Source organism: Populus nigra, chromosome 9, assembly GCF_951802175.1.
Source record: "Populus nigra chromosome 9, ddPopNigr1.1, whole genome shotgun sequence".
NCBI lineage: Eukaryota > Viridiplantae > Streptophyta > Magnoliopsida > Malpighiales > Salicaceae > Populus > Populus nigra.
Window position 1 is genome coordinate 7,060,025 of NC_084860.1, and position 72,089 is coordinate 7,132,113.

Below are 72,089 nucleotides of genomic sequence, written 5' to 3' on the forward strand. Positions count from 1 at the left end.
TTCCTAGAAAATAAATCATGGAGCTAGCCCTATTATATTTCTTGAGTTGTGTTACGATGTCACGGTCACATAAATTAATTACCTTAACTTAAACAAACAATATATAGTATAGAGCAAGGAAGGGGTCGATCCCACAAGAAAGATCTAGTTTAGGTCTTTATGGTAGATGATTCAAAGTTGGGGGGGTTTTGAGGTTACCTAGGTTATGATATGGTAAACATAATAAAATAATCAAGCTAAATTAAATAAAGAGAAAAACTTATAAAGAGAAAAACCTTAATCTTAAGTAAACATCTACCTAAGAAAATCAAAACTAATCATTGAAATGATACACCATTCAATGATACACCAATTTATGTTCTGAATATCTATCTTTCTTTAACATTAGTTAGTTAACCGATTCACGGTGTAATTAACCCTAACCATTAAACAACCATAGTGTCCACATTAATAATTTAATTTAATGACATCTTCAAAAACTAGATAGGTTGATAAATTTAAACAACATAACTGTCTGCAGTCTATGTTCGATTTAATTGAATATTTTCCCTAAGATTAACAATATAGATTTGTTATAATTATTCAACCTAGTCGTATCACAAGTTCAAATATCACAACTTCGATTTTGATAGAAAACTTAGTAGTAGATTGGATTAGAATAATAATTTAGAGTACGCTCTAACAATTAACTAAATAAGCATACGAAATAAGCATAGGAATACATTTATATTCATCATATAAACTGAAAAGAAAAGAAACAATAGATCTCATAGTTTTTGAAATCTGAAGGTTTTTATATCTTTTCAACCAAGAAAAATAACTTAGCCTTGCATATCTATTGAAAAACTAATTAATTGAACAAATAAGAACATAATTTCAGGTATAGGAGAAAAGGTTAGAGTTTTGTTTTTCTTTTTGGCCGCCTTGGATATTAGATTTCTAATGCCACTAGAATCACTTTATTTCGACCTCTACAACTCAAGTTCTGCATAAAACATCAATTAAAAAATCTATCAATATTCAACGTAGGTTGAAACATGGTCTGAATTTTATCTTTAATTTACTCATTTTCTAATCTCACATCCAAAAGTACCTTCAAAACATAAAACAGATTATCAAGACATTTTATATATAAAACATGAACAATTGGAGCATGGTCTGAATTTTATCTTTAATTTACTTCTTTTCCAATCTCACATTCAAAAGTGCCTTCAAAACATAAAACAGATTATCAAGACATTTTATATATAAAACATGAACAAAATACTAGGTAAATATAAGTAAAACTATCAAATAATATGGTTGTATCATGTTGCCCCCAGCCTTATCATGCCCTCAAATATTTTATCTGGTTTTATTTGTTTTGAGTTTGTGGAAAAGTGTTTGGTTATTTACAAGGGGTTGCTTTCATATAAAATATTTTGAAATTTTAAAGCCATTTCCAAACGTAAAAACCATTTTGATGTCGGTTTAAAATAAATTTATTCTAAAAAGAATTCAACCGATTCCTATGGACAAGGTTTCGTGAGAGTTGAAATTTTTTGTCTATTAATAAAAATGTGTAGTGACCTTTTGTTTCTCATTTTATTAGTCATAAAGGTTTAAGTTTTGATTTGATAGTTTCAGAGAAAAGAATAAGTTTTTAAAGTGTTTATTTTATTTATATAAATAATAAAGCATCATCAAAGTTTCTTGAAAAACTCATTTCGCATAGGAATGGCAATGATTAAAAAGGGTTTTATTAGACATATAACATTGGTTTTGACTTTTAGCTATGAAAATAAAGGATATTTGAAGGCTTAATAGGTGTTTAAAGAATATCAAGATTAAAAATCATTAGTGCTCGTTCCCAAACCTTTTGGTCAAGTGATTCTTAGACGTCTGGATTTACTTTGCAATATAGTCTAACTTGGCAAAATGCTTTGTCGTGCCCCCAATGTCAGGCTTGAACTTCTTGTCTTAGTTTTCTTGTTTTAATTTTGAGCACTATATATTCACTATTTTACAAGACATGCTTAAAAATTTCTTGATGTCCTTAGCTTAGCTTAAACTTTTGAATTTCTTAATGTTCTTACCTTAGTTTAAACACCTTTTATCATTGAGGATCGCTTAGTTTAAACACCTTTGATCATTGAGGATCATTTGGTATATTTTCATAATCTAATTTCTTTTCTAATCCTCGCACTTGTAATTTTAATCAGGATTCATTCTCACAAAACTTACCGAGAAAATTATCAAAGATAGTCACATTTACCATATTTTCAAAATGATCTCTCGTAATAACGATTTTTCAGAATATATTATTAGAAGCAATACTTAAAAGAAGGAAAAAAGCCCCTTTGTAGCCAGGAGGTGAGGACCCGACCCTAAGTGTCATCATTTACGGACAAGATGCTAACTTCTTTTAGAGACCAAATAATGACTCGACGTCTATATCTGTTGTTTATTCCGTAATGAACACGGTGAATTACGGAATTGCTAATAAAGCATGTGAAAGTTATAAACATTATAGTCATACTCCTCTGGCCAAGCAAACAAAATTACAATATCTATGCATCAACCACCATATATAGTTTATCTGCTCCAGCATTACAACTTTAAGACACAGGAATTATAATGCTCATGTCTCCGTCGCATAATTATGAACCAGTCACTTTTGCTTGATAGAACCAAAAAGATCCTCGTATGTACGCTTAGGAGCGTCAGCACGAGAGACTATTTCCACGACTTTGTAAGATGATTCCGGAAGACCTAGTGCCTCAACAGCAACTTCCGCAACCACATCCCTTGATATGGTACCGTCATAAAGAGTATCCTACAAAGAGAGGGGAGAGTATAAATTTGCTCACGGCATGAGAGAGCATGAATCACTTCAGAAAGGCTTTAAACAAATGTATTTACCTCTGGCTCCATTACAAGATTTCCTGAGGGTGGTTCATTTTTCAAACCAGCTGGTCTAACTATAGTGTAGTTTATGCCAGACTTCCTGATGTAATTCTCTGCCTGAAGCTTCGCCACTAGGGTCAGCCCAAAAACATTGAGAAAAATGTAAGCTGGATTGAGTATCTGTCCCATTGCAGCTCCATTGACTAAAATTGAGCTTATTAGAATGAATCTTTTCACACCAAGTTTACGGCAGGCTTCAACAAGGTTCACAGTGCCTAAATTATCAACCTGCAACAACGTACTCTTCATAAGATTGACAAACAATGACATCGGAAAACTGCAACACTAAACTATTACATATTGACAGCACACGCAGAGCTCCAATTTCCAGATTACATGTTAACATAATTGATGTTGCATTTCAATGCCACATCCAGGATAATGACTAACATTGAAAAATCCGCACCCAGATATTTCTGCCTAAAATCAGATAAAGATGCACTTAACAGAGAACTGATCCAAGAACTTAGATTGTAAATAAGTTCATGATAGAATCCTGTTTCAAGCAGGAAAATTTGCAATCCTTCATCTTCTCAAAACATCTGCAATATAGACATAACCATCCCAACAGATGACCTAATGACTTGAGGATTAAAGTGATTGATATTTGTACTTGGAACAAATGCTTCGCATAAGCAAGCCCATATTTGCTTTTTTCCTATAGGTGATAAAAGATGAATCAAACATGACACCTTTCTATATTTTTTTAATGATAAATAACAATGGCAAACAACCTTCATTTGAATAATTAATCAATAATCAGCTGAAGCACAGAAAGCATTATTAGCTTTTGACAAGTTTTTTTATCAAGGCCAGAACAGAATAATTAAAAACTAGAACCGACTGATCACCTTCCATGGAGCAAACAAGTTCCAGCCAGGCCGAAACCCAGTGGCACATATTACAGCCTCGGAATCATCCCCTATGGCCTGTACTAGCTTGTCAGACCCGTTAGTTACATCGGCTGTCACCTAGAATAAGAAAGCAAAAAACAAATACACAATGAACCCAGTTCAAATTTGAGCGTGCGCAAACTGTCAAGTGTTTAAAGCAGGACTACAGACAATTTGAAGAGATGGGTTGTGTTCAGAAAGAATAGTTTTGGCCTTGTCTAAATCCCTAACACCAGCCTTGACCTCAAAACCCTTGGCTAGAAGCTGTTCAACAATCCTTTTCCCAGTACTTCCAGTGGCTCCAGCCACAAATATTTTCTTCTTCTTCTGATTCACATTCTCTTTAGCTTCTTCCGTAATTTCATTTCCACTTTCCATCTAATAATAAATAAATAAAAAGAAAGAAAAGTTGTGATAAAAGCAGGGAATACCAAAAAACCATGTAGTCCATCAAGAAACATTATAAGAAACTAAATTATCTAAGCAATGTTTTAGTGTTTACCTTGATGGATTTGAGGGATTGAGACTTGGGAGGTGTGGGGGATGTGGTAGAGAAGAGAAGAGGGTAACGGTGGGGATGGTGATGGGGGTGTAGTGCAGAGAGAAGACGAGTTTTTATGACCAAAGCAGTGGCCATTAGAGCACGAAAAAATTAGAATCAGATGGATTATCCTTGGCTTGCTTCTTGAAATTGAAATTACCTTTTAACCATCCCAACGACTAATTGACATTTTGTACTTTTCATTTGAATTTTTTTTTTAATAGTAACACTGTTGGAAAAATGTTTTGCCGACATGATCACTAATATCTTTTTAATAACAAAATTGATATTCATGAATACATCTTCAACAAGTATAAATGCTCTTGATCATACATAGATGACATGGTTTGCAATGAAATATCTCTTTATCATTGATATTCAGTTGGTATTGCTAATTTTGGTGATTGAATAAACTTTCAGCGCGGAGAAAATGTTTTTAAGTGATGGTATATTATATATTCATTTTAATATTGAATTTAATGATCTACAATAAAAGTTTTTATGTAATTATAATATGTTCAAGTACTAGAATATTAATGATATTTATGTAAAGGATAACATAAAAGGTCAAATTGCTTTGAGATAGGAAAGTTAAGAGGTTCTCACACATGTACCAACATTTATTCAAAAAAACCACCATCATTTTAATTTAAAAATTTATTTATATCAGTGATTTCAACTCTTATTAATGATAGCATTACTTATATGGTTGTAACATACGAGATGAAATAAAATTGCACTTTAAGTTTAAGATTTTTTACTGTAAGGCATGGAAGCAAAACAAGAAGTTATTGAGTAGCTTTTCAACACACATGAGGAGTCATTTGATATGTGTTCTAGATTGTTGTTGGCAATAAAAAAATCAAATCTCAGTACAATTATTGATTGGATTCACAATCGGTATCTTAATAATGAAATTGTTGTTTTAGGGAGAGTTTTCTAGGTATTTAGTGTAATTATTAAAAGGTTCAAGTTTTATAGGCCAATTATTAATATGGACAGCACCCATCTATATAACATGTTAAATAGGAATTTATTGGTTGTAGTTAGTTTTAATGCAAACAATGGGATTGTTCATTTGGCTTATACTCTTGTTGAAGAAGAAAACAATATCAATTGGAGATGGTTCTTACTTTGTCTTATGCAAACATGAGGATGTATTTCTTCTACATGTAAAGGTTGTAAAGGTTATCATTTTAGTAATGCATCTAGTTCATATAGAGTAGGTCTCTCATGATTTCTCCCTCTACTCAAAATAAATTGATCCCACCAAATTCTAGTATAATTAATAAATTTAACTATAACAAGTTTTACCTTTTTCTCTTTTGAATAATTATGACAATCAAAAATCAATTTTACACCTTTTTCTCTTCTGAATAATTGTAATAATCAAAAATTAACTTTACCTTTTTTTCTCATTTTAAATAAGCTTCAAGATCATTTCTCTCTTGAAGGATGGAATTTTCATCTTAATGTTCCTTAAATTTATTTCCAAGCCATCATGAAACCCCATATCCCTTCCTACTCTATGGCCAAAACTCATAGCTTATCGAAACCTCCTATCACCATAATTTCTTTGCTGTCAAAATATGCCATCTTGGTTGAATGATGTATGGTTGAATTCTTTGGCTTCTTCATCTTCATTCTCATCAACCAACTTATTCATGGGTATTGTAACATGTCTTTCTAGCCTTCTAACATTAGGAACCTTTCGAGATTTCTTGTCCTGCAAACTTGTAATCATAGCATCATTCTTGTCCAATTGATCACTTATATCATTGAATACCACATTCATATGCTTAAATTGTTGTTGCATTGCCTATAACAAAAAGAAGGTTTTCTTTTCCTCCTTATGTGATAAACCGTCTTTGAAAAACATTGTCAAATCTAAAATTTTAAGTTAGTAACAAAAAATATCATCACTCACTCCCTCGCGTGTTCACATTAAATTATGTCACTCCACTCATGTTTCACTTAAATTTTGGCTTTTTAGGAAAATAGTCTTACCTTTTCGCCTTTTACCTCTCTCTCCTCTCTTAGCTTTTTAGGGAACTAATCAAAACAATAAAAAAATTCCAATTTATAACGCCCAACCAAGAACTTCAAGACACAAGACAATCAAGAAAATAATAACAAAAATGATTACAAAAACAAAACAAAATGAGTATGAAAAATAAAAAAATGAATACAAAAATGAAAAACAAAAACAAAAACAAAAAATAAAACAAATATGAAAACAAAAAAAAATCAATACAAAAAAAAGATCAATAATGACTCTATGAATCCCGAAATTGATATAGACTCAACAAATAACCCAAAATCACTCATTGTTATAGCAAACTGAATCGGTAGAATCTAATATGGAATGTTCTTTCAATCCTAAAAATCAGAATTTTATCATTTCAATAAAAAAAATCAATTTTCAAGAAAACAATACCCACTAATCAAAGACAAACTTATATGAATTTTAATTTCTTAAAAAATCCAGATTCAAATTGTGTAATCTTTAATTGTGGCAGAAACTTAAACTAATGCAACTACTTCCTCTTTTTCTTCTTTGTTTATATTATCCAGTAGTAGCTCCTTTTAACATAAACTTTTTTTCTTTTTTTTATAAAGTTGCTACAAATTCAAGAATTAAAACAAAGATTAATAACATAAAAAAATAAAGATCGATAGATAAAACTTTATTTTAAAGTCTTGCTTTGATATCAACTTATGTGAACCTGAAGGGTAAGAACCCTAAAACCCACAATTAAGATAGAAAACAACCTAAGAAAACTAAAATCAGATTAATAGAGAACCCGATCTAATGATTACCTGAACCAAGAAACTGAAGATATTGGATGAAATCCTCAATCCTTTGATTATAAAGAATCAAGAACTAGAAGTATAAGAATGAACGTCATAAAGAATCTTTGATAAGTTCACATGAGTTTGATGAAGAACCAAGAGTATGAAAAACCTCGCTACGCATAAAATATTATTTATGAATAATATGCAATTTCTCAACAAACCTAAATACAAGCTAAATAACCTTATATATACTGGGTAATCATCCGAAACAAGACTAGAAAATAACAAAAGAGTTATAAATAAAATAGAAAAAAATAATCATGAATCAACTAGGAAAATAATGCAATTCTCGCGCAGTAACTTCTAGGTTTTATCGCAAAGCCTTCTCGATGTCGAGTTATTATAAAATTTTAACCCTGTAAAAACAATGCTTTTAAAATCTTTTGGAAAAATTTTGAAATAATCCAAAATATTTTTTTTTCCCAAGGAAATAATTTCTCTTTTTAATTTAAATTATTGATGTTTTGAGATGTTTTATTTTAATTATCTTGAATTTTTGTTATAAAACAACATTGTCAATGGAAAAAAGATATTTTTCATCAAAACAAAAAAAAAATGGATAGATATGAGTAGGGGCTTTGACTTATGAAATATATATTTTCTTCCAGAACTTAAATCTTGCACCCTTGCAGATATTTATTTAATTTTTCATGTAATAAATAAAAATAAGCTTTGAAAATTGGCATACGTGGGTGTAAAATTGAAACAAATATATGAGATTGGCATTCTAGATCCAATAGTGCCTGGACTTTTCCCTTCTAGGTCACACTCATGTGTCTGACCTTTGAAGCCTAGTAGTTCTTTTTTTAAAAAAAATTAATTTTAAATTAATATTTTGTTATTTTAAAATTATTTAATTTAACTATTTTTTAAATATTAATTAATATTTTTTTATGATTTCTATAATTCCATAATAATGTAAGAGATTATTGTAATTTATGTTCATATGTTTTTTATGTTAAATTTAAGGTAGATTAGTTGTATTCACATTATACATTTACAAGGATGAAAATAATATTTAACCATCATAGTAAATTTACAAGATAAATAAAAAAAATTATAAAATGAGATCAATAACAAAGATAAAATATGGAAAAATCAATTTCTCATTTTAATAATTAATTAGTCTTCATAATTATTTTTCAGATTTATCAATCGATATAGTTTTTAATTCATTATATAAAATAAAAGCATATCTTTCATTGTTAACAAATTTTATAACATTTTCCATTCTTATAACAAATTTTGTAATATAAAAATACACGTTGCTTTAGCCAGCAATACAAATCTTAGAAAATTCTATCATTATTATTAACCTCGAAAACTCAGTCGTTTTTTAATTAAAATAATTTTTTACCTAAAAACACATTTTATAATTATTAAAGTAAGTTAAGAAAAAAATATTAAAATAATATTCATATTTTTGTGATCAAAAGCTAAAAAAAATCATAAAAGTGGTAAAATTATGTTTAAAATACATTTAAAAATTTTAATAATAAAACACCAAATTTTCATGAAGAACTTATTGTTATTGTTATTATATAAGAGATAATAATTGGAAAAATACTATTAAAATTCAAAAAAAGATTTATAGATAGTACTTAAAAAATGTCACCGAAGAGTAAGTGAAAAAACAAGGAGGAAATGGAAAAAAAAAAGGCAAAGCCCAGAGCGTGCGGGTCTGGAGGCCTGTTCATGCACACCTCTGCCACGGCATAGAATTGACACAGAATTGACACAGAATCTGACTAGGAAACTATATTAAGGTTCTTGTACATCACACAAAAGGAACCCAATTCTTTTAGGGTTGTTGAGTAATTCTAGTTTTATACCAGGGAAGGGTCATGTCCAGTTACTCAGGTTCCACGATTGCATTATCGGTACTGTACCTCTGGTGTGTATTCTTGCTCCTGGTAAGTATACAATAGAGCACCTGTTTTTGAGTGGAAGATTTGTCCACATTTGGACAATCTGGATATGAGTAACCACATCCAATGCAAGTATGCAACAACTTAGCAAGGGATCCGAAGGCTTCTGAGGAACTCTTTTGGAAACCAGAAATTCCTGTATGAATCTGAAGACAAAATTAATTTAAACCTTCTACAAGGACAGGTGAAACCATGCATTCCATTTACATCAGTTAAAAAGGAACGTGACAGTACTAGAACAGAGACCCTCGCAGACGTTCATTTCTCTGCTGCACAACTTAAAAGTCAAAGCTGAATGAAATTACATGCCTCTTACTTTCTAAAAGTCCAATAAACGCAAAGAAAAATGAAATTTCATTGAGAGAAAAGATCCATAAACCTTAGGCTGTAGTTCAACTCAAAATTGACAGGAAGATGATTATTACGCAGCAACTTGAATTAGAAGATGGAGCCTCATTGACTAGTGAATTAATTAAGCATATCCCGACTAAGCAAGACTGATCACTACAAGAAATGCAGACAAGCTGGATGCTCGGGGCTTGAATGCATGAAAAGAAATGCAGAAAGGTCAGGTCCTCAAGGCTTGAATGCAGAAAAGGCCACGACAGAGTTGTGTCCACCAAATCCAAATGAATTTGAAATAGCTGTAGACAGACATGGTTAAAGCCAGCAATTTCAAACTCTGGATTAAAGCAATTGAAAAATCAAAATTCCACATTGAAAGGTTTCGCCATCTTACCAACATTCACTGCATGTTGTTGCTTTTTGTTGGCAACAGTATCAAACTCAACTGAGGGCTCTGGATTCTGCAGTCAGAAAAGAATACACCAAGAGGTTAGTCATTAAACAATCTAGTTGAATTAACAAGCAAACACCTAAAGAACCACAAAGTTATGTATTTATAACTTGGAAATGATCTGACACATACAAATTGGTTAATACTAGGATGCAGCCATCCTGTTGTTATGGCCTTCACAGTTGCAATAGCTTCCAAACCTCCAGAAGCACCAAGGCAATGTCCAATCATAGACTGATACAAAATGAACAAGCATGTAACATCAACGACCCATTGGAAGAGAACATCATCATAGCCTTCTCTATTCAAAACTTGTCAACAAGAGGGAGGGAGATTACCTTGGTTGCATTGATTTTGATCTCTGAAGTGTTCTTAAATACCTTCTTTATAGCATTTATCTCAGCAAGGTCACCAGCAAGAGTGGAAGTTGCATGTGCATTTATGTAGTTAACCTGAAAAATTAATGCACTAGATTAATCTGCCAGCGATACCACCATCACCAACAGTAGCAACAACTGCATTCTCTTTCTTTTTCTTTAAGAAAATTATAATGGCATTAAGTAACCACATTTTAAGGACTAAACCAATATATGCTTTCCAGCTATTCAGGACCCCATGAAAAGATATTGACGAAAAGATATTGAAATTGAATTCTTCTGTCCTAATTTATGCATTTAGAACAAAACAGATTTGCCGTGAAATGAATTCACTAAAAGAAACATTTTGCATAATTTTAATGTAATTTGCCAATTCATTTGCAAACTGATCATGCTTTAAATCATTCAAGTACGTATTCCACAATCTCCTTTACTTGTATCTCTAATTCCATAGAGTAACATAGACAATTCAACAACAGATTTTTACTATACATTCATAAATTGAAGGAGTACAGAAGAAGGGAAAGATTCCAAACTCAGTGCATGAGCTTGTTGAGATTTATCAACAACTACTATATCTCTAGCTTTTCTCTGTGTCTCAGCTATCAAACCACAACCAATTAAGTCCTTATTTAGAGGGATAACCACGCTTTTATCCATAAACTTTTTCATCATTTTCATTTGAGTCTTTACACATCAATTCTTGAGCGTTTTAAACTATAAAAAACATTTACAGTTACGCATATTGTTCCACAAATACCCTCATGAAGAGCATTCAAATCATCGCCATTCCATTTATCAAAAGGGTATTTGCGGAAGAAAGTGCTAAATTAGAAAATTTAGATATGCAAATAGGAAAAACTAGAATCGACAGGTTTAGAATAGAAATCTTAAAAAGGTTAAGGAACCAAGGAGGCTATATCCCTTAATCAGATGTATTTTATTTCCCATTCCTGCTAATGCGAAAGCCGACTTTGCGATGGTAACTTAAGAAGCCAAACACCACATCATCCACTCATAATTTTAGAAAAATAATAATAAAAACTTCCCTTCTCTCCTCTAAACTCATAACTTTCCTCCATTTCTATCTGCTGAAACTCCTAATTTCCCAAGCATAAAAATCCAAACAGATACAGGAAAAAAACCCAACTCTAAACTTCTTCCCTTCACCATCATTCCCCTTCTACCACCAGCACTTTAGAATCTTTGTATAAATCCAAACACCAAAAAGGCAAATTATAATCCATAGGATAAATTCAAATATAAACACATCCTACAAATGGCTCCACTCGCGTAGCCATACCCTAGCATCACAACCAAACAGATTTGTTTTAGAACATACTTAATCCCCATTGTACATGTATCAATAAGAGCTAAATAAAATCACAAATGATCAACAAGAGAAATACAGAACCCAAAACAACAACTTTACAGACACGTGAATAACAATATCCTATCCAACAATGGGGTTTCAACATTTTGAAATGAAAACTCATGGTGAAAGCTTTTAAAAATTTATTAACCATGAAAGAGTGTGCATGAGAACCTACTTAGGATAATAAGACATTCTCTTATGGGAGATAAAAAGAGAGGGGGCAGGGTCTCAATACAGATGCACTCAGAAAAGTAGAGAAACAGAAATTTGGATTTTAAGTTAATTTTAAACAATCCACATCTTGAGAGAGGAGAGAGAGATCTATATCCCTGCAGAGTAAGTAACCAACAAGAATCATCTGATGTTCTTTTTTTCATTCTTCTTTTCTTTTTTTTCTCTGTTCTTTTTTCTCCCTTTTTTGTTCAAATTTAAAGTGGTTAAAAGGGGCTTTTGGTATTGAAGGTAGTTTACTTGGATTTTTGCCTACAGAACAAAGGTGAGAGCAGCTCCAACAACCCAAACAGAGAAGTTATGAGTTTAACTCTCCACCCATACCAGCAACCTGCCAACACCTCAGGACCAAAAGTGTCCCTGCTAATTGTTTGTGAACATGGTATGGTAGGAGTACACGTGATCAACAACTAATTGGCTATGCTGAGAGCTCTAGACTTTTGTACAACTTCTAGTTATTGTAGGAGCTCCTATACTCTGGTATTAAAGTTGTTTTTATTAAAAGCATGCAACTCAGCACCTTCTATTTACTCTAATGTGCATTGATCCTCATCACATACATAATGAAAGTTAAAGGAAACAGACTTTTGGAGATAGCACACCCAATAATTAAATGCATACCAAAGGAAACAACAACTCCACAAGATAGCTTAAAAAGACCACAGTGCTAAAATATAAAACAATCTTGATATATTCCACCACATTAGTACTGGCATAAAAACAAAACAAAACACGAGAGCGCGCACACACACAAAATGAGGATAATCATCAGAAACTAGAGGTACCTCCTCAGGAGACACGCCGGCATCTTCAAGACTTCTCTCAATGCATGAAGACACCCCAAGACCATCAGCTCTTGGATCAGTCATGTGATAAGCATCACAGTTAACAGCACCTCCCAGGTACTCGGCAATGATCGGTGCGCCTCGTTTCATTGCATGTTCCAAGCTCTCCATTACCTGCCAGAAAAAACCATACAACTCCTTTCAAATAACTTCCAAAATCAAATTCATAGTGCAATCTTATTGAATTATGAACATTCAAGTAGAACTTCATTCCATCATTTATGATGTGCAGGCACAATATTAAAAAGGGTATATTTGACTGGAAAAGAAAATTCAAGAAAACAGATGAATAAGCTTAAAATCTAACAGATAATCCATCCTTAGCACGGAAAAAGACATGAGCTCACCAACACTCCTGCACCTTCACCCATAACAAAACCATCTCGATCTCTGTCCCACGGCCTAGATGCAGTTTTTGGATCATCATTTCGTTGTGATAAGGCCCTGCATGCAACAAAACCTCCCAAACCAATAGGAATGATAGCAGCTTCTGTTCCACCAGCAATCATCATATCTGCCTCACCTCGGCGAATGTGGTTGGCAGCAGCATAGAAGCAATAATTAGAAGTAGCACAAGCAGTTGAAATCGAGTAATTTGGACCCATGAAACCAAGTTCAATTCCAAGCAAGGCAGAGCCCATGTTTGTTATAGCATAAGGAATAAAAAATGGGGTAATTTTTCTGTGTCCTTTCTCAATTAAAGATTGAACACCATCAGAAAAGACTGTAAGACCACCCATCCCTGTTCCAACAAGCACACCAGCTTTCTCCTTATCAATCTGCAAACATACATTACAACAATCAGAAGCAAAGTACATATACTAAATCCAACGAACAAATAAACAAACAACATGCCAAATACCAAATCCAATCGACCCTCACATACCATTCAATTCAAAATAAACTTAAAGGCATAATTTAAACTTTCAAGAATAATATCTTCACCGTTTTCGTAGAGACATTCAGTTTATTATATAAAAAATACTTAAATTTGCCAATAAAAACAATCATCAGATAAAAAAATACGAAACCCCCCCCGAAGCAAAACAACGAAATAAAGAAATCCCAGAAATAAAAACACAAAAGGAACCAAACTGACAAGAAAACAAAAACAATCAAGGAAAAACCTTAGATAGATTATTCCCTCCAAGATCCGCATCTTCAAGAGCCTTCTTGCCAGCAACAATGCAATACCTCAAGCAATTATCAAGCCTCCTATCATTTTTTCCATCAATATAGCCTTGTGCATTAAAGCCCCGGATCTGCCCAGCGAAGCGGGTAGGAAACTTAGAAGCATCAAAGCGGTCAATGGTTCCAATCCCACTTTCACCAGCAAGCAATTTATCATAATAAGCATCTACGTCATTACCAAAGACAGAGACCAATCCCATGCCCGTTATGACAACCCTCTTTTTGGGGTCTTTCTCTCGTTTTGGAGTTGAAACGGTGGAGGATGATGATGCTTTGATGAATGAGATTCTCTTAGGTGGGGGCTTTGTTGCATTGTGAGATTTTTGGTGAAGTGGGTTTAACGGAGATGAAGAGAGATATAGAGATTGCAGGGCTTCCATGGCAAACTCTGCAGTTTGAGAGAAGGGGAGAGGGAGAATTTGAGAGGGCGATAGTAACGATGTTGTGTGTTTGTGTTCTGTGTTGAGAGTGAATTGGAGGTGGTTGTAAACTTGTTCGCAAATAAATAAAACCAATGGGACAGGGATGGTTCGGTTTGGCTTGGCTTAGCTGTCGAGCTTATTATATTAACAAAACACTATAGCTATTTCCATTTACTATTTTTTTATATTAAAAAAATTGAAAAATTCTATATATTCTAGTTTTTATTATTATGTATTTCTATTTTTAATTTTATTGTGATTTTTATAATTTTTTTTCTTAACTTTTTTATAAAAATAATTATTATTTATTATTTTACTTTTCAATTCAAGTTAATAGTTTATTATTTATTTTTGTCCTCATTAATCATTTATTTATTGATACATGTTTTATGTTTGCTATAGGTATGTTTTTTTTCCTCGTATGATTCAAATAAGACCATTTAGTTTGTTGGGATTATAGACCGAGTTATTGAATTTTTCTTTCTAAATATTTTATTTAAAAAATAATCAATGCAACTTTTTATATATCAAAATCAAAGTTATTGGTGACTCAAATTTGATCACTTGAGAACTTGTTCTCTCATTAACTCTTTTTATGATTTTCTTTTTCTTCTCTTAACTAAATCATAAAAAATAAAATTAAGGAGCAAAATAAAATAATAACTTACCATAATAGTTATAAAAAATGAAATTTGAGGAATCAATTTAACTATTGCATGTCTTTTTATAGAAAAGAGCTTTATTAAACATTTTTTTGATGCTAGATGACCTTTTAATCTAAAAGTCTTTTATCATTTTTTTAATCCTTTAAAAGCTTTGAGCTTTATTTGTATCAATCATTTTTCACATTTCTAAGCCAGATTACTTTCCATAAAAACTTGAGTTTAATTAATTATAATCTTTTTATTATTGTGAGGTATAAGAAACCTTTGTGAGAAACTATCCATTATGAAAGTGTAAATAACACTTAATCTTTTAGAAAAATATTGGTTGTGAGTTATTGAAATGTTAAGATTTGAGCCTTGAAAAAGATCAATAGTGGATTGTTTTCTAATCTAGAAGCCGTGTAAAAGATTAGTGTATCAACAAGATTTCACCAACAAGAAAAGTGTGACTGACTAGTTAATACTTGAATGGTGGTTCAAGAAGTGGAGTAGACAAGATTAGTTAACACCACTATAAAAATTAATATGTCTCTCCACACTTTATTATAGCAACGCAAGATTTCATTAAAATGCCATTGTAGCAATAGTAGAGAGGGTGGTCGAAACTTTGCTTGTATGGTTTTTGTTTACCCATAACGATAACACTTATAGGGGGTGAAATTGAAAATCATTTATAATATGATAGAATATTTATAGATTAAATAATAATAAGGGATGAAATATAAAAAAATGTTGAGGGCTAACCCAATAAAATCAAATAAAAAAAATAAGAAAATAAAAGTTAAAAAAAAAAGAATTAAACAAAAAAAAATAAAACAAAAGTTAAATAAAATAGTATAAAAAATAAGACAACATCAATTTAAAAAAAAGAAAAAAAACAAGGCAAACCTCTTAAATATGATATAATCTCTTAAAGTTACATCCCATGAATTTTTTTATCTAGATTCAATTAAAAAGCATAATTCTCAACTAATTTGATTTCGAAGGATGAGATCAGTAGAAAAATATTAATAAAAAAAACTTGTTAGAGCAACAAAAAAAAATGAGAATAAAAATTGATAGAAAACACTCTAGGATGATGCAATTTAATGAAAAAAAATTATAAATAAAATAAATATCAATTAAAAGAATAAGGATCAAATTTTAAAGATTAAAAAAATGATAGGGGTGAAATTAAAAATATTTGTAAAAACTAAGCAAACCCAGAAAAACATTCTAAACATGGTCAAATGTTAAAAAGTTCACAACCTATGAAACTTTGAATTCAGATCTTGTCAAAAAGTTTATTATAAGCCAATTTAAAAATATAAGTTTTCAAAACTTGTCAAAGCAGTAAAAAATAACAAAAGCAGCCTTGAACGGACCTGGCAGCCAACTCGGGTCAACAAATCAAACACATAACTCAGGACATAAAATTGGAATGACCTTATAAATAGAAAAGCGAAAAAAATACCCGTCGAAAAATTTATTCAAAAAAAATGTTTTAAAAAAAGATGGATGTCGAATCGGACTAATCCTTCAGATTTATCACCTAAATCATGAGATTGGAGTGGCTCCATTAAAGAAAAAACTTGAAAAAAAGAAGAAGTAAGATTCTTAATCAAACAAATATTGAGGGATGAAATTGAGAAAAAAATCAATAAAAAAATAATGCAAAACAAAAAAAAACTAAAAGAATTAGGACTAAATTTGACATAAACATTAAATGAAATTAAATATTTAAGGAAAAGTCAAATGAAATTAAATGTTTAGGGATGAAATTGTAAAAAAACAAATCCATTAAGAAAATGATTAAAAAATATCAATTAAAAGAATTATGATCAAATTTGACATAAAAATTAAATACAAATAAATGCCTAGGGTGGAATTAGAAAAAAAAAACATATCAATTAAGAAAATGATTCAAAACAAAACAAATAACAAATAAAAGAATGAGGATCAAATTTAAAAACAAATTATAAAAATCAAATGATCAAGGATGAAATAAAAAATAAAATCCAATTAGAATTAATTAATATAAATAAAACAATTGCAAGTAAGAGAAGAATGACATAATCAAAAGGAAAAATAAATTGAATGGTTGATATAAGTTTTTACATGGTCAACATGCAATATGAGAAAGAAAGAGAAGGAAAAAAAGAGAGAGGCAATTTTGAACTAAACCATGCCGAATCACTACACATAAGCCACCCAGAGAGGAAGAGGACATTGAGGTGAATCGAATAATGCGGCGAAATCATGGTTATAACCACCGGAGTCAGCCCCGCGCATTGCTAGATGGCGGCGAAATGGCTGATCAATACAAGGCACGCGTCAATTATTTTTTTGTTTTTTTTATTTATACAAAACCAAAAATTCCCTTAAAAATAACCAATAATAACAATCAAATCATGATGAAATTACAACTATATTCCTAGAACCAGATTAAAAAAATCAAAAAGTAAATGTAATGCAATAATTCTACTATTCTATCAAATATAAAAATACAAAAACATTCTCGTCTAGAATATATTAAATTATTTTATTAAAGGTTATATTAAGAATTTTAATGTGCATTAAAAAAATATAATTACTAAAATAATCCAGTACAATCCATATATATATATATAAAATTTTCTGGGTCTCTCAAATTGTTTTTTTCCTCCCTTTTGTTTTTCCACCATCTTTCTCTCTATAATTTTAAGTCTTAACAGAAATAACATAGTTCCCTTAAAAACATATAACAAGGAGAGAAACAACAGCATAGGAGGGGGGGAAAAAACAATACACAACAACATGAGCGATAGCGGCGGCAACTCTATAACGATCCCGGATAATGTCAAGAAAACTATACAAAGCATAAGAGAAATCACAGGGAAAAAACACAGCGATGAGGATGTATACTCTGTTCTTCAAGACTGTTCTATGGATCCTGATGACACTGCGCAGAAGCTCCTTTATTTGGGTATATTTCTGTGACCATGCATTAGGCTTTTGTTTTTATGTTTCATTTCTTCGTGCATTAAGGTTTGATGGGTGTGTTTGTTCTCATTGTGTTTCTTGCTTTTATGATCTGTTTTGGTTATTATTGTAAAGGGTATGCTTGGTTGAGGAGAAAATGGGGAAAGGAGAGAGTTTTGGCTCTTGTATGTGTTACTTTGATTATTGGACGAGCAAAGCTTTGAACTTGAGACTATTCGTTTTCTGGGTTTTCTGGTTTTGTTTGTTTTAAGAGTGTGCATGGGTGCTACTGTTGTTTGCTTCCACAGACTTTCTGAACAAGCTAAATTAGCACTTTATTCCTATCTAGGCTTTGCTGGTTCAGGGTTTTTTTTTGGTGCAACTGGTTGTTATTGAGGCTTTATTGTTAATTTGTTTTGTTCATAGCAAAGAAAGGAGAAGAAAGGGGTAATTTTGATCAAGGATTTATTTTTGGATCATGGGTTTTGCAAGGAAGAGGTTTTCTGGGTTAGGGAGAAAAATTCTTTAGGTAATCTATGTGTAATTTAAAGTTCTTGTTTTCTACAGTCTGACTTCAATATTTTTTTTCCTTTTGTTTCTTTCTTGAAAGATTGTGGAGAAGTAAAACAATTAAAAAGTTGACTCAACTAATCATAATGATAAGTGGAACCCAATTCTTGTTTTCTACGTCCCCTTTTTTTCTTTTTTTCTTCTGTGAGTAACCCAGTTCCTGAGTAATGATAAGTGGAACCCAATATTCGTGTGTTGCTTTGTGTCTTTTATTTTCCTCCTTATAGTAACTCATTGGAGCTTTATTGAATTTAATTTTCACAATATTTATGTAGCTTTTGATTACGTGTGCAACTTTTAAAAATCTGCAAAATCCTTACAAGTTGACTGGACAATCTTAATGTTGAATCTGTGGCGCTTTTACCAAATGATATTATTCATGGCAATCATACCTGCTGAGTTGTTTTAATAAAATGATTAGTTTTGGTTGGCAGATACATTTCATGAAGTCAAGAGGAAATGTGATTGGAGAAAGAGGGTAAGATATATTATTCTTTCAGAAATTTACGCATTCCTTTTTGTCTTTCTTTCTTGGGTTTGTCCATATGGTTTTGTTAACTAGACAATTTTGCAATTCAATTCTTGTATTGTTGCTGATATTGCAGACTCGAGGAAGAGGAGCTAGGGGTGGTCAAGGAAACTTTTCTGGTAAGAATTTCTATCCTGGTTGAGGAAATTGTCATTTTTGGATGTGAAATGTGTACCAAACCCAAGACTAGAAAAATACCTGCACGTGTTTTCCTTTTATTTGGGTACAAGAAATATTCGGTTGTAGTAGTACATCTTAATAAGTTGGAAGTTAGTAAAGAGTCATTATTCCTCTTCTAATGCATTCTAACATAAGATCAATGAGTCAATATGTATGTAATCCCTTGTCCCCCCCCCCCCCCTTTATATCTGAGCTTTATGGGTTTATATATGAAAATTAGATCAGATTTTTGTTTTGTTTCTCATTTTGTTTATGTGGAAATTTTGTATTAATTATGTACTTTTCTTTTCTAGGATTATGATCCCATGCTAGTAAAGTTAAAAGGGAAAGTGTTGGGTTAGAATTTGAGAGGTTGCCCGCTGTGATTGCAGACTGTTTCTCAGTACATGATAAAATTGCTTTCTGAACTGTTTGTCAGATGCTGTTGGTGGGAGGAATGTGGCTACTCGAAGGGAAAATGGAGTTGTTCGCATGACAGACAGAAGTGCTTCAAACTCTTTACACTCTGTGCAGAAAAAAAATAACACTGCAGTGAATCCTGTGACAAAGTAACTACTTTAACACAGATGTTCATTGCACTATGGCATATAACACTCGTGTAGAACTGTTTTCCCATTCTTGCTAATTTATTTGTACAACTGTTACAGAGATTTAACTACCACTTCCTGTGACCCTTCAACTTTATCCAATAGGAGTTCTATTCGCAGCCATGGTCCACAGCTGCCTGCTGCTGCTGATGCAGGTAGTTCAGCTCACACTGTGAAGTCAGATGCTTTCCTACCACCTGCAGCATGTCCACCATTGCCTATGCAAGTTTCTGTCTCTGTAATGCTATCTAAGGAACGAAAGTCCACAACATTTTTTAATGGCCTCCCAGCTTCTACCACTCTAGCATCTGTATCTGGCTCTGTATCTTCTTCTTCAGACCCCATATTGGCCCCTTCTATGACCAGAAATCCTGGTGCTGTTGGTACAATTAAACGCGAAGTTGGTTGCCAGCGGAAAGCTGCTGAACAGAATAATATTCAAGGAAACAAAAAAATTTCTCTTAGTAAATCAAAGGCAGTTGGAAATAATCAGTTGTCTGAATCTCTGCAGCCCTCGACTTTGTCTACATATAATGATTCTTTGGTTGTTAGGTCTTCTGCTAATGATAGCCATTCATCAGAGGAGTTGGCTAAATCTTTAAAAAGTATTGTTTCCCCCCTTGTTACAAGTTTCATTGTTTACCTTTTACCCTCTTACTTTTGGATTTTGAACGTGCTTTTATTTTTGAAGCAGCAGTCTTGTCTGAAGATGCTCAAGTTAAAGTCAGTTCTCAGTTGCTGCCAGAACCATCCATCACTATTGGACATGTTAAATTTCCAAATCACTTTAAAGTCCCTGAAGCGTTAAAAAGTAGTTTAACTTTTGGAAGCTTTGAATCAAATTCTGGACCAGGAAAGGAATATATCAATGGTGGTTTGACTTTTGGAAGCTTTGATTCTAATTCTGGACCAGAAACAAAATGTAGCAATGCTATTGATGTTGACATAAACTCTAGGCTTGCTGTTGAACTGACACATTCAACTGTTGAAAATGCCAGACCTTCTAGGTTGGTGAACATATTATGCATTTTCTAACTGTTTGTCATGTAAATACATGTTTGAAATAATTGATTTTGTAAAGAAAGATATTTATGTTGAAGCATTTTGTGGGATGGCAAACTGGGGATTTTCCAGGGGCATTCTTGATTGTTTTTGTTGGATTGTAAAAATGGTGGCTTTCCAGGGCTTGGGTGGAGTTAGTCAGGTTATGTGGTTATGCTGCATGTGTGCTCACTGATCCTATTATCTAATGAGCTTTTTGTGCCTAAAACAAAGCCTTTAGCCTTTTATTTGCTTTCTACTGTACCTTTTGAATGTTTTGGATCTTTTATATCATACATCTAGGAAATATTTTGAAGTTTTCAGTCATGGTGATATATATATATATATATATATATATATATATATATATATATATATATATATATATGCTTTTGTTTTACATGCAGCAATGATAGTGGATCGTCGCCTATGCAAGTTGATCATTCTTATCAACCAGAGTCTCCTCAACCTGTGGTTGAAAAAGTGCTAATATCAGAGGATAATGATGCACTGGGTGCAGACTCGAAGGTTGTTCAATCAAAGCAGGATGCAATGTTGCTTCCAGAATGCCATCAGAACTCAACTGTTCAAATTTCCCCAAGCTATGGTTTTGGGATCATGCCACCCTTGCAGGCTGCTTACCCTGTACCATTTGTAGGACATGAGACTCAGGCACCGGATGTTTCTCAACTTTCAGGCTTTGTTGTAAGCCTTTGCTCCACTTGCGCTGTTTCATTTATTTGTCATGTGCTATTTGCTCTGGCCATAACATCTGTTGGATTAAAATTTTTAAAGTCAATCTAATATACTACATTAATGTGAAAATATCATGCTGGCACTACTTTGGCATATGAAGATGATAGATTAATGAGTATCTGTCAATGTTGACCTGCAGACACCAAACCTTGCCATGATCTTGGGTGAACAATGGATTAGCTTTATACAATATGCCCTATCCTCTTAGGATATTTTTCCTCTTGGAAATGAACTGTTAAGAGATTGGAGAAACCTTGTATTTTATTCTGCATAACACTCTACACATACACCCACAACCACACATTTTTTTATTATCTGTGTGTGTAAAAGCCACGAGGGTTAAGCTTGCTTTCACCTTTCTTTGCGACAATTTTGTTCGCTTTCAACTTCATGGGAGATGCATATAATGGTATCATCAGATTTCCATAATCTTACAGTGAGCCCATCAATAATAATAATAATAATAATAAAAATTCCTGTTAAGAATGTATTGTGTTTTTCAGCCCCTATTTCTGTGTCCTTTTGTTTGAGATAATGATTCTTGTGCTTAACTTTCATGTCTTTTCTGTTAAATTAATTGGTTCTGTTATTTATCAAATTTCAGGGCGAGAATTCTATGGCTACATCGACTTCAAGTCCGAGTCAATCGATGCAGCACTCTGTTGCTGCTTCTCTGCACCCACTTCTTTTCAGGCCACCATATCCTCCTAACTATCTTCAGTATGGGCATTACTTCAATCCATATTTTTTGCCACCAATGCACCAATTCTTGAGCCACAATGGGCTTCCTCAACAGCCATCGACTGGCAATGCATTTCTTACATCAGCACCTGCTGCTGCTGGTGTCAAGTTCCCGCTCCCTCTTGCACAATTTAAGCCCGGAACTACTGCCAGAAACCCAACTCCAGTTGCACTCCCAACTTTATATGGATCATATGGCTCTTCCCCCATGGGCTTCAATCCTGGTCCAGCTGTATCCTCTGGAAGCTCTGCTGGTAACGATGATCTATCAGCATTTCAGTTGAAGGAAAGAAATATCTACACTACAGGATCACTGGTTGGTTTTACTTTTCGTTTCCATAGCTTAAAGTCTTGCAATGTTTCTTAGTTTTTGTTGTGGCGGTATGAGGAGAAATGTATATGATCTGCCTTACTATTTGCTGCATGGTGAATGGTATTTTTTATTGTTTTCAAGTGCCAAATCAGTGCATTACAGCTATCAATATTAAGTGTATTGCATCATTCTGTCCTTGATTGCTTATTTATTTTATTTTTTATTGGACTCTGCATTAGTTCTTTTAATTTCTGATTAATGATTTTCTTTCTTTTGGTCATGGTTGATGCAGAGCGAAGTTTCATCTTGGATTCCTCCACCTGGGCAAGATATATCCAGCTTGCAGCTCAGTTCCTTGTACCAACTTCACCCTCAGGGACAGCACCTCACCTTCTCTCCTTCACAGGCTGGGCATGGTACCTTTCCTGGATTTTACCCACCAGTGCAAACAATGGCTGCACCTTCAACTGTTAACCAACTCATGCAACAGTCACAGGCTACGCCTGCAACTGCTGAACCTGTGGTACCCCCATCTGGTCCTTACCAGCAGTCTCAACTTACACAGATCAACTGGAACTCTTAACTACTCAAGCATATGAAACATCTATTAATGGCCCCAGCATAAAGCCTGAGACAAGGAAGTGTTAGAGAGCTTGGAAGTGTACATATAAATGCGGCTGCAACGCTTAGGTTAATATGATAGGTGGGGAGGGGATAGAACGCTGACCTTTTTGAGTATCAAAAGGATAGGTTCATGTCTTTTTGCTGCCCTTCTTAATTTGTGCTCTTTTCCCTAGCATCTGTCCTGCTCGGGGTGGACTTCTATTGTTTTCCGGAAGTGTTATTAATTCCATTAGATGATGAAGGAATTTAATAGGTTGAGAGTAGGTGGGATTTATCAATTTTTGCTTTCAAGCGTCGCAACTGTAAATTGAATTTTGAGGAATGGCGAGATATACTACTTTGATTAGTGCACTGGGATGGCACTTTTTTTTTCTTTAATTGATCAGCCTTGATATCTCGGCGCCATTGTGTCTGAAATTAGTCTTAAAACCATGGCATCTGATTTATGAGGCAAGCAGTCAACCCTACTGAATTTGTCTGGGCAGCAAAGAAGGCGGCAGAACATATGAAGATTAAAATAGGCAGCAGCGTGCGTGTGCTGGTTCTTTGTATCATCTGTTTGAGGAGGCTATTTCATTAAATTGTTTTCAGTTGTCAAGAACCTGCGGGTGAAAAACCCCATTAAGCACCACAGAATCACTCTGAAATGGTGCAGACTTGTGTTTTAACCAGCTAAACAAAACAGAGGCTGAACCCAGTGCAAGGAACTCTGAAATGGCCCTCCAGACTGATAGCATCACTCTCCATTGAGGCATTGTTCTTAATTGTCTGTTGAACCACATCTCATGCCATTTGGACCATCCTAGCATCAGCATCAACATCTCCCTCCACGACACACAAGTCATGTCTCTACACTCGACTTTAATTGAACTACACCAGATGCCTGATGAAAGTCATGGGTTTTAAAACAAGAACACTTTTCATAATTTGCCTATTCGGCAAGTGATGCCGAGGTACTCCAGCCTATCTCACCAGACCCATGAAACCATACACTCCAATCGAGGACATCCTCGCTCTTCTTGTAATGATGAACGGCCTTATTCCATTAACCATTTCTCCGGTGAATCGTTGGTATGGTCGTCAACAACGTGGTCGTGGTCTGTCATGCAATACTTGTCCCAATTTTGGATCTTGACAGTCCTGGAACCATTATAGTTTTTAGCCAAATTTACGGTGTCGATTATCGGTAGTTGGGATCATTTGACCAGCTCTTGTCCTCCTTGGAATAACAATGGTGGCAGCAAACAACTTTTGATCTAGTGGTGGCAAAGGTTTTTGTTATTTAGTTCAATTAATTCAGCTATCATGATAGATTCGGCCACTGGTTTTGTTTGTTTTAGTTCTCTTTATACACGAGCTACTCATCACATCACTCCAGATATTAGTGACTTCTTGCATGTGGAATCATGCAGTGATTCAGATCACCATGAAATGGGGGATGGTGACTAACTTTTTATTTCTGATATTGGTCATTTAAAATTTCTCACACCTTATATTTGTCATCTATTTTAGACGTCCCTGAAATAACCAAGTCCGTCCTTACTTTCCGTTCATCAATTTAATGATATCTTTTCTTCTCTCTTTTTTCTGCAATGATTTTTGTCTGGTCAAGGATTGTATTTCATATCCTTTTTTCTGGAACCGTTAGAGATGGTCTCTACCACCTTCATACTCGGTCTTCTCTGCCTAGTCCTCATCCCTTTTCTACTATCCTTGGATCATCTATGCTTTGGCATCATCGGCTTGTCCATCCTCACTTCCGTGCATTGCATCATCTAGTTTCCAACAAACATTTTCTAGTGTTGCCATCTTCTTTCAATCGTGCTGCTTACTACTTGAGCAAATCTAGTAGATTATCTTTATATCCTTTTGAATATATAAGCAATGCTTCTTGAGATTTGTTATTTAGTAATGTTTGAGACCTTTTCTTTACTTCTTGGTGGACGAGTATCGGTTTTTTGTTATCTTTATTTACAATTTTTCTAATTTTATTTGGTTTCATCTTCCACATGTCAAATTCAAAGTCTGATATGTTTATTAAATTTAAAAAACATGTTGAAAGTTCATTTCATGCTTTTATTAAACACATGCAAACTAACTAGGATGGTGAATTCTAAAAACTTAACTCTTATTTAAATAATTCAAGCATTCTTCACCATGTTACTTGCCAGTATACCAATAAGTAAAATGATGATAAAGAACGCCATCATTGGCACATTGTAGAAACAAGTCTTATACTTTTATCCTTTGCATCTTTTCAAACTCCAAAAAAATCCTATTTTGACTCTAGATTACTAGTCTGGCATCTTTATATGTTAGAATCTTAAGTTTTACCAACTTTCTATTCAGTCTTGGTATATCTTTGTAATCCCATGCAAAACACTTTCTATTGTTTTTAAGCACGAAAACCAAAACTTCATTTTCCTTTGGTCTCAACTAAGCACTGATGCAAATTATCTTATTCTTTGATTTTTCTCCAAAGTTTACTTCTTCTAGCTGGTTAGACCCTCCATATTTACTCTTATTTTCTTGAACACTTGGATTTTCTTATGACTCCTACCTTACATTGTTCTTTTTTAATTGTTTATGTTCATTCATAAGCTCTAATTGTTTTATTGTAACCGCTTGTTCTTCTATCTCTCTTTTTTTGTTTATGTTTTTTTTATTCCTTTAATACATGCTCTTCTGTCCTGTATGTCAATAATCTCTAGATAGTCGCATGTACTGCCACTTTTCCAGAATTGTTTCCTACTATTGTTTCACTCCTCAGGGGAGATCTTCCTCTTCCTTCTAGGCTTTTCAAATAGTAAAGGCCTTGCTAGGATTTTACAAATCTTGTCCTTTATTTCTTCAATTCTTATTGATGATGGTTTTGTGCAATTCTAATTGTACTTCATTTTCCTGTATAAAATTATGCTTTTAAATGGTTTATGCATGTTACAAATAACTTGTTGTTTGCATGCACAATTTCAAACTTACTTCCATTCCAAAGTAATAACATATGATGCAGAGTTGAGAGAATACAACCATTTACGTAAATCCAATCCCTTCAAGTAAGATATTATAGCTTGGGACCGTATCCACAACAAAAAATATTATTTAAGCAGCTAAGGAGTCCACTTTTAAACTGACTCATATAATTCATTTAGCTTGTATGATATCTCTAGAGAACCCACTTATCGCTACTCTAGTTGACATTAAGTCCTCCATTATTTTTTCAATTATCTCTAACATACTTAAAAGCAATATATTCATAGCAACACCATCATCAACAAATACTCTCCCTATTTCCTCTCATTTAATTTTAACGCATAAGTATAGAGGTTTCACATGTACAAGCTTATTAGCATTTGGTTTCTCGAACAAAACTTTCATAGCTTCTTTAAACTTTGCTACACCTTTTTCCTTAGCTCCAATATCCCTGACTATTTCTTGCTGGTATACTTCTTGATTAGCTTCCTCTATTATCACTTCATGGGGTATTGCAAAATTGACAACAACATCTCCTTCCAATCATATAACCATACTGTTCTAATTGATAAAATTCCTAGGGATGAGAGTCACCATGTTGCATCCTACCATATTATTTGTGAAGAAATCATCTCCATCATTCAAAAACAAAGTATCAAACATATTGTCTTTCTCATTTTCATAATCAGCTAGATACCTTTCATTAGCACTCACTAGTTTTTTATATTGTTTAGTTGTGTTTTCGTCTGAATTTGTATCCCCATCATTCATTTTAATGACCAGGTTATCAATGGTCTGATTAATGATAAACTCTGGAATTTTCTCTCTACCATTTAATGCTTTTCTTTTCTTCATGTAGTTACAAAGTACATTCACTTTTCTTCTTTGCAATCTTCTCTACATGGTTCTTGTTGCATCTCTCAGTCTTGTTTTTCTTGAATTTTATCAGTTTGCCTTTGTTCTTTGGATCTAACTTCAGTCTAATGTTCTTTTGGACTCCATGGTAAGTCTCTCCTTAAAGATTTATTTTTTTGGATAATCTCTTTCTTGCCTAACTTCTCCTTCAATCTCTTTTAATTCTCATTAGTCTCCATTTGAGAACAAACCAATATGGACTATTTTTCCAAAGTACACCTTGAAGAGGAAACCATGCCTTCTTGCAAGTCTCTTTTAGTATTTATATCTCAAGATGCCAATTCTTTTTTCATAGTTAAACTGCAAACATTGCACATGGTTTTCATAATAAGTTGCATGTTTTTGAATAATTAACACCTTTACCTCTGGTAACTGTGTGACCACATTCCTTGTTCGGGTTCTTTCTGGATAAATCATTTCATCCACGTTCAATCTTTACACTAGAATTAATCATCTTTCTTGCATCATTCTATATCTCAAGAGCCCACTCAAGTTTGTCAACTCTAGAATCTATATTTGTTCCTCATTGAAGCTCATTACTCCTTTCACAACTCTGCCTCTAACAAATCTCCTGAAGTTTACATATTTTTCAGTAGCATGGCTTGTTATTATATGCCATTTGTAAAATCCTTCAATGTCTCATGATTTGTTTATTGTCGTGAATCGAAGTATTTGATGTGCTACTAAGGAATCAAACAACTCATTTGCTATAACCATCGTAAAGGTGGCACTTTGGAAAAATAAAATATCATTAGCAATGGTTGTCATATTAACTAACAGTGCATTAACTTAAAGAAAAGGGTTTTCATCTATTGCTATTGTTTCATTTCTGTCAGGGAACCTTACATGCTTTGACTCCATCAAATCATGAATTACATTTCTAAATATTACACAATTCTTTGTGGAATGGCTAATCACCCCATGCCATTAACAATAATTCTTCCCTTTGAATTCTTTATCATGCATTTGTTTATGTTTTCCTTTAATTTTAATCCTTTTGTTTGTTAACAACCAATAAAAATTTACATCAACTTGATTTATGTCAAATGAATAATGTTTTTCTTCATTTGATCTCAAAGATCTTAAAGCTTTAACATTCTTTTTTGTTAATGCATCACAAACTATTGGCTCGCCATTTATGAACTCCGTAACATCTATATATTAAGTGAAATAATATATATCCTTGAACTCCATCCTTTTGAATTTCTTTCTCAATTCCTACTCCAGACCTTGTTGTACAATTGTTACAAATTCTTTTTTCAGGAATCCTAGACCAACACTTTCTTCTAGCCTCCTTGAATCTATCTAAATATTGTTTCACAGTCTCTCCAGGATATTGTTTTAGTTTTACTAGGTCTACCAACACAAACTTTGGTTCTGCCTTAGAAAAGTGTGTTTAGAATATAATTTGCATGTCGTTCCAACATTGAACAAATTTTGGTGGTAAATCTATATACTAAATGAATGCATTTTCTATTAATGAATTTGGAAACAACCTTAACTTTAGAAATTCAGAATCAGCAGCTTCCCTACATTGATAAATAAATCTAGCTATGTGTTCTAGAGCAGATATTGTCCCTTGACCATTGAACAACATAAAGTTCGAGAATTTAAAATTGATGGGATAAGGGTACAATCTATCTGTATAGTTTAGATAGGGTCTCTCATGGGTTGGTCTATGAGTTTGTTGAACCCTTGGACCATAAGCCTGTTCAACTACTATTAAAATATTTTTTGGATTAATCTTATCTAATAGGGTATTCAACTCTGGATTGCCTGATATTGTTTTTTTTTTCGCCCATGTTTTTTGGCAAAATATCTTCATGATTTGTAATCTATTCTAGATTCTGAATATATTTTAAATTGCTTCCAACTTCTTCTATAGCCACATGTTTTGCTAAATCTATTCTAGATTCTAGTGAGAAGCAACTTTTTTAATTGAATTGTTTTGACTAAATTGGCTTAGGATTTGTTTTTTAAAAGTTTGGTTCCTTAACCTCCTTCTTATCTATGTGATTTTAACTTTAACTACCACCTATTTAGATATCTTATTAATTGTTATGATTAAATTTAGATATTATTTCATCATTTTCACTTCTTATTTTTGCATCTATTTTAAGATTAACATATTCTAATGTTTTGATGACTTCTTGGAAAGAAACTTTATTAAAGTTATGTAGTTTTTTAAAACTTCCTACTAAATTCCTTTCAAAGCTTCGTACTAGATTCCTTTCACAAGTTCGCCTTTCTTTAACACTGGACTCTAGCACATCATAAGTTCTATCGATTGCTTACTGGTTTCGGGTTTATAAGTTCTGAGAACTTGATAAACTGTAATACAATAATTTGAATTTAAGTTTAATAAAGTTGCATACGATCCAAATGGTTAAAAACTCTCTTTAGGAATGTGTTTTGGGAGAAGATAATAGTGCAATTGTTTTGTTTTGTTTTGTTTTTTTTATAATTTTAATACACTTATTAGTTAATTAATGAAGGTTTCATTTACATAATTAAAAAAGGGAGTTAGTTTAAGTTCTATTTGTATCACGTGAAAGGATATTTTTTATGTCAATATTTGGTTGAATTCAGCCTTAGAATTAATGGTTAAAAAAAAAAACAGGATTAGACCATATATTTATAATATTCTCGTTGAATATATCAAAATGATAATATTCTCGTTGAATATATCAAAATGGACATCTCATCTACTTTCAGAGTGCTACCTGGAGTATGACACGTGGATTGCTTGCGTGTCAATATATTTAAATCTTAATCAATAAAATCATCTTGATATATACTAAAGACTTAAAATCACGGATTGGTTCTGCTATATATGCATAAAATAAATATTGATAAAAGAGAAAAAAATATATGAGAAATGTTTTTCAACTAAATACTATGATTAGCATTTTTCTGACATGTGTTTGTTATAAATTCTTTTTTCTTACGCCAAAAGAAAGCTCATGCGTATTGAATTTTTTTGTATCATGATTATTCAATAATATTTTTTTTTAAAAAAAGAAGAATAATTTGGGTATTTTTAAATAATATAGAGTTTTGTTTTATTTTGGTATTTTTACCTTTTTTTTCATAATCTTTATTTTTTTAATTTCAATTTGATTTAATTTTATTTTTCAGAATTGGTTTGAAAGTAAATTAGTTTTGGTATGTTTTGTTATATAATAATAATAATAAAAAATTTAGCTATATTTTTTCGATTCCATAATTTAATAAGAGATATTTTATGTTTTTCAATTTTATTTTTAATATGAAGTTTTTATTTATTTTTATTTTTTAATAAATAAAATCAGGATAATTTCTACATGATTTAATTTAAAATATATATTAAAAAAATAATCGGGCTGGGCCTTTTTATTTAAAATGTTATAATAAGTTTTATAAGAGTATAAAAAAGTGTTCAATAATTTAAATAAAGTTATTTTAAGATTAAATATTTTTTGATTTAAGCCTCGGCCGAGAGCTTGGTAAGTAAACTAGCAGGTACTCTTAAGTGAAGAACAAATATGACGCGTGCGTCATCATGCGGTGTTGGTTTTTCTTTTAACCATAGAAATGATTAATGCGTTGACCACCTCTACCCATCGTTAATGATTATGCGTTGACCACCTCTACCCCGTGTTTAATTTTCACCTAAATAATGAGTGGCGAAGCAGGGAGCCTCCGCCTTGGCTGAGCCATCAAACTTCTTGAATATTTCAATCACTATGATTATATGGATGAAGAGATAAAGCCAGTTGCAGGATGTTCATTCATTCAAGGCAGCCAGAAACCGCAGTAGTGGATGTAGCAGGTTCGCTATGTTTTTGCCTCAACCTCTCGGATTTATTTTTAAAGAATCTGTTTATTATTGTGTTTTAAAAATATTTAATTTTTTTTAATTATTTTTTTTTCTAGTTTTAGATTATTTTGATTAAAGATAAAAAAAATATTATCTTAATAAATTAATAAAAAAACACTTTTAAAAACAATCAAAAATCTGTTTGCCGCGGTCTAGAAATACTGTGTCCAAACGGATTCAGCTCCGACCGCTTGCGATCCCGCTTGAGCCACATGCTGCAACATCCTCGCGAGACATAAGACTTGAACCAGATGCTGATCTCCGGTCCAACGCTTAGTTTAAACCATGCTACTGAATTATCCGTCCATGTTCTTTGCTTGTGTTAGAAACACAGAAAATAATTGGAGAGAGTCGGTTTTGACCATTTGTTCTTGCCTTTTGCCTTCTGGTTTTCCTTTGTTTAGTGGGAGCTTGTTATTTCTATGCTCTTATCAATTAGAAATTAGGGGATGCTTTGTTTCTCTTCACTCCATAAACCAGATATGAAGAACAGAAGAATTGCGCAAATAAAAAAACCCACAAAACTCATAGAAGGAGATTCTCATAAGAATATAAACCTTGACAACTAGTTTTGTTCTATAACTTTCTGTCATCCTAGTTCTTGTCATCACCAACTCAGAAATCTGATGATACCCAATTCATTATTCCATTCTGCAAATAGAGAAATCAGTTTATCCTGTGCCAAACTCGAATCATGAACAACTTTCATTAACAATAAAACCACAGAAATACAGTGCTTCCATAAACATAATTCTATGTTTTTTTTTTCTTTGCGCAGTACTTCAAACCTCACAGTTACTAGAGCCTCCGCAAAGATCTAAGAAACTATACATAGCAAGGAAAAAAAGCAAGAGCAGAAAATATGATCCCAGATAACATTAGAGAAGCTAATGTCAAAAATGGCACCCACAACAAAGAAAAAAGAAGCACAGGGTAATAACCAAGACAATAGCCTCTAAAACAGAGACGAGCTTGAAAATCAAATCATCGAGAAAAGAAAGCTGTATGTTAAGCCTTTTCCACTTAAAAGCAGAACCGATAAACTTTAATCTCCATCCCCATGATTCCTTCAACTTTAACCTCCTAAACAGCCATATTTTCCACTTCTTGCTGCTTTTGCTTCCCCTGCTGCTATTTCCACTCCTTCCTATATCCCCTTCCATTCAAACTCTCTATCTCTAAAAGGGTTTCTGGCCTTCTCTCTGTAATATGTGATCTGTTGAGAGAATGAGGAATGCGAGTGCTGGTTATATTGGAGAGGGAGATCACGTTCGTTTTTTTATTAATGAAAACCTAACGGGGAGAAGTAGGGCTGTTCTTATATATATATATATATATATATTTTATGGGGCTGTTGAGGGTATTTTGATAATTACATATAATGAGGACTAGCTGACACGCGTTTTGATTGATTTTTGTAATTGAACATATTGCTAGGTCGATGGATAATAAATATATTGATGTATTTAATTTTGCTTTCAATACTTTTATTCCAAGGAAAAAAGCATCCTTATCATCAACAGTTTTCTAATGGCCATCCACTACCATTGTAATGATTCATTTATTACATGTATCGTAAACAGATGAAACAAATATCTACTGGATCCGAGTTTTCGTACCTTAATTTTTCGGTTCATGTTTATATCACCTGGAAGCATGATATCAAACTCAATTTGGGATTGATCCCTATAAGAGATCGGATCGCGAGTTGCATGGCTCAACCTTAAAAAATAAAATAAAAAATTAAATATTTCATATTTTATATAAAAAAATTAAAAAACAATTTATATGAATATAAGTTATATATTTTATAAATAATGAAGTTTAAAAGAATATATTAATTTTTTTTATCTCATATTAAAAAAACATAAATTTTTTTATTGTGAATATAGAATATATATACTAAACGACTTTAAATCTTACATTGAAAAAATAGCTTTTTTTCTTGGAAACATAAAGTACATATACTAAAAGGTTTCAAATCCCACATTGAAAAAATAACTTTTTTATTGTGATTTTTATTGTGAACATGAAGTACGTATACTAAAGGGTTTCAAATCTCACAATGAAAAAATAACTTTTTTCTTGTGAACATAAAATATATATACTAAAAGGTTTCAAATACTTCAAATCTCACATTAAAAAGATATTATATTATCCTTTTAAGTTGAAGTATTTAAATCAAAAAGTTTTTTATCCCATATTAAAAAAACATAACTTTTTTTCTTGTGAATATCTATATACTAAAAGCTTCAAATCCCATATTAAAAAAATAACTTTTTTAGAAACATAAAATATAATTCAACATTGAAAATATAAAATATTTTTCTAATATTTATATAATAAATTTTGAAAAGAGTTAATAGTCAACTAAAATAAATATGAAAAAAAAGGGTATAGGAGAAAAACAACATTAAAAAAAAAAAACAGGTCTCATCCGGGTTCACCTGGATCATGAATCAACCCCACAAGTTTTTACATTGGCCGGTTTTTTTACCTTGCTCATACCAGTTCAATCACTAGATCGACCTATCGAGCCGATCTGAATCCGGATTTAGGGAACGTTTGGTACTGCGTTTGTACCTGCGTTTCCTTAAAATTTGAATTTTTTTTTTTGCTAAAATTGAGTGCGGTTTGTACTTTTTGGATCGTTTTGATGTGCTGATGTCAAAAATGATTTTTAAAAAATAAAAAAACATCATTGGCATACATTTCGGCACGAAAAGCTATTTGAAAAGCACCCGCAACCACACTGCCAAACACGCTCTTAATATCTATGCCTAAAAGCTTATGAAAGCATTTATGAGTGTGAATAATGAAATATTGTAACCATAATAAAGTACTAATTAAATCCATATTATTAGCTACTCGACCAAATTTATCCTGGGACCTGTTTAAGGTAACAGGCAGCAGCAGGATCTTAATGTTGCCCCGCTTAGAATACTGACAGCAGGCATGTGAGCGGAAAAGAAAGCAACCATGCTTGAAATCTCATCTCCTTGTCCCTAGCACCCAACAGGATAACAAAGGAAAGAAAGAGGTTCAGAGCATAAAAAAGGGAGCCAAAGAGCCTGAGGCACAGACATGAGCAGCCACTGCCATGCATGCTCCCATAAAGTGATGTGATGTCCACTTGGGTCACTTTAAGAGGATTACAACTTGGATCCAACTGTATATTGAATTATAAAGACCTACATACCGCGCTGACACTCCACTACCTTATGGGACTGCAAAAGGTTAGAAAAGCACCATGCATGCATGATCATGACATTAATGTCTCTAAATTCCCAGCGGATGAAGCATTGAGAATCGCACCGCGGAGCATTAGGGGACACTAAAGCATGTCGAAAGCATAAAGGGGGAGAATATAGGGCAGAGTAGCAGATTTTTCAGGAAGCCATTGCCCGCACAAATTAAATCCATTAAACATACAACCTAGATCTGGCACCGAATAAAACCGATGTCTATAAGCAAATGCTCAAACAACAAGATCCGTATGAAGCTCTCATAAAGGAGGAGCATAGCATTTAGTTATATTTAGAGTACAACACGAAATAAAACCACAATAGCTGTAACATGCTGGACATAATAACTGACAGGCAGGAAAAAGTACAGATACTACAAGTTTATTCGAACGCCCCCACTCTTCCTTCTATTGAAGAGTGCACAGTAAAACGTTTTATAGAAGAATTCAAAGGACTAACCACTATGCCATCACTATGCAGCGCCCCTATGCTAAATAGTTGGGGAAGGTTGAACACTTCGTGAGCTGCCAATACCCTCCTCCGTCTAAATTCCAACCTAACACGAGAGAGGAGACAACCAACTTGAGAACAGGATGCGGATGTGTTAAAAATAAAGCACCTTTACCACGGAGATCAAGTTCAAGTTTAGTTCTTGAAATTGCTAACCCCAAGCTTTTGCACTTCGACTTTGAGAGATTTGAGGTACCTGACAGCTTCATCTAGAACAGTAACAGTATTCATTTGGTCGCCACCGGGTACAATCCCTCTCAATGTCTTCACCATTGTCTTCATTTTCTGTCGTTTCCTCTCACTGTTAGAGCTGCTACCACTGCTTGAGCACTTCTGGACAGAAGATCCATTTTTCATGGGTTTTGCACCATAACTGGAGCAAGAATCGGAATCGGGGGAGCTACTTCCATAATTTCTGCAGGTGCGTGCGGTGCTGACCTCTTCCCCATCACACTCTTCTGGTTCTTCCTCTTCCAAACTCATTAAGGCATCAATATCATCTGAATCTTCCTTCAGAGATGATGAAATTTCTCTTTCAACATTGTAGGTGTCTGTCCTTTCAAAATTCTCTTGGATGTAAGTTGCATGGATATTAAATCCAGGACCACCATGATTGTGGGCAACTGCAGGATTGTACATAACCTGGCTTCGGTGATCAGCTTGATCAAAAATAATGAAATTCCTCGGACAAATCTCTGAAGATTGAAATTCAATTCCATGCACAGGCATCAAGTGCTTTGCAGCTAGAGGTTGAACTGCAGCAAAAGTAGTTGCGACTGGAAAATGCATGTTATTATTGTCAACTTGATTTGTAAGTGGGGGCATTGCCTCTTTCGAGCGGAAGTATCGATCACTATGCATCGGATGCTTGTCTTTAACCAACAATTTTGCAATAGTAATGGATTTTGGGTCTCCTATTGGCAATTATTCAGTATTCAATTGATGAAGATCTAAACCGATGAAAAGACTATATAGCAAATCAAGTTACTGCCATCCTGGCATAAAAGAGCTGCCTATCCAAAATGAACCACCAGAATCAAATTCTTTATGTCTAATGTATAACCAACAAAAGCCGTCCCAAATCCCAGTGACCGGAGCTTTGTAAGACTAGACTACGTAACAGGCTTAAGTAACTGGCGGAAATACTCAGCCTGAAATAACAACAGAAATTTTTCATATATTAGTTGGGCGTATCAATGGACTCCATTTCAATTGCATAATCCAAAGTTAAGGTTAAAGAGAAGTAAACGGGAAGCCATGAATAAAAGCATCCATATAGAGGTAGAACAGCCAAATGACTATTATTTCATACAAAGATATGATACTGCCAGATAAAATGAAAGACTCAAGCACATCCTTCTAAACTCAGGTAAGATTTACAGTTGATTTAGCAAAAGCAACTGATTTTTCCCATTACAGCAGATAATGTTTCTAAGGAGAATAAGATTCCAAGATGCAATACCCGTTGGGACACAACAACCCACTCAACAACTGGAAAACAAAATTTATCAATCAACAAACTAAAGAGCAGCTACTTTGTAGCATACAATATTCGCTTCAGAAAGAAACAAAGATCACAGCAAATTAGCATAAAATGAACAGAGGAAGTCTTGTATTCACAATGAGTTCCCTAGAACTTGGTTCCTTAGTTTACCAATCCTAAACACAAGGAGAGGACGAAAAAAAAATGCTACAAAAGATAAGCAAAGGCTTTTCAAGAAAACAGAAATACAAAATGTGAGTGATTTAGAATCATTCTCTTGCTGTTAACATCATCTGAACATGAGCACCTTATTCTATACCACCAGTAAATTTACAAAGGTGCTGTTTTTACTCCATGTGTCATAAACAACACGAGGAGACTTAAGAATATTTACCTCAAAATAAATGCCAAGTGAAGGAGGAAAGTGCAACAATATTTCAAAGCAAAATGCAGCTGCTATATTACCTGACAAATCTGCATCACTTGATAATACGCAGTAATCCCAACGCTAATTTTAATCTCCCCTACTTCCTTCACAGCTCGATATCTCTTTATGGTTACCGCAATGTACATTCTCACTCCTAAACACCACTTTTGAATTCAAAGCACCCTAAATACAAGAGTTTCTTCAGAACTTACAAAACAATTGCCTGCTGCAGTAAATAATGGGCTAATATTAAAGAAAATACAGAGGGGGAAACAAGAAAAATAAGCATCGCAATGGAATTTGGACTTTCAAAATTAACATTTCAACCAATCAATTGTAACGTTTAACCTTTCAAACATCCATTTTGTAAGAATCGTGATAAGGCATAAACTTTTGTCAAAAGGTATGGTAAAGGATAAACTTGAAATAATTTCCTATATCCTCCTTAGTTTCCATAGCCAAGATTTAAACAAGGAAACAGGCGTCAAAATGAGAGAGTCTCACCACAAAAACAAACAAAATTACAGTATGACACGAAAGAAGACCACCAAGCGAACACAGTTCCTGCTATAGTTCACAAAAGAAGAAGTCCACGGCATGTTGTTCTCCTCCAAGTGTAAAAAATAAGAATTTCCCCTGCACTGTCGATACTGATCACATAATACATAAATAAATACAAACATTAAATGTTATTATTATTTAGTAGATAAATAATCAAGATGAAGTGCGATATCAATCTATAATGAATCATAAACACCAAAGAGAATACAGCCCCATGTCAAAATTCATAGCAAGGTTTGAGCAGACAAAACAAATCCTCTACTAAAAATCAAAAACATGTAAGTTCCCTTCACTTTCTTCAACGTTCTTAGCAGCAAACAAGCAGAGCATAACGCCCCAAAAAAAGATCAGAACAAAACCAGCTAAAATTCCAAAACTGACACAAAAAATCATAGTAGTATACATCAAAGAAAAAGAAAATCCTAGCTTGTAAGGACCAAATCAGTAACCTAAAAGGTTTACTTCAAAAAAAAAAAAAACCTGCCAATCCTTGCATAGCCAAAGTACAGAAAGAAAAAAATTTAAATGAAACAAAAACATATATGTATATATATAGAAGGGTAAATGTTTGGATACAAAACCAAAGGATTTTAATCTTACAAGAATACAAAACAAACCCACTAGATCCAAAGCTCAGAATTGAAGATCTGTAAGAAGAAAATTTTACCTAAAGAAACAGATAGAGAGAGAGAGTGTGTGTTTGAGAGTGAGAGAGATGGAGATGGAGGAAGGGAGAGTAGAAATGCAGAGCCAGAAACTTCGACTGGATTTTGTATCTCTGTCTGGTGTCGAGAGAGAGAGAGAGAGAGGATTTTTATTGTACTGACAATATAAAATTGAAAATTAAACATTATTTGTACCTGTTTCGCAGCATAAATTATATTAAAGTTAAAATTAAAAATTAATATTTTACGAAACTCTAAATTGCTTAAGAAACTCTGTGCCCGTACTCATATATTACTATTCACTCCTACAATAAAATTATTTTTTTCTTTATTTATTGAGAATATTTAGAATCTGTTTAAAATTATAGTGCAAATTATATTCCTTTAAATTTTAATTTTTTTTTATTAAAAATTATTATTTTATTTTTTATATTTTTAAATTATTTTGATGTGTTGATATTAAAAATAATTTTTAATATATTTTTAAGTGAAAAATATTTTAAACCGCAATCATTATTACAATTTCAAACAGATCTTAATATCTTTGATTTAGGAGTAATTCAATCTTTTTTAATTATTTATTAGTTATTAAAAAAATTAGTGAGAATATATGCATCATTTCAAAATAAACAATAAAATAATTAATTTATTCTTAAAGTAAAGAAAAATTAGAGCTACTAAATTGATAACAGTGTTTTTGTAATTTCATTTACCCCTAGAATTAGGAAAACTTTGGCCATCCACATAAGGGCATGTTAGTCCTTTCATAGAGTTTTTTTTCCCATAAATTCTAGATTTATTGAGGGCATTTTAATTTTTTCTTGATAAATTAATATTTAATTCTAAAAAGTTGCTGGCATTTACAGTTTATACGTTAGTGTATGAGAGGTATCTTGCGATTTGAGCAGCTTTTGCAATACCTTCTAGTGGCCAAACTTGTCATTTCACCATGTCATTAAAAATGTTGTCATGTCCTCTTCTTTCTAGTATGGTGCGTGGCAACAAATGATGAGTGGTTTATTACTAGTGGCAATTTTGTTTTCTTTTCTTTTCTTTCTCTTACTTAAAAAATACATGTTATTCCTCTTTGTTTTTTTGTGTTTTAGTCCTTATTCTTTTTTTTTAACCCTTTTAAAAAAGTTTTGTTTGTTTCTAATTTAGTCATTCATTTATAATTTAACATACATTACTTTTTCTAATTCAATCCTTATTCTTTTGATTCCTATTTTTTTTTCTTTGGCTTTTTTTATTAAAGTTTTATTAATTTTCAATTTCAACCTTCAATCAAAATTTATGGTGTACCTTTTTCAATTTGATCCTCATTCTTTTGATTTTTTTTCCTTTTTAAAAAATTATTTTCCTTTTCAACATAACCCTCAATTCAAAAGATTTTGGTTGCCCTCTCATTTATTTCTTATTTTTATTTTCACCCTCATTCTTTTAATTATATTTTTTAATTTTATATCCTTTTGTATAATTGATTTTTTTTCCTTACTCCACCCTTCAGATTTGTTGGGGATTGAATTTCGTGGTTTTTTTTTTATGATACTTTCAGTCTAATGACCTAAGTTACATGTTTTGAAATGTTAACACTGGTCGATAATCTTTTTTTAGCTTATATTTTTTTTTTATTTCATTGTTATTTTTTTTCAATAAGTAAAAATAGTTATAATCCAAGTTATTAAACTAGTTACAACTTATTAAACTCAATCGAGCCTATGACCCAAGTCATTTGTTTTTCTTATTTCTTTTAAACGTGCTTGCATGCCTAAACTATCAAAGTCTTTTTCTTATTTTTTTAATTCCTTTTATTTTATTTTAATCGATAACTTTTTATGTCTTTTTTAAATATCTTTTAAATTTATGTTTCAATTAATATCCCTCCTCTATACTTTTTAATTTTCTCTTATTTAGCCTGTTTTGAATAAAGGTTTTTTTTAAAATTATTTTGTATGTATTTAATTTTTTAAGATATTATTTTGATTCATCTATAAGTTTTTTTAGTGTTTTATATAGATGGACTTTATTTTTAGAAATAATTTTTTTATTTTTAGATAATATTTATAATATGTGCAATCTTGCATGATATTTTTTTTCCTTTTATTTTGTTCAATCAGTTTTATATGTGTCTATTTTTATTATTATTTAATTGAATAAAAAATTGATCTCAATAAATAAATTCAGTAAACACAACTGAATAAATGTCTTATGTTGCGAGATCAAATATCTTGATTTACATCTATCTCTTGTTTTTTCTAGTTTTGCTTTTAGTTATCTTTAACAAATTTTTTATTATTTATTTACACAAATGATTGTCAATTTATTTAATTAGATGCTTGCATAAGGTTTTCAATTTATATTTAGAATTTTGTATATAAAAGAAAATACATTTCAAAAAAGATTGCAAATCCATTTTAAAAAAAATATGACTTGCAACGGAGCGTGGGCTAAATAACTAGTTAAAAACTAATACCCCTCAGTGTTTCACTTTACATTAAAAGATATATTAGTTCTATTGTTACCCATTTTTGAAACCATATATATATATAAAGAAAAAGAAAAAAGAAAAGAGAAAAGAAAAGAAAAGGCCCAAAACAATGCCGTTTTGAACGACACTATTCTTCTTCTTCCCCTTAATTGGTCAAAAAATTATAAGTAATAAGATCAAGGATAAACACTCCATATGAAAGAAATTGAAAATGAATTAACTTGAAATTTAAATTGCATAATCAAAACTAGAATACATCAAAGCCCTAGAAAAATAACTTTGGTTCATAATAAATCTAAAATAAACCATGTTCTTATTATAATTCATCAAAGGAAAACTAAGGAGAATAATAAAACTCGTTTGCTTGGAATTGGTTGACGAAACATTCCACGACAATGTCTAGTTTCTTTTGGTTCTCCCTTCCTCTTGTTCTCTAGTTTTAATGGTAAAAGAACCTCTTTTTTTTTATTCATATCTGATCATGGTCTCTCCTCTTGGTCTCCTCCTCCTTTGGTCCCTAATCTCCTTTTATTTGTTTCTTGATTTTCCTTCAAAAACTAGCAGGTTACGACTCTTGACTTCAAACCCTATATTTGCTAACATAATGAATTATTTTGAGAAAGTCATAGACACAAAAGTTGTAGATCACCCTCTTATCATTTTTAGGAAACTAAGATAGTATAATTATGATATTTATAGAGAAATTTATGTTTGATTTACCCATATGTATTCCTAAAATTTCGGGTACTAAAATTTCTTATTTTTACAACAAGAAATTTCATTCTTACTTCTCTTCTTTACCAAGACGTGTACACCACCTCTTCAAGATAAAATTCCTCATTTAATTAGCTTTTAAATGAGATTTCATAAATTTAATTCTTCCTACATATAAATAAAAATAAATAATTAAAAACTATATAAAATAGAATTATTTAAGATAAACTAGCATACAATTAAAAGTAATAATAGGTAAAAATCATATAAAAATCAAGAACATCATTGACTACCTAGTCAAGTTCCAAATAAAGCTAATATGAAGATATCAAATTGAAAAACAAAAAACTGAGGGACTGAAATTAAAAAAAAAAAAGACATGAACTTTCCTCGTGGCTGTGTAAATCAATCCTTGATATTGAAAAAAAAAGAATTAAATATTTTTTTAAGCTCCGAATTTAGTCCCTAAAGTTTTAGTTATTTTAAATCAATGAAATTGATTTTTTTTTTTTGCAAAACAAAGCGACAAAACATTTCCTCGATACCCTAAGATTCCCATATGCAGGTATAAAAATGATAAATCATGGAAACCAATCGCAAATCAAAACAATGTTAAAAGGCTAAATAAAAAGAAAAAGAAACCGATGGACCAAAACATAGAAAATCTTAAGGACCAAGAAAAAAGAGAAACCATGTCAAATGAACAATATTTCTCCTCACATGTTACAATGAAACACTTGGCCCTTTTAGGTTTTTGTTAATAATCTCAAACCATATTGGTTGGTTTGGTCATGGTAATAATTTAAATTTAATTTTTTTTATCTAACTTTAAAAGTGAAAGTGTTGAAAAATAATTTGTTTTAAAAGAATCATAAAACCAACTAAAAAATTATAATAAAAAAGTTATCTTCCTATATTTCTATAATAATCAACTATTTTTTTATACGAAAATTAAGGCCAATTAGACTTTAAATCTCGTGTTTCAACACCAACAATCCCATACACAGAATTAAGTTCAGTGAAGTATCCATCAGTTTTTAAAGTCGTATATATATATATATATATATATATATATATATATATATATATATATATATATATATATAGAAAACCCACCTAATAAATTGATGGATAGGAAGCATGGACATAATTTTTTAAGTTTGTTTATGGGCATGTATGTGATTTATCTTCCAGACAAGGAAGAGCGAAATGCAAAAAATATGAGCTGTTGGATAAGTGAGGACATTAGAAACCCATCTCATGTAATGTGGATAGGATGTGACCCGTCAGATGATGAAACATGCGTGAATAGGGAGCGACGGTGGGGTCCATGACCTTTTGATGAATTTTGCTTATCGTGGAGTGGAGTGGATTCTTCTTTTATTGTTGCCATGCTTTTAGCTTTTTTCCTGCCATAATAACAACCTTAACTTCTCCTCATCATCCAACAAACTTTCCTAGCCTTCTCTTGTCAGAAAACACCATAAAAAAAAAGAAGGAAGAGAAGTTGCAAGAGAAAGAAAAAATAGACATCCAAAACTTTAATATGCTAGATTTCTCTCGCTGGCTGGAGGTGATCAACATTGCCAACACCATTTCAAAGAGAAAGAAGTGGTGCTTCCTGTAGACTAGGTCATACACCTCCTCTCTCCATCGTTTAGGCAAACAACATGTGACAATTAGAGCTGTAAAAAAAAAAGCATTTGGGGGAAAAAAGGCCAAACTTTGAACAACCAGATCTCCCTCCACCATCGGACGTGACTTACACCACCACCACCAATAGGAAGAAGAGGGAAATGGTGCTTCATACAGACAAGACAAGGCCATGCACCTCCTCTCCTAATGATTTAACCAAATGATGCGACACAATCTAAGCCGCCACTATCAATTTTTATAACACCTTTCCAAAATTGTTTCATCATTTCACCTAATGTTTCAGCCTTTTCCAGTCCACCTCATCCACTTTAAAACGTCCATTTTGAACCTTAAATATCATTTGAATAATTATTTTGGCTTATTGTTGATTTGAATGTGTGTTGAGATGAGATTTTTAGGTTTGAACGAATGTTGAGATTGATTGCGTATGTGTGTGGACATTTGAATTTTTTTGTGTTTAATTTCCTAACATGATGTGTTTTCTAGATGAATGTGCATTACAAATGGATTCAATATGTTTTCAATTCTTCTGGGGTTTATGTATTTAGGCTGAATCTTTCAAAGTTTAAATGCACTTTTTTTGATGTTCTTGACCATTCCTTTGTGTTATTTCTGTGGAAGTTTGCTTTTTCATAAAAGTATAATGTTTACACTCATTTATACAATTGCATTGGGTTTTATAATTTGTTTATAAAACCCACTAAGGGTTTAACCCACATTAAAAGGCCTTTATGGGCTCACATTTCAAAACCCTTTTCAAAAAAGCTTTCCCTTTTTTAGAACCATAAAAAATATTGTTTTTCTATTCACTCATAATGTTTAGGATACCTATACTCATAACGGGCTATTATCTTAAAGATTAATGAGGAGTAACATCTTGGTCTCTATTGTTTTCAAAACATGTCTTCCTTTCAAAACTTCAAGCTTTTAAGTTTAATATTCATTGATGATATCTAAGTGTCAATCAAATGTATTAATTTTTCTTAGTAACTCCAAAACATTCGTGTCACTAGATCTTATCTCCAAGTAGATCAACTCATAATGGTTATTGCGTGGATGGATATTTAGGATTGGGGCAAAAACACCTCATTTAAAAAAAAAATATGAGTGAACCTCAGTACTATATGATAAATGAACATGAATAAGTCATTATCCATAGGTCGTTATTGCATAAACAAACTATTTAGCAACGATTCCTCCTAGGATTTTGGCTGGGTTTAATAAGCCTAATAAAGTCCCACCTAATTATTCATTGACATGGTTTGATAGACTATTAATAGTCACGGGTCACAATCAAGAGTAAATGATTATAGATTTGTCAACTCACCAAGCAATTATAAATGGCAAAAAAGACATGGACTTTAAAATAATAGGCTTAAATCCACTCTCCCACTCAGAGTTTAGCTTATTGTAATATGCCTATTCTCATCCATATAGATAAAATCACTAGTATTAGACACAATAAGCCATTAGAAATAGAACATAAGTAGTAATGTAGCTTACATTAGGTAGGATACTTTAGAGTGATAATATTTTTCTTTTAGCATAACCAGTTCCTTACCTTAGAACTCTGAAGATCAGTTAGGGTTTTCTAATGACTATAATAGGTGATGACTCCTTTTCAACATAAGGTTTTCCCCCTCTTTGAACACAAAAAGCTTTTTCTCTTCTAGGAAAAAAGACGAGTAGCCGCGATGTTAGGTGTGATAGAGGGGTTTTATCAATTTATTATGAAAAAAAGACAAAGTTTCACCATGCTCCAACAAAAAAAAAAATCAAATTCTTCAATGTTAAGATCCATCCATAGTAGAGCGTAAGCAATTAAGGTTGTTAAAAATACATTTTTAACTTAACATAGAAAATACAATGTAAACTTGGATCATAAAATCATAAAACCATAAGTAATTGTTTTTAAAAAATATTTTCATGGCTTAATTACAAGAAAGGAAATTCTCTTAAACTTTATATCAACAAGTTTCAACGGGAATATACATACAAAGAATCAAAATACAAACATGTTTATGATTCTATTTTGTCAACACACTTATACCAAGCCCTAAGTTCAGAAGAAAATACAGAACTTAGTCTTACAAGATTAAGGAATACTGCTATTCCCAAATTAGATATAGGATCATTCAATCATGATTGAGCTACCAAAGGTTATGAATTCTAAGGAAGTAAAAATAAGAAAGTATTAAAAAACTTGGATGCTGGTTGAATAGGTATAGTTAGACTTAAAACTTAGATCCTTAACTTACTTTAGAACAAGTAATTTATGACACATCATGGCCAACTATTAGAAAACCAATAACTATAACTGACACATTTTCATGTTGCATAAGGTTCTCAACATAGCATGATAGGAAGACAATTCCAATAACCGAATACTATCAATTAAGGTATACTCTCTATTTGAATTGAATCGATAATCTCAATTAGACAAAATTGGAAAACCTTTCCAACTCAGTTGCACTTTAACATTTCTTAAAACACTTGATGCCTTGACAAAAAAAGAAAGAAAGAAAAACTACTAAATAAAAATTCAAAGAAAATAGTAGTAAAACAAATATTTTATCCTCTACATTTCATCTCCTATAATGAAAAAAAGAAACTCCATCTTTAATTCTTGATTTCTAGTGCTAATAATTACTAACATATATTAATGATTATTAATTATTGGGTTAGGCCTGATCTGCCCATGAGGGATGAGCTTAGTCCAAGTATTTAGAGGATTTGCTAAAAGAAGTAACTGCTTTCTCTACTTATATATATAGGGACATAACCTATATGAAAAGGTAAGTTTTCATTGTTGAAAGAATATAGTTCTCTCTTTCTCTTCTCCCTTGTTAGACTCTATGTATTAACTTGATAAGATTTACAAAGACATTCATACTGTGGAATATCACTTTGGTTATAGTAATTGAAGTGACACTGAAGTAATTGATTCAGGGACAAGAAAATGAATTCTCACGTCACAAGTAAGTTTCCTTTAAATTCTACATTGGTATTAGAGCCATGGTTTTAATATCTTTTTTTTGGTGCAATACATCTGTTACTACATATATGTTAGTTGTACATTCTGTGTTGAAAGAATGCTTCCGTTGAGTCTTGGATTTACAAAACTTTATTTGATGTATTGTTATTCAAATTTAATAAAGTGTATTGGAGAATGAATAATTACAATTTGGTTAGGATTTTGTCTTCTTTATCATTAATTAGAAAAAATCTTCTATCAAATAAATGACAGTTGTGTAACTGACATTTGTTAATTAATTAAAAAAAACATGAGAACACATATAGATTTAGCAGTTGAGAAAAAAAAATATGCGATAGGCAATTAATATTGATTAATCGTGGTGCAAATTTAGCTTTTAACAAAAACCAAAAAAATGATACATGCCTTAATTAAATATTGATTATAATATTTATGTGCTTTTGGAATATTTTTGTTGTAGTGAATATACAACAACAAATTGATCATTTATTGGGTTATACCATTAATCTTATTCACAAAATTCAAGAGCACATTGATTATATATATCATTGGATGAGTAGACTAGCTATGAGTGGTGTTTATGAATTCAACATGGAACATCAAATATTAATCGTTCTCAATTCTCTACCTAAGGAATGGATGTTGGTGCGACTATCATTGAAATATAGGTTAGAATCCTTAAATTTCAATAATCTCATTGATGAAATGCTATTTGAGAGGGAATGTTAGTATACCAAAAAGGGTATACGGTGAATTGGAAGAAGAGCAGAATGAACTTTGAGGAGATGAATTTGATGAAGTAGATGATGTAATTGGAGACCCTACTTATGTACCTGCAATAAAAAATAAATATGAAATTTATTATTCTTAATTTTGTATTTTTTTTATTTAGTATTTTTTTTGTTAAGATAATTGATTATTTATTTTGAACTAAATATTTTTTGTAATTTAAGTTTTAATTACATTATACGCATGTATATGAAAATATCTGTAATTTGATTAGTGAGAGTTGTTAGTTGAAACTAATAACTATAATTTTGCACTCATTTAAATTTCCAATAATAATTAGACCATACAAATAGAAATTAATTAAGTGTTTAACATTATTTTCATTTCTATTGTATGTGTTAGATTATTATTTGTTTAATTTAGAATGGGGTGACAATAAATGTCAATTAAATTGTACTAGAAACTAATTTTGTAATTAGTGTCAATAATGCTTAATATGGCTGTATCTAAGAATATTATTGCTGATTTGAACCATGTCGACAAATTAAGTGAAAAGAATTATGATATTTGACATCGTAAGATTGAGTATCTCCTAGAAGAGCAAGAAATACTAGAAAATCACACATATGATGGCTGAACTTGAGCAAGGAAACACTACTCAACACAGGCTTGATATGTAAACATATCAAAACTATAAGTGCAAGGATCATGTAGCTCGCATTTTGAGTTGTATGAGAAATGATATAATACTGCATTTTGAAAGGCATTGTTCAACCTAATCAGTTTGGGACGTAGTAAAGATTCAGTATGGGGGAACCTCAACTACTAGACTTCGTCAGTTAACTCTCAAATTTGATGGTTATAAGAAGTGCCAAAATCAGATGATGACGCAACATCTTACAGTCATGTCTAACATGATCAGTGAATTAAGAGGTACTGGACATGAGATGACTGATGAACAACAAGTCCAAGTTGTTATCCGCTCTTTTCCAAGCAATTGGGAACACATGCATATTAACCTTACCCACAATGACAACATCAAGACATTTGATGATGTTGCTCGTCATATCGAGCTTGAAGAAGATCAACTTCACGCTTAAAAGCCTATAAATGAGGCTTTCATATAAGATGTAAGCAACATATGACTCTAAATATAAAAAGGGTAAGGGTAAGGGTAAGGGTAAGGGTCCCAGATATAGCAAGAGAGGAATAAAAGCAAATAGTAGTGGACATAAGCACAAACGTGGGAAACATAGCGGTAAGAGAGGCTAGAATATGGATTATTTCAATTATGGTAAACCTGATCTCTTTGCTCATGATTGTACTGAGCCAAAGATAATATTTAACCATAATCATCCCTCTAACTTATACGTTAGCAGTTGCTTAATGCTTGCTGAATCTATCCCTTTTGAACTATAAACTTAAGAGTAACCGACCACATAACAAGGGATCAAACAACTTTTATGGAATTTTGTCAAATTCTAAAGGGAAGTAGATACATATATATGGGGAATAATGCTCCCGTTGCTGTGGTTAGGATTAGTACCTATAAACTGGATTTGCGGGGTGGTCGCACACTTTATCTTCATGAAGTACTTTACGCTCTATAAGTTCGATGAAATCTTGTGTCTATTCTTACTTTACTTCAATTAGGCTTTTCTATTGTGTTTGTTGGTTATTGTGTGAAAATATATCTGGATAATATTTTTATGGTTCTGGTTTTGTATTAAATGGTTTTATGGTGTTAGATACCGTTAATGTATCTATTAATGATGATGCTTCTATTTATGTTGTTCAAAATTCTAGCACTACTAATAATAGTGATATCATAATTTGATATGCTAGATTAGGACACATTGGTCAAGACCGATTACATAGATTGACAAGAGCTGGTATTTTAGGATTACTTACCAAAAAGGAATTGCCCGTATATGAGTATTGCTTTGCTGGAAAAGAAAAAGAGCCAGTAGTCCATTACGACTTATTCATTTAGACATTTGTGGTCCAATGAATGTAAGGGCATGACATGGAGAAAATTATTTCATCATATTTATAGATGATTTCACACGATTTGATCATGTTTAATTGATCTCACATAAGTCTGAAGCATTGGATTGCTTCATTCAATACACCAATCTGGTGGAGAATAAACTAAACACTAAGATCAAAGCTTTAAGAACTGATCGAGGACGTGAATACCTATTTGAACAATTTAAAACTTTTTAGGATGAAAATGGTATAGCTAGACAACTAACTATTTCTTATACTCCACAACAAAATGGTATAGCAGAAAGCAAAGCTGTAGTGAGAAAAGCTCTTGGGTAGAGAGAGAAGGTTCCTCTTCATTATGGCAATGTTTCTTCTCTTGGTGGATGCGTTTTGTTTCTTTCTTCTAGTATTTCAGAAGAGACGATTGTCGTCTCTCTTTGTTTTGTTCTCTTACTAAATCATTCTAGGTTCCTATGGCGAAATCAAAGAAGAAAGCTTTGTTGCTTCGTTTTGCTCAGCAAGATTGTTCCTTACAATCTTCTCGACCTTCGGCTGGTTCCTGTTGTGATGTCGCGATCGCACAAATTAATTACTTCAGCTTCAATAAACAACACACAATATAGTTTAGAGCAAGCAAGGGGTCGATCCCACAAGGAAGGTTCAAGTCAGATTTTTATGCTAGATGATATGCAACTTGGGTTTTTTTTGAAGTTATCTATGCTATGCTATAGTAAACAAAATGAAACAATGAATGCTAAATTAAAGAAAACCAAAATTTATCAAGAAAAACAAACTTTGGTCACAAGTAAACGTCCACCTACAGAAATCAGAACTAATCATGGAAATGAAACATCAATTTATACTCTGAATATTTATATTTTTTTTATGTTGATTAATTAACAGATCCGTTGTATAAGTAATCCTAACCATCAAACAACCACAGTGTTTGCACTAGTAATTTAATTAAATGGCAACTTTAAGAACTAGATGAGTTGATTAATCTAGACAACATAACTGTCCGTAGTCCATATTTGATTTAATCAATCGAATGTTGTCCCTAATATTATTAATCTAGATCTGCCATAATTATTAATCTCATTTGCTTCACAAGTTTATATACCACAATTGCAGTTTTGATAACAAACTTAGTAATAAATTGTTCACAATAATAACTTAAAGTCCGCTCTAGCAATTAAAATAAACAATCATAGGAAATAAGTATAAGAGAACAAACATATTCATTCATTATATAAACTGAAAAGAAAAGGTAAAATAAATCTCATAGTTCTTGAAATCCAAAGGTTTTTGTGTCCTTGCAACCAAGAAAAAGAGTTTAGCCTTGCATGTCTCTTAAACAATTAATAAAAAAGAAAGAAGAAAGCATGATTTCGGGTTCTGTTAGAGGAAGGTGCATTTTTTCTCTCTTGGTTGGCCGTCCCCCTCTTTCCCTTCTCTCTTTGTTTTTATATCCTAAGAAACCCTAATCCCTTTTCTATAAAATAGTCATTTCCTAAGTAGACAATTTATATTTAAGTATTTCAATAATTATTTTTCTAAAACATAAGAAATAGCCTTGCATAAAATCTTCAAACTTTGACTTTTGACTTAGAGGAGCCAAATTGCCAAAATAAAGACTTGGATGTTGGTTTGGATACTTTGGGACTTAATTTGGGTTTGTTTCTTCACAAAACCTGTATGTTGGCAGAATTCATGTGTCATCTTAGAAAAATCATGTCTCTCTTATATGAGCTCATTTTCTACTAAAAATTGGTAGGCTGATAGGTCTTCGAGTCAGGAATCTAAAAAAATTGAGTTTGCATCAAATGGACTTCTATAGCTCAAGATAGTCAAGTCGGAATAACCAAAAGTCAACATTAGCAGAATACAAGATTTGACTTTAAAGGTTGCGATCTCTTTGATCTTCTGTTTTTATTTTTCTTTCCATATATGTACAGAAAGGTATGGATGTTAGCTTTCTAATGCCACTAGAATCACTTCGTTTCGACTTCTAGAGCTCAAGCTCTGCACAAAACATCGATTAGAGGTCAAATATGCCAATTATCTCCAATTTACTTCTTTTTGAATTTTACATCCAAAACTGCCTTAAAAAATAAAACAAAGAATATCAAAGTATTTTATATATAAAACATATGCAAAATACTAGGTAAATGTGAGTAAAACTATCAAATAGTATAATTGCATCAATTCCCCCCGTAGTGTTGGTGCTTAGAATCGGGGTAAATCTCCTGCCATTCAGGATAAGCTAGCTCCTGCCCTAGCATCACCCACCTTAGCTCCTAGTGTTGGCCCTTAAGGGGTTGGCCAAACCTCTCGACCATCGTTTGGTTCTTCTCGTGGTGTTACGGCTCAGAATCAAGGCAAATTTCTTAACGTGCAGGATAAGCAAGCTCCTGTTTTAGCATCACCTTCTCGTGCACCTCGTTTTGGGCTTGATGAGGTTGGTCCTGATGTTGTCCAGTTAGGTCATCCTTCTGGTGCTACTTTGTCTGGGTCTGGTTCCACGGGTCCTAACCTAGTGTCTGTTGAAACCTGTTCAGATGCTGAAGCTAATTCTTCCTTTCCCCTTGGCTTTGGTTGTGGGCATTCCCCTGGCCCTAAATAGATTCCCTTAGTTCCTTAACCTTTTGGGGTTCCTCTTTCATCTGGTGTTGATTCTCCATGCATTCCTCTTCCTATAGAAGTGCCCCTTATAGTGAACATGGTTGAGCTTCTGTTGACCCCCCACCAAGTACATGTACACCATCTGTCGATGCTTTGGGTGAGACTCCGTCTCTAGTTCATTATCCTGATTTTAACTATGCTGCATCTTGTCCCTTACTGGATGATAATTTAGGTAGCAACAAGGATTTGTGGAAATTATGCATTATTGGTTATGTTAATGGGAAATTTCTTGGATTTACTGCTTTGAACAACCTCATTTCTAGTTCCTGGAAATGAAATGCTAAGCTAACTATGTATGATTCTGGATGGCTAATTTACACATTCTCTTCTGAAGCTGATAAGCTTGCAGTTCTAAGTGGTAGTCCTTATTATGTTTTTGACCGACCTCTGGTCTTGAAGTCTATGCCCGAATACTTTGATTTTGCTGCTACTGATATGTCTTGGGTGCCAGTTTGGGTTAAATTCCCTAATCTCCCTCTTAAGTATTGGTCTCCAGCTTGTTTGTCTAAGTTTGCTAGTGTGATTGGTAAACCTATTCATTGTGATATGCTTACCACTTCTATGTCTAGGCTGTCTTATGATAGAGTGCTCATAGAGGTGGATTTGCTTGTTGAACTATCTAATTCCATCAATATTGTTTTGCCTAATGGAATGCCTTTGTTGAAACTAGTTGTATATAAGACCCTCCCTCAGTTTTGCAAGGATTGTCAGGTTCTTGGTCTTACTAATTCTATATGCACCAGAGTTAGTGGTAATAAGCGAAAAAAGCACACTCATGCAGCTTCCACTCCTATGAAGCTTTATTGGAGTTCTAATTGTTCTAGCTCTATCCCTTATACAAAGATAGTTGATATGGAACAATACTAGGTCTATAGTGGCAAGTCTCCTGGTGAGCTATGTATGGACCCTATATGTAATAGCCCGACTTTTCAAGCCCAAAACAATAATAATTTTTTTTTTGAACTTGACACGTATTGTGTCGGAAATCGGCAAACCTGTTCCCTCACACATCAAGATACAATCCATACATCAACAACAATCAACATTTCATTTAAAAGTGATTCTTACATAAACACATATTATTATGTTTGCATAATTAAAAGTTCATATTAAAAATATACATGCATAGACATGAGTTTGTATTCTATCCTACAAGTAGTCATCATGAATTTAAACAAAAAGGATCTAATAATAGTTATACATTCATTACATTGATTCATACAAAATACATCATGATTTAGAATGCAACTACATGATTCCTTGCAAAAGTAGGTTCCCGTGTATTGGGTTTCCTAGGCACCTTGTTGGTGTGATGTCCCTGCTGCAGTACAAAAACATTTACAAGAATGCAATTATTTAATAATAATAATAATAAGAAACGGTCTGGCAGTTTAATGAAGCATTAGCATTGTCTCATGTTTGAAGCGTGACACTTGTAGTTCCTTCATGTTTCTAATACAAACAACTTGTAGTGCATATAGATACACCAATTCTTGCAATAAGTCATAATCTTAATTCTGGCCATCCTCTCAAGGCATCATTTGCCGAGGTTAACCGTTCACTCACCCCGGCTATCCACTTTGAATGCCATCAGCCAAAACTAATCAATCGTTTATCCCGGTCATCCAATCGGATGCTATTAGCTTCAATCGTTTGTCCTGATCATCCATTCGGATACCATTAGCTGAAGCTAATCATTCATTTTTCCCAGTCATCCATTCAGATGCCATTAGCTGAAGCTAATCAATCATTTGTCCCGGTCATCCCTTCGGATGCCATTAGCCAAAGCTAGTCAATCGTTTGTCCTGGTCATCCTTTCGGATGCCATTAGCTGAAGCTAATCTCCACTTGTCAATATTTAAGCATTTAACAATCTGATATCTGAATTAACACAATACGGTAACATTCAGGATAAGGTATTTCATTGTTCAAGGTCATCTCTTTAGATGCCATTAGCTGAAGCTAATCAACCATTAGTCAACATTTAAGCATTTGACAATCTGATATCTGAATTAACATAATACAGTAACATTCATGATAAGGTATTTTGTTATTCAACGTTATTAAAAAGAAAGGTGAAAGTCACCTACCTGCAGTAAAAGCTTGTGCTCCCCTGTTGCTGTTGTTGCACCATACTGGTGGTCTCTCCTGCAGTCACAGGCTCATCTCATAAATTTTTCTCATTCAAGAATATGTTTTATAATAATCATATCAATAGCTAATAGATCTTTCTTTCAATCATTTCTTTCTTTATACTTTATATTTTTCTCATTACACCCATTAATGTTGTCATTCTTTATCCAACCATAGTTATCATTCCTTTCTTTATATTTGAACTGTTACTGTCCGACCTCTCCTCAGATTTTTAACTATATCTAGAGTTATAGAACTCCATTTCAGGCGAGATTGGTCTCGTTGGAAAGCTAAGACACGATGCTACAAGTTTTATGAAGAAAGAAGAACCTAGTTCTACCTGTAAGACAATCAAAATTGCTCATCAATTAATCAGTCATACTGCCTTACAGAGTCAATGATGACCCAGTCTCGGTTGGTGACCTATAACTGGAGTTCTACAGCTTCAAATTGAGCAAGACCAACTTCCTTAGTTAGCTAACATCCAAGACTACAATTACTATGATGAAACTTGATCCTAATTCCCTAATCCTCCTACTTGAATTCTCTCTAAAATTCAGGAGACGAATATGTCCAGATTCATCAACCTTTCCATTTACACACAACATTCACAATTTAAATTTTTCTCTTCTATCTCAACCCCTAGCCATATCACATACTTTTTAAGAGTGTCAAAAAATATCTTTTTAAGAGCCAATTTATCTTATTTATTTCAATCTTCCACCTTTGATGCATAATTGACTGAAAGAATGGCCTCAAGGAACCAAGAATTCCTTCATTATTTTCATGCTAATTTCATTAAATTCACACAAAACCAATTTTGACAACAGTTTCAATCAATCATAAATAACAAAAAAAAATATATTCCAAACAATCCATATGGTCAAGTTATAATGCATTATTATGAGTATAACATATCCAAATATCAACTTCAGCAAATTCTGAAATTTCCAGAAATATAGGTTTAATCGAACTGACCTTAAACTTGTAGTCCTACTGTACGAGAAGCACAACTTCTATACCAAGTGTTTTTTTTATAATCTCCACCTTTCAGAATCTAGATAGCATCAGGAAGACCAACATATCCAAATTATAGCCTGATCTGATGGTGGTCGGAGGAGAAAACAGTCGGCAACGAAGACTGTCCAAAAGTGTATTTTCCCAAAAATTGTCCTCTCGCGATATCTCTCAAACAGGGACTGAAATAGAAGATCCCTTTGGTGAAACTGTACATAACATGGAGGAGAACAACATATCTAAATATTGTTCTGACCCAATGATGGAAGGTGGAGTTATAGTTGTCAGATTTTATGCAATTAATATGTCTTCTCTCCAGCCTTTCTCTAAACTCTCTCTTGCTCTTGCTAGTCACTCCAAGAGAAAAATAGAATGATATTTATAGTGGTAGCATCTTGTTAATTGCACATTTATCCCCACCCCTTTTTATCTTTTGTACATAAACTCCTAACCTTCTGTTATTTGAATATTGACCTCTCTTGGTCTTATGTATTCATTTTGTCCCCACAAATATTTTGGTTTTCAATAAGTTAGTACTATATTCATTTTCATTTCATTTATTTCACTATTTTTATCTTGATTTAGGTTTATTGGTTAAATTTCTCATAATTTAATAACCCATAAAAATTATAACCAGGGGTTTACACTATGTGTGCTGAAGTGGCAGTTGTGGTTGATAGTTGGGCTAAAGTCCTTGGGCGTAAGAAGGCCAAACTCACTGAAGTTGGTCAAGCAGTACCTGCCCCCTTATGTTGTGCCTTGTGCTCATTCGAATATAGTGCATGTTATTGATGATTCTTTACAGGATGTGGCTGTAGATGAATAAAGAGAGCCTTTTAGGGGCCGAAAGTAGTACATGACTCATAGCAGAAGCTTGGCTACTAGTACTGCCAATGTTGGCCAGCAAGTAAGGACTGATGCTATTGCTCTCTTCAAAGGCAGTGGTTCTGCAAAAGGTTTGACCTGGGGCAGGTAATAGGTTTCAGGGAAGGCATAAGGGTTCGAACCCCCCTTCTTCCTCTTTATGAGTACACTTTATTTGTTTTGGACATCATGATGCTGTGGTCTTTGAAGCTGCTGTTTACTCATAGATTTTGAGTTTATGTAGTCTTGTTTTGGGTTTACAGAATGTTCTGTAAGTGGATTGTAATATTTATTTAAGGGAGCATGTTCCTTTTGTTTTTCTATGTTGCTTGTACATTTGGACTCGCTGGTCTCTAGCTTAATTTTGTTTTGAGATATAAAATTTCTTATATTTGATTAAAAAAGAAAAGAAAAGAAAAGAAAAGAAGAATAAAACCCTATTTGACATGGTTAGGTCAATGATGGCACATGCTAACTTACCAATTTCCTTTTGGGGAGATGCATTGTTAATTGCTGCCTATATACTTAATTGTTTGCTCTCTAAATCTGTCTCATCCACCTCGTATGAATTATGAAATAACGACAAACCTAATCTATGTTATTTGTATCCATGAGGGTGTGTAGCATGTATTCACAATAATTCTCATGAATATGAGAAACTTGGCCTTATGAGGAAGAAGTGTATCTTTATAAGATATTCTGAACATTCTAAAGGATTTGTATTTATTAGTAAAAAAGCTGATGGAAGAGTAACAATGATTGAATCACGTGATGTTTTATTCTTAGAAAATGATTTTCCAACGACACGTGAGGATAATAAATATTTTCAATTATATGAAATGGAAAATATAAACTATGGTGCAACAAGCCATTTAGTAGAGGACTTAGAAGAAACTCTTAACCCTCGTAGAAATAGTGGGAGTGACATTTTGTCTATTCCTATTCCCATGGAGCAAGATCATGAGCAATCTCAACCTCGTAGAAGTATTCATGAACCAATTCCTCGTCATTGATTTTAGCTTGAGGGGGAAGCATTTATGATTGCTCCACAAGATGATGAAAAGCCTAAAACATTCAGTCATGCTCTGTCTAGTCTTAAAGCAAGAGAATGGATTAAAGCTATGGAAGAAGAAATGGAGTCGATGAAAACTAATCAAGTTTGAGACTTGGTTGATTTATTATCAAGACAAAGATCCATTGGAAATAAATGGGTTCTTAAAATTAAACATAAAACGGATGGGTCAATAAAACGTTAAAAGGCTCGACTAGTAGTGAAAGACTATACTCAAGAAGAGGGAATTGATTAGGAAGATACATTCTCACCAGTTATGAGGTTTACTTCAATTCGCCTTATTTTAGCTATAGTCGCATATATGGACCTAGAGTTATACCAAATGGACGTTAGAACTAAATTTCTCAATGGTGAACTAAATAAGAAGATCTATATGGATCAACTTTTATGATTCAAGATTAAAGGACAAGAGCGCAAAGTTTGCAGGCTTCTAGATAATGGAACATTAAGTTTCATCAAGCTATCTTTAAGGATGGTTTTACAATGATGGAAGAAGATGATTGCGTGTATTTAAAATGTTCTAACAATAGTTTTATAATATTGTCCTTAAATGTTAATGACATCTTAATAGTTGGAAATAACAAAGAGATGATTGAAACTACTAAAAGGTGGTTATCATCAAACTTTGAAATGAAAGACATGGGTGAGACTAGCTATGTTCTTTGTGTGAAAATCATAAGAAATTGCACTAAAAGGTTTTTGGGTTTAACTCAAGAGACTTACATCAAAAAGATGTTAAAGCGCTACCATATGTAAGATAGCAAACCAATAAACACCCTTGTTGATAAAAGCTTGAGCTTGAGTCGTGATATGTGTCCCATGACTCTAAAAGAAAAAGAGAAAATGTCAAGAGTACTTTATGCCAGTGTCGTTGGTAGTTTGATGTATGCAATGATGTGCACACATTTCGATATATGTTATGTTGTTGGATTGGTTAGCCGATATCAATCAAACCCTATTCAGAAACACTAGATGAAAATCAAAAGAATTTTATGATATATGAAAGGAACTTCAAATTACAGGCTATGTTACTAAGGAAAGAAAGACTTACGATTGATTGGTTACTCTGATGCTGATTGGGGAGGAGATGTCGACGAATCCAAATCAACTTCAGGATATGCTTTCTTATTTAATGATAATGCAATTTTATGGAGGAGTAAGAAACAATCTTGCATAATGTTATCTACTATGGAGGCTGAGTATATAGCTTGTTCTGCAGTAACACAAGATACTATTTGGTTAAAGAGTTTCCTGTATCATTTAAAAATTATCAAATCAGCATCAGACCTAGTGATAATTTATTGTGATAACACTATTGCAGTAGCTGTGGCCAAAAATCCAAAATACCATGAAAAAACCAAACACATTAAGAAGAATATCACTATAGCAGAGAAGCAATTACTGAACATAATGTGATCCTAAAACATATTTCTACAAATTCTATGATTGTAGATCCACTCATAAAACCAATAGCAAGGGATGTATTTGTTAGACATGTGAGATCTTTGGCCTATATAGAATGTAATTGGTAATATAACTTGTTTTAAGGATCATACAAAGGCTTACAGTGATTGAGTAATGAATAAATGCCATTAGAATATATTAAGTATTGTACAATATAATTTGTTAAAGTATGTCAATAGACTTAGATTGGCTCACTCACATGAGTAATCACCTCTAGCACTTATAAGGTGAGTAGAAAATAGACTTAGATTGGCTCACTCACATGAGTAATCACCTCTAGCACTTATAAGGTGAGTAGAAATGAGACTAATTGAGTTTTAATGCTCAATAAGTGATATGAGTGTAGTGAGAGCAATTTTAACTCAAAGTAATTATTAGAATGTCACCTTGGTTGGGACTAAGATGAGGTTCTTCAATAAAAGAATCGACATGAATAAATTGCCACCTAACATTCATGTGTCTATTATGATTGAAGTCAAGTATGAAATTATTCATCTGCCATTAATGACAATGAGCAAATGAGAATTTTTTATTTGAAATCCATGTTTTTGGCGATAAGACTAAGACTCGTATGATGTATTTCCTCTAATAAGGATTAACGACATACACTCTTTGTCTTCAAAAAAGAAAAGACTAAGCTCCATTATAGCATGGATTTCATACTATATGTGCTAACGACCATTACAAGAATAAAAAATGGATCCTTGCTTCTTTATTATGTGAGTCCTAGAGATCATATCTAAGATCTCAATATCTTACCCTTTGTGACTTTTGACTGTATCAAGAGGTGATGTATAAATGATCGCTACTTTAGAAACATGTCCTAGGGTCATGAAATGATTCGACTTAAAGGAATACTCTTAAAAAGCGAGTTAATTCAGATCTGATTGATATGAGGGCGAAAGAAAAAGTCATTTTAGTTATACACTTGTTACTTGTATTCACCGGCCGGGATCATATCACTTGAATAGATTTGATATGATTTCAAATACATGTAATTGTAAGGATGGATTGAGTATGGAATTCTTGAGGGATTGAATTATATTGAGTCATGTGTAACTAAAAATACTTAGGGTGTATTAGTACACTTCGAGGAATAATTAATTACGAGGTTGATATCTCCTATATGACCTGTATTAAGTTTATATATTAGAGCTCCTTTCACTGTGCGCTTCAAGTCGCACGGTTTGTTCGTCAAGTATGAAATTCTTATGGAAGTTTGAAATATAATGTATTAGATAAATTTAGTCCTTCATAGGCGAGTGAGAGATGTTAGTTATTGGGTTATGCCTGGTCTGCCCATAAAGGATGGGCCTAGTCCAAATATTTAGAGGAATTACTAAAGGAAGTAACCACTTCCTCTACTATATATATATATATATATATATATATATATATATATATATATATATATATATGGACATAACCCATATGAGAAATGCATGAAGGAATAACAATAAAGGTGTTAGAGAGGGTTGTGGAGAGTATTGATTGATAAGTTAATGAAATTGGACAAACTAATTCTTAGAATGTGTTTTTGGCAACATTATAATGTATATAACATGGCAAGGAATTGATTTTGATGATGATAAGTTAAATTGATGATGTGTGAATGTTTATGAATTTGTCAATGAAACTGGACAATTTCATCTCTTGAATACAAGCAGGTAGAGACAACAATAGACTAGGTATCTTCATAGAAATTGTGGCCTTAGATGTTAGCTATTCAAAGAAGTTGACTTTGTTTAAATTGGAGTTTTAAAACTCCAACAATGGACTAAAAACCGAGAAGGGGTAGAGATAGGTCTTACTAGACAACTAACCACTTTTTCAATAATGGGTAGTTTTAAGGGCTTTAAGAGTATAAATGGGTTCTTCTCCTTAGTGGACTTATAACCCTATTTCTTAGCTTTTCGAGGGATTAAGCCACACCTTAAACTGAACTATATAATGTTAGTTGTGGATGAAAAACAAAATAGTGCTCGAATAAGGGAATTATATCGATTATGATGTAGGTTTGCATTTTGTTAAAGAACTTAAGAAAAAAGATTTAATGGGAGCATGAGACGTAAATTAAAAAAAATAAGGATAATAACGAATGACATAATTAAAAGGAATTGTATATATGATTGATTTAAAAGGAATAAATGTTCGTGAGTAATGACATAGTATATCTGTTAATGTAGGGGAAGCCACAAGATCTATACAATAGTTGGGGACTATCAGTCAAGCTTTTACAGCAGGATGGTGCCTAACACCTATGCCTTTTTATTTTCTACCATTTTAAATTTGCTACGTATATAAGTGATTTTAACTTGGTAAATTATATATATGATTTGAATTTGGTAGTCTATTTCTATGTGATCAGTACAAATGGAAGGTTGTAATGACATTGATTAGCTATCCCGAAAATTGGGATAACTAATGGTATCAATGGGGTTCCTTTGGTACCAATATTTCAGATGACATTGATTAGCTATCCAGGTTTGGATAGCTAATGGTATTAATGAGGTTTCATTGTTGCCAACATTTCTTAAATTGATTAGTCGATCTCGAATAATTGGGTTACTAATGATATTAGTAAAGATTACTAACATTGATGTAGTTACTATGGGTTAAGGGATAAAGATAAATTGATTAACTATTCCGGATCAGAAATAGTTAATGATATTAATGAGCTGTATTGGTATTAGCAACCATTTCTGGTGTGATTAGAAATTTCAGGTAAGGAGGCTAATGATGTCAAGCGTTCTTGACAATGGCAACTTAGATGGTAAACCAGATGTTGATAAGAATTGATTAACAATTCTAGGGTATGGATAGTTAATGATATCAATTAATTGTATTGATATCGACACTAGAATGGAATTGATTAGTCTAACCTAGTAATGAGAGACTAATGATACTAATGAGATTCATTAATATTATCAATTACCTTATGAAGAATGGGATGAAAAGTGTTAATTAGTATCCTGAAAGAATTTGATAAGCTAATGATATCGAGAGATGAATATCTTGGTATCAAGTGAGAATTGATGCATAAAGAGATGAATTCGATATTATTTTTGTCGTGTTGAGATTTTCAAGATGAAATTATTCTTGTCAATTGGTTAGGATATTAGATGGAAACTGCATATTGTAAAGAAGTCTATGCCTAATTTTATGTGTCAAAAGAAATGCCATGAAAATTATTACTTGTCATTGTTATTATTGTTGTCATCACCTTTTTATATTCATATGTACATGTTATTTGTTATTTTCAGGTCCATCGGGTTCACTGATTAGTACTTAAAAGTGCATTTTTATCAAGGTTTTATATCATCATTTTGCACTTGAAGTATCAATAACTCCTTAACTAAAGCATGTTTTATAATAACATATCTAATAATATAAGATACCTTTAATTTATGGTAAGTGTTCATCTTAAATGCAGGCCTATCACATAAATGAAAGAATTGATTGATGAGTTGAAGTACTGAAATTGAAAGGACAAAGAGATGGCCAAACTTAGAAAAGAGATGCTGGTGCAGTTCAAACTAGAACACTGTTCGGTAATTGGGTCATATCTGTAGCTGTAGATCTTGGATTTAGGTCCATTTTATATGAATGGAAAGATAAGACATAGGCCTACAACTTTTATGTGGAGCCCAAGATTTAAAAAAGCCGTTTTCAAGTCCAAATTGTAGCAACAACGGAGAAGTCCGAATCTGTCCTCCAGCCCAGACACTGTTTAATGTTTAGCCTATATCTCGAGTTCTAGAAGTCCAAATGACCTCATCTTTTTTTTTTTCTCGAAAGCTGAGACAATTGTCTAGAATCTTCATGGGAGAATCTATTCAAATCTTAACGTTATCATTAACATTTTTGGCAGACAAGAAGATAAGAATTGTCACCAAGTCAAGATGTGGCCACCCACTCATCAATTAGTCAACAAATCAATAATTCCAAATTTTGGCCTATAAAAGGAGGCATTTGCCATGTATTTAGGCATCTTGGTGTTCAGATCAAGATCATGCTCTTGCTCTCTCTTTTGTAATACTTAAGTTTTGTTTATATTAATCTCTTGTTTATGCCTTTCATTTCCTTTTCTTTACTTAGCTAACTTCTTTCTCATTTATGTTCTTATTTTGTTTATTGATGTTTCTTTCTTTCATTATGTGTAGCTAAGTTAATCATGTCAAGGTGAAAAGGGTACACTAATGGTGTAAGAATAAGTATAATATAAACTTAACATGGACCTTAATGTTTAATACTAACATGTTATATATTTGTTATCTTGTTCACTTTTAATACTTTGCTTGTTAAATGGTTAATCTAGATTTATGTTGTATAACATTTGGTACAACAAATACTTGGCACTTTCATAGCCCATATTGTATGGTATAACCGACACCTGAGTTATGTAAGGAACTTGATTTGTTGTTAACATAAGTTATAATCATGAATGCCTGACAACATTTACAAGTATTAGCATTATTCGAATAAGATAACTAATGTAATCATGTTAACAATTTATAATCTGATTGGAACCTCCTTGTGTGTGGTTTCCAATTGAATAATAAAAGTTTATACTATACTTGTTTGAAATACCATTAGTGGATCCTCTAACCTTGACATTTGTTGTTATCATTGTTTAATCCTTACATTAATCTTCCATCTCAAAGTTTTCATCAACTTCTTCTTCTTCATCTTTATTATTATCATTATTAATAGTATTATTGGTATTATTATTATTATTATTATTATTATTATTATTATTATTACTACTACTGGTAGTATTATTATTGTTGTTGTTACTATTGTTGTTTTATTATTGTTGTTTATAATTTATACAATTAAGCTCCCTGTGGTTCGACCCCGATCTTGCCGGGTTATTTATTACTTTGACACTCCTACACTTGGAAAAAGACATCAATCTCTTGGTCGTGTCATTCACGTCAGGAGTAATCGTAGTTTAACTATCTTTTGCTATGTAATTATGTTGTAATTCAAAAAACTTATCTCTTAAAATTATGTATTGTTTTTTTTTTGTGAACTTGAATTTTGTAATGTTATTGAATAAGATGTGTTGTGTTGATGATAATGAGTTTGATTGAGATCCAAGATGATTGGATCGGGTTGTGAAATGACATAAAAAGTGTAAATTTGGTATTGTCGATAACTTGGAACCTCCCAGTGTAGGGGAGACTTTGTTAAAATTTTAGTGGATTTTAGGAAAAAAAATTCCCTAAAATTTTCAGTTACCTATTGTGTGTCCTGAAAATTAGGACTGTTACATGCACACATAGCAACTTCTCTCTTGCTAGCATCAACAATCTGTGATCACACACCCAAGTTGATCTCCTTCTTTTCTCTACTGTCACAAACTCCATAACAACAATCTAACAATAAATAAAAGAGAAAGAAACATATCTAAAAAAAGACAAAAACAAATTGCTTGTGATTTTTGTTTTGCAGGTCACAGTAAGAGCCACCGTGCAGAAAGAAAGAAAAGAAGATAACATTCCACCCACCTTTTCTTCTACTTCACCAGCAACAACGCGTGAGACCTACGCACTGCCACTATTCCTCCAGTCTCAGAAGCTTCTCAGCATTGTTCCTAGGTTTTCAACAACTTCTCCAGATTATTTTGTGAGTTTTGGGAGGCTAATTTTGCAAATTTTAGATGTTTGATGTGTGTTTTATTTATTCTTAAATTTTGAATTTTTATTGTTTGTAAACATGTAATTGTGGGTTGTGCGAGTATCAAATATAGTGAAAAAAAAAAGAATGTGTGTGTGTGTTGCATTTATTTTTCATTACTTTTTTTTATCTTATGTTAAATACATGGAAAAGAAAAAGGAAAAAGATAAAAAAAAAATTAATTAACCAAATGTTTTAATTGCATACTACCAAAGTCTAAAAAATTTTCATGCATATTTTCTAAAAAACAAAAATGCATTCTTATCATGTTTGAAAAATACAAAATGGATATCATAACCAATTTATGATTACCATTAGGATTTGGCTAAAATTTTAAAAATATCACAAAAATAATTTGTTTAATTAATATTTAGATTATAAATTTTACAATGTAATGTATACTTACGATATTAAATTAAATGAATTAATAGCAATAAATATTAGGAATTAGTTGTATCTAGGAAATAATCGCAATGCTAAAATTAGAGCCTTAGAACAATTAAGATTTAACCCAATAAGGTAGAGACTTTTTAATAAAAGAAGATTTACCTTGAACATTTGAAAAGACTAACAAATAGAAACACAACTTGGAATAACAACTAATCAATAATGTAGCTATCCTTAGGTAGGGTGCACTAGAGGTGACGCGTCTTCCCCTTACACAACTAGTTCTTTTACCCAGGCTCTCACAGACCATAGATTTTCTAGTGACCATAATATTAGATGATAACTCTCTCAAATCATAACTTTATGATTAAACTCAAAACCCTCTTTAATTCCGGGAGATAGCTCTACCATTCAACATCATGCACGTCATAATAGATGTCGACTCCACTAGGGACTTTTCTAATTAGATCAAGTTTGTTTATTTGGTTGTTTCATTGTTTATTTTGGTTAGTCTATGTAATTTAATATTAACATGAGGCTAAACAACATAAAGATCTGGAGATGGAAAGATCTTATATATGTTTTGATCAAGGAACACAAGTACAACATGGACAACGCTCCTAAAAAATCTAGCCTACAAGATATGGTAATGGGTGTTAGGGAATCTATCCAGGAATACACCTAGAAGTGGTTTGGGGTAGCTACTCAAGTGGATACTCTACTACTAAAAATGGCCAGCCTGTCTACCAACACTTTTAAGATGCCCTGCTTTTAAGTTCCTGATTGGAATACAACCCAACACTTTACTGACCTAGTGATTGTGACTGAAAGGATTAAACAAGCTATCAAAGTAGGAACTGTGAACTCTAAAGTCATGATGGAACCAGAGTTGGGGAATGGCTCTCAAATTAGGAATCTCGTTCGATTGGATCTTATTGTATCATAGGTTGCTCAAATGCTACTGTAAAAGATTGTTATCCCTTTAGCACTGAAAGATATTTACCAATATCTCCTGAACACTTGACATGTTACCCTAGTCCCATCAGATCCCCTTAAACCATCATTCTTTAGGTGGTATAATCCTAATGAAAAGTGTAAACATTATGATGGAATCCTTGGCCATTCAATTGAAAACTGCAAGAATTTTAGATATCAAGTTTGGAAACTGGTAAGGAAGGGGCAAGTTGAGTTTGTGAAGGATAATGTCGTCTACCATATTGTCACTGGACCATCATGAGCATAACAAGTGGTTGGTAAACACTGACAGGACAAATTTCATTAGGGAATCTAGCCCAAGAAAGAGTGTGGTATGTGTCAAACTTTGCTATTTTAAATTTTAGTTTTGGGATTACATCTCATTTTTTAATAAAGCATGCCCTTTCAGCCTCTTCGTTGTTTTGAAATCAAAAGATGTTTTTGTGAAAGTAATAACTTATAATGAAAATGAATGAACCTCAAGGTCTGTCATACAAGATGTAAGGAGCAACCCCTACCCATCCGAAACACATAACAATTTACTTTTATAACTGATTGTGTGGCTCTATTCAAGACACTTTGACCATATAAGTTTTATAAAAAAAAATCCCTTTGCCAAAATAATCCTAAAAAATTGAACTTGCCTTTTGATTTTAGAAATAATTAGATGTTTGCTTAAAACAATGTTTAAACACATTTTATAAGGTGCCCAACAAATCATTCAAGCAATTCCCATTTTGAGGTGACCAAACAATTTTGAACCAAGACATGAAAAATATACAAAAATCTTGCACCCCATGTCTCTTAGGTCATATTTTAGCTTTATGCATAATTGCATGTAGTTCAATTTTCTATTCATTAATTCATAAGAAAATAAATATTTATGTAAAAGTTCCAAACAATTACATTGAACGAGGATAAAATTTATTGGTTCTAACCGCTTATACTTGAAATGGTGAAATGCCATCTTTTCTATCCATTCACATTCTAAAATATATCCCTCATGGTCCTCGTTGGAGCCTATATAAGTTTTTCTTCGTAAAAACCCTAACTAAGATCACCCCATATTAAAGGGAAAATAAAGATTCCAAAGGAAAAGGTTGCTCCTAAATGGGATCACACCCCACACTGGGGGATAAGAAGAAATTCAAAGATCAAAAATCGATAAGATGCTGTAAAAAATCCAAAGATCCTAAAAAACCCAAATGATGAGGGGCATACCCAAATAGAAAACAAAAATGACGAAGTCAAGGTCAAACAAATGAAGATGTCCCACCAAAGTAAAAAAAAAAAAAGGGTGAATCAAAGACACAATGACAATGATCCTAAGTTTTTAGAACCTCGAAACACTTTTTAAGCCTAAAAATCCTTTTCTTTCACAGCCAATAGCCATAACCTCATTACGTGCATATAAAAGTCCTTTCTAATCAAGCAAGAAAATAAGCCGAACCAATAAATACTTTTTCACAAGAATCATGACATTGCAAACATAACTACTTATCATTATTCATGCTGATAAAATAAGAGCTAAAAAAGAAACAAATTTTCATTAACAAAACCTCAAGTTTTTGCTCAAGTCTCTTGCTTTGAAACCTATAAAAATAGAAGGTGATCTCATCATATACCTTCACCAAACCAAAACATCTTTTTCCTTAAGAGAGATTAAAGCCTTTGGGAAATGTAAGAAATTCAAAACAAAATTCTTTTAAGCTTAAATTGGGTAAATTTCTAATTTTCAAATGCAAAAATTCATATGAGCCATGAATGTCCCAACTTTAAGCTAACACCTTTTTCTGAACCATGATCTTATCAATTTCAACCCTAAAACACATAAAAGATGCATTTTAGTGGTGAATGACTTGTCTTGGGGTTGCTATCAGAGGAAAAACTTTTAAAATTACATCTCATGATTTCTTATAATAATTAGACTTGAATGAGTGTGATCTTTGAAATTTGCGAGTTGATTCCAAAATAAGAAAGTGACTTTCAAACAAAGGAATTCATTGACTGAGTTTGCAATGTCCTTAACAGAAATGACATTGACACTTATTTGAAAAGTTGAGCAGTCGGAGGGCAATGTAGTGGACTCTGAGAGGGGGAACAACCGATATCCAAATCAATTAGGGGCAAATAAGCATATAATCAAATGGATTTAGTGAAATCTATCAAAGCTATGCATAACGTCTAATGATGACAAATGCCTCTCAATGATAGGTAAAAAAATTGAGTAGGACCATATTAGCTATATACAATTGTTGCGATGTCGCGTTCGCACAAATTAGTTACCTTAGCTTAAAACACACAAAATAGTATAGAAAAAGCAAGGGGTTGATTCCACGAGGAAGTTTGAAGTCAGATTTTTATGTTGTACGTTATGTAATTGGGGGGATTTGGTTTGTGATTATCTAAACTATGACATCAATTGAACTAGCAAACAAAATCAATTAAAACCGAAACTTATCAAGAAAACAAATCTTGGTCGAAAGCACACATCCATCTATGGAAATTAGAACCGATCCTTGAAACAAAAATTGCAGTTTATGTTCTGAAATTTTATCTTTTCTTAACGTTGATTAATTAACGGATCCGTCGTATAACTAATCTTAACCAACAAACAATTAAAGTGTCTGCATTAATGATTCAATTTAATGGTAGCTTTAAGAACTAGATGATTTCATCAAGATTAACATACAAGCTGTCCGTAGCTTGTGTCACTTTGTTCAAATGTTCTCCCTTGGTTCAATAACATAGTTCCGCCATAATTATCAAGCTTAGTTGCTTCACAAGTTCATATATCACAGCTCCGGTTTTGATATTAAACTTAGCAATAGATTGTTCACAACAATAACTTAGAGTCCGCTCTAGCAATCATCAACAACAATCATAGGAAATATGCATAGGAAAACAATCATACTCATTATAACATAAACTGAAAATAGAAAGAAGAATAAATCTCACGGTTCTTGAAATCCGAAGGTTTTTGTGTCCTTGCAACCAAGAAAAGAGGCCTTGCATAACCATTGAACAACTACTTCTAAAGATTGAAGAGTGCATGATTTTGGGGTTTGTAGAGGAGAGAATTTGTGTTTATTCTCTGCTGGCTGATGCCCCTTCTCTCTTTCTTTTTATATGCTAAGAAACCCTAGTCTCTATTTTACAAAATAGTCCTTCTTTAAGTTGGCAGTTTACATTTAAGTACTTCAATAACTATTTTCCCTAAAAAGGAGAAATAGCCTTGTATGAAATCTTCAAGCTCTGACTTAGAGGAGCTAAATTGCTGATATAAAACTTAGATGTCGGTTTAGATGCTTCGGAATGTAATTTAGACTTGATTCTTCACGAAACCTGTTTTTTGGCAGAATTCAGTTGTCATCTTTGGAAAATCATATCTCCATCATATGACATCCTTTTTGGCTAAAATTTGAAGTGTGGATAGGTCTTTGAATTAGGAATCTAAGAAAATTACGTTTGCATCAATTGGACTTCTGTAGCTCCAGATATTAAATTTTGAATGGCCAAAGGTCAACACTGGCAGAATACAAGATTTGAATTTGCAGGATGTGATTTCCATGATCTTTCTCTTTTTATTTTTCTTGCATTACATTTCCAGAAAGATATGGATGTTAGTTTTTAGTGCCACTAGAATCACTTCATTTCGATCTCTAGAATTCACGCTCTACACAAAACATCGACTGAATGTCAAATCTGGCAATTACCTCCAATTTACTCCTTTTTGCATCTTTCATCCAAAAGTGCCTTCAAAACATAAAACAAAAAATATCAAGGCATTTTATATATAAAACATGGACAAAACATTAGGTAGATGTCGGTGAAACTATTGAATAATATGGTTACATCAACAATGTTGCTCAAAAGGTTTATAATGATGAATTACGTGACGAGTTCCATCAATAGTTGGTGTTACTATACTTAGGGGGCATATAATTCAGTTTACTCTTTATATAATGGTTATGGTACATGTAAACATAAAAAAAAAGAGAACTAAAGCCGAAATGACTCCACCATCGCTGTCAATTTCTGAATCAGTAGTGGCATAATTTTTGGCTGTTGATTTCTGAATCGGCAGCGATGCAGTTTGCTGCTGATTTCTGAATCGGTAGTGGAAAAGTTGTTGCATGTGCCTCAGGCGTGAGAGAGAGAAGAGAGAGCTTGACAGGAGGCTGGACAGCTGCAAACATGAAGGGAGTAAAGGCCTAAAATCGGTGGAAAACTAACAAGAGGAGGAGAAAATCAAAAGAGAGGAAAAGGAAGAAGCAAATCGGGAGCAGAAGGGGAGAAATGCTGTCAAATCTGTCCCAAAAATACTAAATCCATGAGGTATAAACCATGTCCCTTTCCATCTGTTCTTAAAGCCTTGAAACCAAAAGGAAGAAGAAAACTATGGATGCATGGCCTAGGAATTTTACTCCAACTATTATGGAAAGAACTAAGCTAAAAGGAGTTACAAAAAAGGAGGTTGAATGGGGGACCTAATTCCAGAATATTTAACAAAAGAAATATTGCAAAATTGAATGCACAAACTTGGAAAGTTGGTCGGCCTTCGTGAGGGCTGGATAGAATATGGATTAAAGAAATAAAATGCATAGATGATAACCTTGTTAGAGATGTTAGATCATGTGAAACCAAAACAGAATTATACTTGTGTTAATGGTGTGATTCAGCATGTTTGGTTCATGTAGTTATATGAAAATATGTTGATAATAAATCTTGAAGAAACATACAGCTGAAACGAAAATTTCCCTTTGATAATGCATTGATTTTATTGTGTTATTAATGGATTTGTATAACTCGAGCTAGTAGTTAGAAGAACCTAAATCAAATATACATGTTGAGATTTGATGGTGCACTATTCATACTTTTGTGATATGAATTGGAGTATGACTATTGTCGTTATGTGTACAAGTTTTGGCTAGGAAATGTTGCAAAAGAGAAAATCCTAGCGTAAGCATTATGCTTGGCCAAAGGGAAGAAGTCGAATTAGAAACGATTCCATCGCTACTGCTGATTTGTGAATCGGCAGCAACAGAGGTTGTGTTGATGATTTTTGAGTTAGCAGCGACTCAATTCTCGTCAATAATTTCTATGTCAGCATCGAGTTAGTCTCGCTGCAGAATTGTGTTTCTTGTAGCGAGTCAGTTGTTGCTGCCGAATTGTATTGTCCGTAGCAAATCAGTTTTCACTACCGAATTCTGGTGTCTTCGGCGAATTAGAGTTCACTGTCGAATTATGTCATTTGTAGCAAATCTGCTTTCTCTGTCGAATTGTGTTGTCCATAGCGAATATGCTTTCGCTGCTGAATTGTGTGCCCTGCAACGAACCAATTTTCGTTATCGAAGGTGTCGGTAGCGAATCAGTTTTCGCTGTTGAATTGTGTGGCTTGCATCGAATCAGTTCTACTGCCAATTTGTGTTCCTGCAGCAAACCAGTTTCGCTGTCGAATTGTGTTGTTCACAACAAATCAGTTTTCATTGTTTAATTTTGGTGTTTATGGCGAATCAGTGTTCGTTGCTGAATTATATTGTCAGCAACGAATCTGATTTTGTTGCCGAATTGTGTTGTCTGAAGCTAATCTGCTTTCGCTGCCAAATTGTGTGGCTTGCAGTGAACCTATTTTTACTGTTGAATTGTGGTGCTTGCAGCGAATCAGTTTTCGTTGTCGAATTGTGGTGGCTGCAGCGAATCAGTTTGGCTGCCAATTTGTGTTGCCTACAGCGAACCAGTTTCGCTGCTGAATTGTGTTGTCTATAAATAATTAGGTTTTGCTGTTGAATGGTGTTGTCTACAATAAAGGAATTTTTGCTGCCAAATTATGTTGTCTGCAGTGAATCAGCATTCGCTTCCAAAATTGCGTTGTATGCAGCGAATTTGTTCCTTGCCAAAATTGTGTCTATAGCGAATCAGCGTTCGCTGCCTAAAATTATGTTGTCTGTAGTGAATTAGCATTCGCTGCTAAAAGTGTGTGTTTTGCTGTCGAAATTGAGTTCTCTACAGTAAATTAGCATTTGCTGCTGAAAGTGTGTGTTCTACAGTGAAATTGTGATTCGCTGATGAAATTGAGCTGTCTGCAGCGGATTAGCATTCGCTGTCGAAATTGAGTTGTCTGTAGTAAATTAGCGTTCACTGCCGAAGATTTGTGTTCTGTAGCGAATTTATGATTCGCTGCTGAAATTAAGCTGACAGCAGCGAATTAGCATTCGCTGCTGAAAGTGTGTTAGCTGCGGCGAAGTAGCATTCGCTCCCAAAATTGAAGTGCCTGCAGCGAATAAGTTATGTTGAATTGTGCAGCCAACAGTGAACCAGTTTTCGCTATCGATTTTCTATAGTAGACTCCTTGGTCAGAAATGACTTAAATGCTTCCAATGATTTCATGTATGATTGTGTAAAATGTGGAACATTTGCATTTGAACATATGGATTCTTGTAATAGTTATGGTGATGAATGTGATTTCAGAATGCAAATGTGCTTATTTGTGGCAATTGATGTGTAGGTGGAGTGACCATGATCGGACCTTCGACCGAGCAAGGACACCCCACAGAAGGAACGGGTAGGTGGTTTCCACCTTTTTCTCGTATGATGTTAATGTTTTAAAATAATTTACTTATGATGATATTTTATTAAATCCCTGTTGAATGATGAAACGATGATGAAGTGTTTGATTGAAGTCTTGATGATTGTCGAAATGACTATAAATTATCGATCAGGTTCTTGTTGAATGTTGAAACAATGATGAAAATGTTAATGTTCTGAAATGACCTGTTAGAGGTGGATATATTATTATGTTGCGATGAATATTAAATGGACTATGAGATGTTGATTGGGCTATTAAGAATTTTGGTTGTTGATGAATGGTAGTATGAGTATTGCGAAGGATCTACTATTGTGTCTTATTGAATGTAATTGTGACGAATGATTGTATGAGTATTATGAAGGATCTACTGTTGTGTCTTATTGAATGTAATTGTGATGAATGGTTATATGAATATCACGAAGGATTTACTGTTGTATTTTATTGAATGTAATTGTGACGAATGATTGTATGAATATTACGAGGTATCTACCGTTGTGTTATATCGAATGAAATTGTCACGAATGGTTGTATGAGTATTATGAAAGAGCTACCATTATATTATACTGAATGTTAATTATCACAGATGGTTGTATGAGTATTATGAGGGATCTATTGTTGTATTGTATTGAACAATAATTGTCATGAATGGTTAGATGAGTAATACGAAGGGT

The 72,089-nt window shown here is 32.7% G+C and overlaps 5 protein-coding genes across 14 annotated transcripts; 1 reads left to right on the plus strand and 4 right to left on the minus strand.

Annotated features, from left to right (window-relative positions):
• Positions 1-2,467: 2,467 nt before the first annotated feature.
• LOC133702842 (uncharacterized protein At2g34460, chloroplastic) lies at positions 2,468-4,525 on the minus strand. Its single transcript, XM_062127163.1, has 5 exons — positions 4,342-4,525; positions 4,011-4,217; positions 3,798-3,917; positions 2,902-3,174; positions 2,468-2,815 (listed from the first exon to the last, which is right to left on the minus strand). The coding sequence occupies exons 1-5, from the start codon at positions 4,474-4,476 to the stop codon at positions 2,651-2,653; spliced, it is 900 nt and encodes a 299-aa protein (XP_061983147.1). The 5' UTR covers positions 4,477-4,525; the 3' UTR covers positions 2,468-2,650.
• Positions 4,526-9,347: 4,822 nt separating this feature from the next.
• On the minus strand, positions 9,348-14,506 carry LOC133703721 (3-oxoacyl-[acyl-carrier-protein] synthase I, chloroplastic-like). The gene is made up of 7 exons (XM_062128335.1): positions 13,916-14,506; positions 13,136-13,567; positions 12,729-12,902; positions 10,299-10,412; positions 10,093-10,194; positions 9,904-9,970; positions 9,348-9,808 (listed from the first exon to the last, which is right to left on the minus strand). Exons 1-7 carry the CDS (start codon positions 14,357-14,359, stop codon positions 9,741-9,743), a joined length of 1,401 nt encoding a protein of 466 aa, XP_061984319.1. The 5' UTR covers positions 14,360-14,506; the 3' UTR covers positions 9,348-9,740.
• Positions 14,507-17,730: 3,224 nt separating this feature from the next.
• On the plus strand, positions 17,731-23,698 carry LOC133702661 (GBF-interacting protein 1-like). Of its 5 annotated transcripts, none has more exons than XM_062126966.1 (9): positions 17,731-18,010; positions 19,011-19,054; positions 19,182-19,224; positions 19,704-19,833; positions 19,933-20,477; positions 20,564-20,879; positions 21,321-21,618; positions 22,274-22,726; positions 23,016-23,698. In XM_062126966.1, exons 1-9 carry the CDS (start codon positions 17,842-17,844, stop codon positions 23,304-23,306), a joined length of 2,289 nt encoding a protein of 762 aa, XP_061982950.1. In that variant the 5' UTR covers positions 17,731-17,841; the 3' UTR covers positions 23,307-23,698. The 5 variants fall into 5 exon arrangements, with proteins under 5 accessions (XP_061982950.1, XP_061982952.1, XP_061982953.1 ...); XM_062126968.1 differs by having other exon boundaries at positions 20,570-20,879; XM_062126969.1 differs by having other exon boundaries at positions 19,978-20,477.
• An 8,063-nt stretch (positions 23,699-31,761) lies between these two features.
• LOC133703918 (uncharacterized) lies at positions 31,762-32,397 on the minus strand. The gene has a single exon (XM_062128665.1). It carries the CDS (start codon positions 32,252-32,254, stop codon positions 31,985-31,987), a length of 270 nt encoding a protein of 89 aa, XP_061984649.1. The 5' UTR covers positions 32,255-32,397; the 3' UTR covers positions 31,762-31,984.
• Positions 32,398-34,533: 2,136 nt separating this feature from the next.
• On the minus strand, positions 34,534-38,158 carry LOC133703473 (transcription factor bHLH144). Of its 6 annotated transcripts, none has more exons than XM_062128016.1 (4): positions 37,985-38,158; positions 37,261-37,392; positions 36,795-36,982; positions 34,534-35,997 (listed from the first exon to the last, which is right to left on the minus strand). In XM_062128016.1, the coding sequence occupies exon 4, from the start codon at positions 35,705-35,707 to the stop codon at positions 34,982-34,984; it is 726 nt and encodes a 241-aa protein (XP_061984000.1). In that variant the 5' UTR covers positions 35,708-35,997; positions 36,795-36,982; positions 37,261-37,392; positions 37,985-38,158; the 3' UTR covers positions 34,534-34,981. The 6 variants fall into 6 exon arrangements, with proteins under 6 accessions (XP_061984000.1, XP_061984002.1, XP_061983997.1 ...); XM_062128018.1 differs by having other exon boundaries at positions 37,261-37,397; XM_062128013.1 differs by having other exon boundaries at positions 36,795-36,939; positions 37,261-37,406.
• Between the last annotated feature and the right edge of the window lie 33,931 nt (positions 38,159-72,089).

What these genes read in the sequence shown, in the direction of transcription:
- LOC133703721 (XM_062128335.1), bottom strand. Translation starts at nt 14,359, where the DNA reads ATGGAAGCCCTGCAATCTCTATATCTCTCTTCATCTCCGTTAAACCCA. An exon ending in GAGGGAATAATCTATCTAAG is followed by an intron (nt 13,568 to 13,915) that starts GTTTTTCCTTGA and finishes GTATGTTTGCAG; the next exon opens with ATTGATAAGGAGAAAGCTGG. An exon ending in ACAACATGCAGTGAATGTTG is followed by an intron (nt 9,809 to 9,903) that starts GTAAGATGGCGA and finishes GTCTGTCTACAG; the next exon opens with CTATTTCAAATTCATTTGGA.
- LOC133703473 (XM_062128019.1), bottom strand. Translation starts at nt 35,707, where the DNA reads ATGCATAGTGATCGATACTTCCGCTCGAAAGAGGCAATGCCCCCACTT.
- LOC133702661 (XM_062126966.1), top strand. Translation starts at nt 17,842, where the DNA reads ATGAGCGATAGCGGCGGCAACTCTATAACGATCCCGGATAATGTCAAG. An exon ending in AATGTGATTGGAGAAAGAGG is followed by an intron (nt 19,055 to 19,181) that starts GTAAGATATATT and finishes CTGATATTGCAG; the next exon opens with ACTCGAGGAAGAGGAGCTAG. An exon ending in GTTGGCTAAATCTTTAAAAA is followed by an intron (nt 20,478 to 20,563) that starts GTATTGTTTCCC and finishes TTATTTTTGAAG; the next exon opens with CAGCAGTCTTGTCTGAAGAT.
- LOC133703918 (XM_062128665.1), bottom strand. Translation starts at nt 32,254, where the DNA reads ATGGAAGGGGATATAGGAAGGAGTGGAAATAGCAGCAGGGGAAGCAAA.
- LOC133702842 (XM_062127163.1), bottom strand. Translation starts at nt 4,476, where the DNA reads ATGGCCACTGCTTTGGTCATAAAAACTCGTCTTCTCTCTGCACTACAC. An exon ending in ACTTGTTTGCTCCATGGAAG is followed by an intron (nt 3,175 to 3,797) that starts GTGATCAGTCGG and finishes ACGTTGTTGCAG; the next exon opens with GTTGATAATTTAGGCACTGT. An exon ending in ATCTTGTAATGGAGCCAGAG is followed by an intron (nt 2,816 to 2,901) that starts GTAAATACATTT and finishes CTCTCTTTGTAG; the next exon opens with GATACTCTTTATGACGGTAC.